We start from the raw sequence: 72,089 nt of genomic DNA on the forward strand, positions 1-72,089 counted from the left end.
GAAGAAATCGAAACCATGGACGAGAAGAGGAGGAAAAAGGAATGAGTTGGTTTTTCGCAAACAATGTAGATTGGTCCGTACCTTCGGGTCTTCGCCTGTTTTATTCGACAATGTAATTGTAATATTTATTACAAGGCTCATATATTCTGATAAAGAAAGTAGAAAATATGGCGCAATCGTAGCCAAATGTGTTGCAGTTGTTGCTTTTTCGTAAATGTACACGCTTTATCTCGCGTTCGTTCATTCGCTCGCTCGCCTTTCTTTAAATCCGAACGAAAATTATAACTTTAATTAGTGTTTTCTTTGTACGCGCAGACATTTTTTTCCTGCTCTGCTCTCACTCCTGCGACTCCGCGGCAACACTTGTTTATTTAGGCGCTGATGTCCTGTTTTCTGTTGCACAGAGAAGAGCCACACATTCACCATAGATTGGTATCGTGTTCATTGAGCGCGCAGTAAAATTGGGTTTTTGTTTGCCACACCGTGAGCGAGAGTGGGAAAGAGACTGAATCGTCTGTTGGTGTGTCTCGTTAAAATACACACAGGAAGCCATTGTTACCCTCTCGTATCCTCTCTGTCCCACTTTTAGACGCCCGTTTATTTCTGCATTTCGCTCGTAAAAAACATTCATCCAAATTATTTTTACGCTTATCTCTTTGTTGGTTTCCATTTGCCACGGCAAAAATGCCAACATAACAAATGGTTATTGCGCTATGTAATTGTATTGTTTCGCTGCTATTCCGCCAGCACTTGCATATTGATAATAACTTCATCCATAGATTCCATTTAAATGGGATTTACTTCGCAGCATCCCGGCAACGTAACACAGAATGAATGAATGAATGAAAAAAAAACTAATTTAAAGTTAATGACTATAGTATATATACAAATTCAAGCCATTAGATATTACGTTGTCATGTAATTTGCCCTGTATCTTTCGTTTTCTCTCTCTCTCTCTCTTTCACTTACAAATTAAAGTGAGTAAAATCACAAAAATTACCAAACGATATTCGGCTTTCTCTCAAGCGCGCGATCTCGCGAAAAGGGAGCCACTGATAAAAACTTTGGAATAAATTTTCCAAAATTCTTGACGGTGAAATGAAACGAGATTTGCGCAATGGTTCACAACGAATGACATTGAATATTTAATATGCTGTTTTCAGTGACGGAATAGGGTCTCTCGTTGTGTTCAGGTAAAACATGACACCGAACTTTGTTCGGCCTATGGCAAATATACATCAATTTGAATATTTTAGGTAATTTTCCAACCGAAAATCACCGTCAATTTCATAGGCAACCGAACGAACGAATGCTCATTTTAAGCCTTTTATTTTCCAATTACCTGACTGAGTTTAGATGCATTTTCAACTAAAGAAGATTCACACTGAGCTTTGGATTAGTTTGAAATTTTGTTTAACCCATTAACGCCCAAGCCAAATATTTTTTCGAATTTTTCGCTGACGGGATACTTCTGAGAGTCCAAATATGATTTTCCCAGAGTTTGATCCGTTTTCGGCACGTTTTAAATTTTCATAATTTTCCGGCATTTTCCGGAAAACTGCTAATTGGAAAACCTTGAAAATCGGGGAAAACATTTCTCAAACCTTTCCTAACACACATGCAAAATGGCATGTGAAAATTCCAAGCCGTTTGATCAGGATAGAAGAAAATCTAAAATAAGTCATCGAAGATTAGGCAATTTTTGCGTCCTAAAAATAGGACGGTGGGCGTTAACGGGTTAAGGTATCATTCATCACTTACAACTGTAGTGCGCAGAGCCTTCGCACCTCATCTGTTCAAAATCTTCTGTTGATGTTTGATTGGAAGCAACGCCATTTGATCCAATAAATAAATAAAAATATTCAAGAAAAGGAGTTCAGTTTTTCATCCAAAAGAGAAGAACGCAATTCAAGAGAAAAACCGAGAAAATCAATCGTCTCGACCGTTCGTCGACTCCAATACGATGATTTTCTCAATAAAATTTTACTTCGTTACTGCAAGTCGTCGAAAAGTGTCAGTATGCTTTCATTTTCACCAAATTGAAGCACGTAAATTCGGGCAATCGTTTATCGGCCAATGGAGAAAAATTCGGGCAGGACAACAAGGGAAATAAAACCAAATACATATTTTTTTTTGTTTTTGTCTTTGTCTAAATTTATTTCATTAATATAGAAACACTACGGCAATGCAATTTTGTTTGAGTATTCGCGCGTTTACACTATTTACGCTAGATTATTGTTTTATGTTTACGTGTACACTTGAAAAATATTATATGGCATTTTGATGTTTTACAATAACCCTTAATTAATGTTTTTTTCTCTCTTTTTCTTCGTTTAAATTAGTTGTAATGTTGTTTGTGTGTTTCTAGCTTTAAATATTCAATTTTCTGTGTTCACTAAAATTGTTCATTACATACAAGTACATAATATGATAAGATGTAGAGAAAATAAATTATATTTTTTTTCAATTAATTACAATTCATCTGCTTGTTTTTCTCTCAAATATTCGATTTTTTTTTACAATTCCACTTACGAATTCTTTTTCATAAAAAGAGACAGTGCAAGAGATTCTTTGCTTGAGGATTGAGTTTCAAAATGCAAGCATTTAGGTTTAATGACTAACCGTCGATTGCCAATCAGATATATATGCACACTTGAGTGTGTCAGTCAGTTTGTGTAAGACGGACAAAATTGTGTGCAACAAATTGAGTTGAGTACACTGCTCAATGAAATCGCTCTGGAATCGATGAAATGGGGAAAGTTTTCGCTTCGAAAGGAAACACATTTTTCTCATGAGGTTCAGATGTTTGTGCGCGTTTCGAAATTTCCGTCACGCTCGTTTCATTTTGACATCAACATTTCTGTTTCCAACTGTATTTTGTTTTCATTTGTAAATTTGATGCGGTTCTCAAAAAGTTGGTAGAATAGAGGAACAAATACAAACGGTTTTCTTTTGATATTTTTAAGCAAGAAAAATTATTACGTATCTTGAGGATTTCGCAATTTGAACGACAGTCTTTTTTCTTTCACTTTTTTCACATCTGCAAAACTCCGTAGCCAACCTGAGAGTATCAATGACATCAATAATAACAATAATAATGTTCAAAATTATTTCAAAAAAATCGCCAAAAATCACAATTTGCCAAAAAAAAGAAGAAGAATTCTTTACTTATCGTGCATATCCTAAAGACGAAGCAAAATGAAACAAAATTTCAAACTTATAAAAATGGCGGTCATAATTTATTTTCATTGGGATCTCGCGCAAAACTAAAGAATAACAAAATGCATGTTTATATATAAAAAAAAACAAATTACAAGAAACAATGGATGTTAATCGATTAAAATTTGTTTAAGTGGAACTTATTTCAAAGGAAAACATTATGGACAGAAATGGAAATAAACAAAAAAAATTGCTAAATTTCACTAGAAATCGTAATGGTTTTATTCGGGCGCTATTTTCGAGCGGTCGCTTCTCATGTAGTATATAAGATTATATCTTGCAAAATGAACGAGAACGATTAGAAGAAAAGAAAACTGAAGTTTCGATGTTAATCCCATACATCGATCGGTTTTTATTGTTTTAAACAAAACTACATTATAGAAAATAAAAACATTCACGAAATTGAGTCATTTTTATTGAGGGTTCACAATTTTGTCAAGTTGTTAAAATTACAACTCGAATGTTCATAAAATTTCCGATTGGTTTTTATGATCTTCCTTTTTTGCTGTTTGAAATGTATTCTTTTATTGCGTTACTAGATGCACCCTTATTGATCTCTCTCTCTCTCTCTCTCTCTCTCTCTTTCTGTTTCTCGGTTTCTCGGGAGGTTTCTCTCTTTTTCACACTCATCTGTCTTTCTGTCAAAAATCGGCTTGCCCTAGACAATCTAAAAAACAATGAAATGTTCTTGTGTTGCGTTGCAATATTAAGAGTTTCTTCAATTTCTTAAACATTATGTATGAAGGTAATTTATCATGTAAATAGTAATAATGTAAGTAGATATTTTGTTTTAATATTCTTAATAGCTTGTTTATAATATTTTGTGTTTTGTGTATGTTATGTTAAATATTGGTTTGTTCTAAACTAAGGTTTATTCACGGATTTTGCTGTTTAAAATTGTTGTTTTCATTTCATCTTACACATCTAGTACGTATTTATGAGTTTTAAGGGGGGGGGGGGAGGAGGAAGAGAAAAACATTCAATCGATACAAGTCCTGCAAACCGGCAATACAACTCGCCACAACATGGCCATGACTCAATGATGCTTCCTTTGACACACGGTGTTTGACTTAAAACATTTGTATCGATTCAGTGTTTCAGATTGTTTTCTTTTTTATGTGTGCAATATACGGTTCACATGGTCACTATACGGAGGTTGCATGTAAATAGATTTTTGCTGTGTGCTCATTCCTTCTCAATATCATCGCGAACGATTTTTTGCATGTTTATTTCGTCAACTTGTGTCAGGAGGGAGCCCAAATCATGTAATTTTTTTCAATCTTGTTTGTATAATGTGTGTGTGTATATATATAAATTTTTATTTTATTTTTCCATATCGTTAAAACTTTATGTAAATATAATTATGTATATGGCAAATATGAACGCTTTTTTTGTTTCCTTTAAATTGTTTTGCTTAACTTTTAGCATTTATTGTTATTTATTACGTATGTGAATGAAATGGATGCTGTGATCTGTGAAACACACTGAGTATGTGTTTTCACCGTTGTTGTGAGTACACGTAAATGGTTTCTCTTCTCATTTGTTTTGTCATGATTCTTCTCTCAATGCAATTTTCTCGGTTAATACTTTGTTTTTGTCTACATAAATCGGTTATTTTGTTTTTGCGTTTGTTTGAATCGCGTTGTTTTGGAGGGATGCAGTGAAATCGATATATTGTTTGACTATGGCTAAGATTTGTTTTGTCACGAAAATTTGAAAAAAAAAAATTGAGCGTTAAAAATTACGATTACACATTGAAAATTCGATTGACAACAGAAATTGCATTTTTGTGATACTTACTCTCAACGAAATTAAACTAATGATCGACTCACGTGTTGAGAATCCAAGCCCATGGCACAAATTCACATGCTAACGACTATCAAATGAATTTTTGGATGTAATCGCAAAACGAGATCAAAATTTTCCTTTATTAGCTCAAAAAAATGTATGCCAAAAAAAAGTTTTGGAAACTAAAAAACCGAAAATCTAAATATAAATTTTGTTTAATCAACAGAAAGCGATGAAAGTGTCGAAACAATAATAACCGCTCAATAATTTTGTCCGTGTGGTTTCTATTTTTGCACAAATGGATACTTTTCGAAATGTTTTCTTTTTATCACTGATTTTTTTTTAATTTAATTTGGTGATTACGTATGCACTTTCAAAAGAGAAAAAAAGCAAAGTTGGAAGCCTGAAAAGCTATGAAGACGCGCTGTATCAGTCGTCGATCCTTTTGAACGTTTTGGCATCGTATACTTCCCAACTAAGTTTTCCATTTTTGTTTCTACTAATGTATGCTCCCTTATCTCAAACTAAAAGAAAATCATGTTTTCACCCTCTAACGCATCATTTTAAATACAATCACAACAGAAAAAAAATACGTTTTACAAGAAATGAATTACTTGAAAAATTATTAATGCCAACTTAAATTCGAAATCAAAATTAACGAAGCCCTAAGCACTATTTCGTTTTCTTGTCACTGGGAGCATTCTTCCCATGTTTCCTTTCGCTGTCAAACAATACCGATTCAATTTCGCAAACTACGTTTCATTTAAATCGGAAAATCGATGCAAAACTCCAAATTTTCCTAGAACTTTTCGTCGCTTCTTCCATACTTTTTTTTTCTTGATTGATGAAGATGTTTGTGGGCTTGACTCTTAGTACTAACTGAATTTTTACTTCTTGCAATTACATATACTTTAGTTTGTTTAGTTTAGGTTTGTTTTGAACTTATACATTATACACTAAGGTTACATTTATTTGTTTGTTACGTATAAAGAATTATGAGATTCTTCTGTTTTTTCATTCTTTTCTCCTGTTTGTTTTTCGCCGTTTTTCTACATTCACCTTTTCTTTTTCTCTTTATGTGTGTTATTCTGTGTTCTTTCTCTTTCTGTGCAATTATTCCGTTTATGTTATAATTTTTTTTTCTCTTGTAAGTGTGTATTCAAATGACATATTTGTTCACGGGAAAATAAATGTATTTTACGACTAATAACCATTCATGTAATGGTATATTGGCATTAAGAGCAATTAGAGTGCGTGTTTTATGTTGTTGGTCGCATCAAGAGAGACGCACAGCACAATTTGCGTTTCCATTGACTTGACCGAATTACTATCAGAATATATCGATGCGATAAATAAAAGTGGAATTTATGACAAATATGCTGACGACGCTCCTAAATTTTCCAAAAAAAAAAGAGAAAAAGAAAAAAGAAAGCAAACATAAGACGCAACGAAAAACTTAAATGAAAAAGAAAATTCTTAAAGAACTGTTCGAACGTGAGAAACAAAAATGGAAAAAACAATTGAAAAACAGAAAAAACACACAAACAATGCTTTCTTTTAATTATTATATATATATAGAAGATATTTTTTCTCGCTTTTTTGTTGTGTTGCTTGGTTTTTTCTTCTTCTTGCATTCGAAAAATGCACTTAAACATTATTTCATTCGGCTTGTTCGCATAAACTGTCCATTTCACATCAAAGTTGCGTTGTAGCGTGAGTGCGATGGTTTATCATGAATTCAGTGTTATTTACTCAATAGAAGTTAACTGGCTGTTTATGTGTTTGATGTTTGCGTGTTCGTGTGTTTGTGTTTGATTGATGGGGGTTCGTGTGTGCAAATTATAAATGCGGAAATTTACGAATTAATTTTACTGACAGACTTTAATAAATCTTGATTCGGTTTTTCGAAACCGGTCATCATACCTAAATTGCTGCCAATGCCGCCGACACCACTCATGCTTAAGCCCAGTTTCAGATCATTCTGTACAACCGAATGATGGAGATGACCGCTCGAATTCTGATTCACGATGTGTGAATGTTGATCATGGTGATGCGATTGCTTGTTGCTGTGCTGCTGTTGGGCGGACTTGATTTCTTGATTTTTCATCTTTTCCTGTTCCTCGCGATCGCGACGTGCCTACAATTTTCCAAGAACCGACCAATAAAAGAGCAAAATTTAACATTTCCGAATGCACTCATAAAAATAATACCAAAATTCCATGGCATTCATTCTATATGGATAAAACTCAATCCAAGTTCATTACTACTTTCTTTAAAAAAAAACACAGAATAGTTTCTGTTGTTAATTATGGCTCGTAAATCTCCATCTCACCTGTTCGTTGATTTCTTTGACGGCGCGTAGCTCTTTCTTTAATTTCATACGGCGGTTCTGGAACCAGATTTTAATTTGACGTTCGGTTAAGCACAATGCATGAGCAATTTCAATTCGTCGCCTTCGTGTCAAGTAGTGATTGAAGTGAAACTCTTTCTCCAGTTCGAGTGTCTGGAAGCGTGTATATGTTTGTCGACCTCGTCTTCTTGGACATCCATTTGGTGCTGCATTGTTTTGAAGAGAGAAAAAGAAAATGGAAATAATCAAAGAAAATATATTGAATGCTCAAATTGTTGAACCTTTCAACAAAAATCGTTTAGCAAATTATCTTCACGCAACTTCAACACATCTTGTTTATTACCCTCGACGACGACAGTTTACGTTAACTCTTTTCATTGCACAAGCAAGTCCTTCAATTTCGTTCTTGGAGACAATAAATATACGAGGAAAAAGCCATTAGTTTTGTGCACATTGTAAGTTTTTTCCCTTTTTTTGTGGCGTAAAATACAAGGTCGCCTCATCACATGGCGACTAAATTTGCAAAAAAAGGATCAAACAATTGGAAAAGCAGAAGGCATCTATGCAAAGGGTTTATGACCACCAAATGTTCGTTCCGCTTATTATGTAACTCGAAAATTCGAAAATTCTCGGTAACTTTGAAAAATTGTCCAATTTTCATTTGGCCATTTTCTTGCTCTGTCTTTCTCTCTTATCGGCCGGGTGCAAGAAGAAAGGCATTCTCAGTGTTGTCTCGGTCGAGAACGAGAAAGTTGATAAGCTCAGTTATCGTTTCATTTGTCACTGTTTATGACTGCGTTACGATCATGTCTCATTTTGACGACAGTTTATGTGCGCAATAATAATAAACGCATTTATAAAACCGAAAAGAACAGAAATACAACACTGAAAGAGAAAGGGAAGTAGGAACAAATGAGCTGAGTGTCCATAAAGATGAAAATAAAAATGCAATATTCGATATGTGTATATTTTGTGCTGTTGTTGTTGCTTTTTTTTCTCCGTTGCTTTTAAATGACTTTATGATCTGTGTTACGTGTTTTTATTTTGTGTGTGTATGTTTTTTTTCTGCCTTCTTCTTCTGGCCTTTCCTCACTTGCAATTATATTGTTTATATAACTGTTCTGTGTTAGCCGTGATCACTATGGTGGTTGTAAACGCTCTTTTTACGTTTGCTGCGTTCATTTCACCATTGACAGATTTCCGTGTGCGAAACATGCTAAAACTAGAAAGCTACGAACAATTGAGTACGAACCACAGAAGAAAAAAAATCTCGGCAAAAAGTGACTAAGAAAAATTAACCGACAAAAACTAAGTAAGAGATAAAAACGAGTATGAGCTGAGCATTGAGCACGGTTTGTCCAGGTTTTGACTGTTTTCGAATAACAGTATAGACAGGGCAACGACAACGCATCATGCTCAAGCCATATGTTAATCGGCTGCGATGTAATTAAGTTATACTTATATCTTACGGATTATCCATAAATGTATACCGTTGATGATCTTGATGATGGCGACAAACCATCCAAAGGAGATTTCATTCGGCCGTGGAGAGAAGCAAAAAAAATGGCAAATTAAATGTGATTTTGAAAATGGAAGATCAAAATAAATCGACGGATAATTTCTGTTTTATTTTGTTTCGCAGCAACGAACGCACAAGAGGCGTTGAGCAAACGACGATTTGAAGTTCAATGCAAAAAAGGCTTGGTTCAGAGAAAAACATTTTTTTTTTTGCTTAAAGTAAATTCTCGTGTAAATGATTTCATTCTGAAGCAAAGCGACAACTATGCTCAAGATTTTCAGCAGCGAATGTTGTAAAAAGCTACGCTTGAGTGATGATTACAGATATGGGCATTGGCCAATTAAAAAAAATTCCCTTTTAATTCATTCTTAATGAATATATTGTGTTACAATCGTATTTACCGTTTAAGTTAAGCGTGTGTGCGCGTGTCATTGATCGGTTGTGAGCATTTTCTGTCGTTCCAAAACCGATTGAATTCATTTTGTGTGCGTTCGATTAATTTTAAACCGTTTTCAATAAATGTTATGGTTAGATGAATTTTTGAATAAAGAAATAAATTAATTCAGATTCGATTTAATGGGATGCGACAATTTTAATCAAAATGGAAGAATGCTGTTCGATGCTGCTCTTGCTGTGTAGTACATGCCGAGCGTCGTTGAATATATTTCAATAAATTAGGCGTAAATCAATATTTGTTGTTAGCTTTCTTATATCATTAATGCGTCTTATGGCGACGAAATTGGAAGAGTGATCGGTTTTCAAGTTGATTAAAGTAAACGAGCCAACTAATTCTTAGTACCATTTTCAAAAAAAAGCATCTCCACACTCCGCGTCTCTCCGTGTTATTGACACAACATTTGTTTTGGCTACATTGAATTGGAATTGTGAGTTTGGTTTTCGCTTGAACTATGCTGCATTTTCCGCATTAGTTAAGTATGACATAAAAATGCATTGGGCACAAATTAAAATAGAAACGAGATTGAGGTTAATAAAATCGCGACGCTAGTGAATGAGCGCGCGTGAATGAACTGAGGATAATGACGCCTTTTATGCGCAATGCCATTTTACGCACATTAAATCGCTCGCTAAATATGCGATAACATCTCGTTATGACCGCTTTTATTGATATGTTTATATATCGTTTATATTAGATTTCAGTGTTAGTGAAAATGCAAATGTGTGACCATAAGAAAAACGAAAATGCCAATCTTTGACCAATAAACAATTTTAAACAACACGTATTGTGATTCATTCCCACATTTCGGACTTGATTTCTAAAGATTTAATAGTCAGTTTTTTTTACATTTTAAAACACTTTCAACGACATAAAATGTTGTTTGTGCTACTTGAATGGGTAAAAAATTATAATTCACATTTGATAAGAATCAATGATTCTAAAATTAAAAAAAGAAAAAGTAGAGCCGAGATTTGTTTATGGTTGAAAATGCAATTTTATCGAAATGAAATTTATGGGCGTTTAGCATGGTACAAAGTTTTAAAAAAGGCTCGTTAAAAAACTATAACAGAATAACAACAAGGAAAAGAGAGCGAAAGAAAGGTGTAAATTAGAGGAGGGGCCATTTTTCTTTCTCTCCTTTCTTTCTCCCGTTCAGTTCATTTAACCGTGTTGATGGTTTGTTTGCATTCCGTGAACGACATTATTTTCAATCAAATTTGAATTTAAAGTGTGTATGCTGATAAAGACCCTCATTTAGACGAGCAAAACATTTTCGAAATCCGAACAAATATGATAGATTTGCATTGGAAATGGTTGGCCATAATGGATGTGCGCACAACAGAGACGGATGTATTGATCGGTCGCCTAGCAACAGAGTACACACAGCCATGCATACCTACTACACGCACACAATCGCATCGAATGTACCATCAAACCGAAGAAGCCATGATGGTCGACATGTGTGTTGGTGTTGAACCATATGTCTGTTCGCATTCAAGCACCGAACAGTAGAACAAAGGGAAAAAATGTGTACGGCAAACGCCCAGCCATAATCATGTCTGAATTATGGCAACTGAGAAAGATTATGCGGACAATTAAATGTATCCGTAACTCTTCTGTTGGACGACAATCTGTTTTAATGAATTTACCATTTACGGCGATTTTTGTATTGTTCTTGTTTTGTTTCTTCAATTTTACTTTTAAATTTTATGCCGTGTTTACAGTGTATTTATATTGACAGCACTTGTTTTTGTCATGGGAGAGGCTAACTTTTTTTTGGTTGAAAAAATTTGTTTGAAATAAAACAGGCGAATGATTTATTTGTGTTTCCATGTGGGATGGATCCGCGGAAGCCTCGATGTGCATCTGTTCAATGTTAAATTGTTTGTTTTTTCCACTCTGACAACGAAGCAGATTTATTTTCCACAAGGGACACGAGTAAGCAAAGTTCGGCACGTATCTATCATCAATTAAACATTTTGGAAGTGTGCGACTGGTGAAACCGACGAGTTAAGAAAATACACAAGTTTGGTTGGGAAAAGTCATGAAAATATACAAGTTTGATTTATTTATATAAATCGAATTCTTGTGTTTAGTTGATTCGAATTTCCATCGAATTCTATGTGTAAACAATTGCACAACTCTTAAATATATGAGGCGATAAGCGTTGGCTTGCATTTGGCAGTCGATGATTTCTTCGCCGTTTTTTCAACAATCCATAACGAATCCTAGCACTCAAAGCGTTTGATGCGTACGTTCTTGAGATTATCACCATTGTACAGATTAATAACAATCACCCTCACATGCATTTCAATTGGCAAGAGACAGACAATCGTCACAAGAACGATGGCAAAGGCATTGAGAATAAATAGAGAGTGCGACATAATTGCGTTTTTGCATATCTGTTTTATGTATCGTGTACACAATTTGTATGGAGTATCAATTGATATGCCACGCATAGTAATAGTAATCATCATAGCCGTCTCTGTCGTCGTCTCCGTCGAGTACACACAAACAAAATGCGAGTGCGACTCACTTGGGCGTGAGCTAATCGCTTAATGTCAGGGCGATTTTCGATTAAACCAAACTCTATAGTTTCCCACTATAGGTTATGTCTTTACGGTCATCACTTTTATGGCATTTCATTAATTATATTTTATGGAAGTACTTGCTCAGCGCTTATGCGTATCTCTTTGATTGCTGTGGAAATTCGGCTACATTGAAAAGTAGTGGTGGTGATGGTCGTGGTTGGAGTGTTTGGAATTGAAGTGGCTACATTAAATACAAACGAGCACAATTCTTTAATGCAATCTTATCGAATGCAGCATTTGTAACTAATTGCGGTTCACTCATACTCTCTATCATTTTTCGATGATTTATTCGAGCGCAAATGTTCGTATTTAAATACTCTCCGCCTCCAGCACGAAATGTCTGCAGCACTTCTTCTGTGTACATGTATTTGAGGTTCGCATAGTAACGCCAAATGATATTGAAGCCATATAATTGTTGTTTTGTCGATTAAACTTTTTTTTGTCGTTCACTCAAATTAAAATTGGCTGGAGAACGTAGAAGCGGCGGGCGACCACCGAATAGATTGTTGAAAAACGACAAGAAATTCGTTTGTCAGCGATCGAATCGTAGCCTGGAAAATGTAAATAAGAAATCAGCTCAGTTGACGTGGATCTTGGCAATATGAGCGCATAACAGCGTGGCGCCTAGAATCTAAATAAACTGCTGAAATTATTGAATGCAATATCAGCATGCACGAGCAGCCATAGTACAGAGCGTACGCTATGTATGAATTTTCTTGTTTCTTCAACTTTCGCTTCGGTCGCCACTTCTTATTCGTGTTTTCTTTTTTTTTCCAACCGCCAATGCTCTCTCCTTTCATATCTACTATTTTTTTTCTCTGACATTGCATTTCGTTTTGACAAATAGTCTAAACTTTGCCCGCATTTCATTTTCAGTTGTAAACAAAAAAATAACCTCACTTAACAACAGACAAACGGAGCATCGAATCAAATGCTTGCATTTTTGTTTTCGCGACGAACGACATAATAACAGCGTGCTGTGAACTTTCAAGCCCCCCGACCAACAACAAACATGCAATGAATCGCAGAAGAAAAAAAAACAATGAAAATTAGCGTATGAACCTGTTTTGTGTTGAATTGCATCGCTTACAATAGTATGAAAAACGATTCACATTTAAGTTTGTGTCTCGAGAATTTGATTTATTTTTAAAGATGGCAAAATGTACAACACAGAGTACATATCATTTACACACATACCCAATTGCCGCAAAAAAAAAACCTCACAATGCACAACGAAGAGAAGTAATTTCAATTAAAAATGGTTGCTACAATGATACATTTTAATTATTTTTATGGGTTTCTTCTTCGAACACTGTCCCCGTTCTGCGGTTATTTATTGTTCCTCATATTCTTATCTCATATTTCACGCGCTCATTTTAATATTGTTCGCCTCGCATACACTCACAAAAAAGGGAAGATAAAACACAGCAATGTCGCAATTTATGCATCCTTTGTCTTTTAATAAATAAATTCCATGTAATCGTAAATGTTGGTATGGTTTTTTTCCTCATGCAAAGTGCTAGCTTGAGTTTAGATGTTGCAGTCGTCCGTGCGGTTTCTCATGCTCGAATATAACCGGAATGCTTTGCGACCAAAAAAAAATGACACGCAAAAAATGTGTTTCCGAATAATAATTTTGTTTGTTCGTTTGTTTGTTTTAAGCCGAATATCTATTTGTTGATATGCGATGCTGTGTTTGGATTATGTTTTTGGCGACAGTCGCAACCATTAAAAAGATACGCGCAAAGTTGGCAAAAGACATTATCATCTCCGAAAAAAAAAATCCAACAAAATCTCTATCAATTTCCAAAAAATGTAAGTCAGTCAGTCGAAACGGAACGGAATGGAACAGAACAGATCAATGGATTTTTCGATGTAGAACAATAGTACTCTAACTAAAAGCTTTTGCAATGCATTGAATTTCTGCATTATTATTGAACGATTTATCATTGTGCTGTTCGAGTAATGCGATAGCAAATGAGTTGATTCGCTCAACCCGAATTCGAATTTTTATCATTAAGACCCATTCGCTGGCAAAAAGCCAATTGAATGATTAGCTGATGGTGTGTTGTTTCCATTGTATGTGGAATGCAATTTCATTTCGAATGATAAAATGGCTGAATGCAATCGTTGTTGCATTCAATCGGTCTTCTGCCATTGTGAATTTCAGTTTGAAGCCATAAAAAATTGCCAAGAGTGAGACAACCACACTGCAGATAACAAATGAACAGAAAACAACCATTCGAAATGCACAGTGAAAAGCATTAATTTAACTGATTCGTGCCAGAGAGGATTTTAACAACAGCGAGCAAGAGATATTCAACCACAAGATAGACGGGATCTCTCTGTCTCTCGCGCCCATCATGTGTGTATGTGTGCTTAAATCGGAGTCGACAGCCAGATTGTGTACAGACCATATCAAAGTTGTGTAGAAATAAATTATACTTTTTTATGGTTTTCGCTCGCCATGGCTTTTGTTCTGTTCTTGTTCTGCTCGGTGTGTTCTTCTTCGGCGCTCTTGCACACCAACTATGCTATGGCTTTCATTTTCTTGTTCTCTTTCTCTCAAAGTTTTTCGGCTGCATTTTAACAAATGCGCGCGAGCGGCATATACTTTATTCTATATCTTTTTTCCATTTCGAAAAACCTTTCTGACCTTCTTAATTTTCTTTTTTCCCATTCTTTTTTCTCTACACTTTCAATCGTTCGTTCGTTCGTTATTCGGTTACCGCAAAATCAAATGCGTGTATTTGCGGCAATTTTTTATATTTGTTTCATCAGTGCACACGAAGACAACAGATTGTTGGCCCGACTGTCGAATGAATCATTTTTCTATTCATGACGTGATGTTACCGAACTGAATAAAACAATCCCAAAAAATACAGACACAGAAAGAATTGCCGTGAGTTGGCTCTCTCTCTCTGGCTATGTCTACCTGTGTGAATGATTATTATTCATTTTAATCTCTCTGCAGCGAGTTGTCTTTCGAATCGAAATGCCATTGTTGGAAAGAATAACGAATTCGAAACATCCAAATGCGACATTCAAAATGGTATCAGCGGTTGGACAAGATTTAAAATCGTGCTCTACGCAGTGACACACCGAAATAAATAGGTTTACGTATTTTTTGGTGGTACTTCCTTGCATGTGTGGCACACGGGCTCGCCTTGAACAGCGACGCCATGTTTTATTTTAATTTATTGATATAAAAACACGACTTCGATCTAAATTCAATCGCAATCAATGTCTGGCCAACCAAATCCAATTCGAAATTAATATTAATTAGTTTCGGAAATCAGCAAACAATTCTCAGTTCTCGGCATTTTTTCCGACTTCATACTAATCAGCAACGATTGCGTTTTGGTTGTTTTTTTTTTTTTGTTTTTTTTGGAAAGATGTTGTGCAGACTGTGGGAAAAGAATGCTGCAAAAATCGAAAGTCACGTGGGAAAGTTAGGCGACTAAAATTGGGATGTGTTTGCATTTAATTTGCACTTTCAGCAAAAGAATTAAATTTCTCGTTTCAACACAAAAAAAAAGTTTACGAAACAGATTTTTATGAACTCGTTCTCTTTGATTTTTTTTTCTAATAAACTGGCCACTTCAAAAGTTTCGCCACAAAATTCGAATAAAAACCATTTGAAGCTCGATTTATTAGCACCAAACACGAGGTTAAACCTCACATTAGTGAGCTATAAAAAAAGCGCATAAAATTGGTTCTAAACAAAAAATCAATCATCTGATTGTAAAAAAAAAATGGAAGAGGAGAAGAGAAAGAGATGAAGAGCTGTTTGAGCATTCCAAATGCAGTATTGATGTGTGTTTGAATGTTTTATTGATGATGACGATTATTATTATTATTGAACTATAAAATGACACAATAATGGAGTAAATAATGGTCGGTTGTTAATTTTATTGCACGTACTCAGCTGTTGGTGCTTTATGCTTTTTTAATATGCTTATTTTCTCGTGTTTATACACACTCACTCTGTGGCTCTGTTTTTGGCTTCTTTGTGTATATTATACCTTTTTGTTCACTTTTGCCTCGATGTTTGCATGAACGAAAATGCTCATTTTATAGTTTATAAACACACTTTCGTTCATAACAAATGTTTTGATGTAAAAATTGAAGTGAATAAATAAATGGGCATGTAATCTGAAAAATTGCCAAGCTGAATTGATTGATGCTGGATTGTGTTGACTTCGTATTTTGCGGTGGAATCGGAAAACATAAATGTAAATAGCTTAATAAAACCAATCAAAGCTATTGGCGCCAGTTAATTTATTTGAAAGGAAAAAATGTGACGCTACAATCGCACAATGACTAACAACAAATGATTAAGCAAGGACAAAGAATGATTCCAAACAATTTGTCATGTTTTTTTGCCGTATGTATCATTTAGCCGCAATGCAGTTTCATTCATCGGTGTGTAATTTTAATAGCTGACGGTATTCTAAATTTATGGCACCCCCCAAAAGCCAAAACTATCCACATCTGATCGTATTACACATTAATAGCTATGGTTTGTCGATGCAATTTTAAATGCATTGCATCAATCGAATCAGAGGCGTGAAACAAAAATGTATTAACTTTAATACGGTTTAAGCCAAGAATTACCGGCTATTTTATCAGATATGCTTTGTCCAATCGAATGATATGGCAAAAATCCATGTTTTGCTTCGCATTTTCCATCACCGTCAGTGATGCTATTATGTTGGGGAAGCGAATATTGCACGCAAAAACACATAACGAAATAACAAATGAGTTTTGGCTGCATTACATGGCCAGAATGTCAAGTACTTGTGGCAAGCATTTTGTAGCGTCAAAATGGCTGTAAAACGCATTTGTTATATCGGGGCTTTCTGTTTGGACAGCTCAAAATAGTCCCGAAAAGAAAACGTGCATTGTATTGTATCCGACTCCTTTAAATGACAATCGAGTCAGCCATGCACGAAATGCAACCCATTAAAAGCATGGAAACATTATTACAACCATTACAGATAAAATTTATGTATGCACATGCGCAACATTAAACCCCCACAGATGGTGTCACTGATGAGATGTGCTGACTTTTTGTCTATGTGTGGGCATGGACCCGTAACTCTCCTAACGAACTGTTTACCGAGCGTTTCTACTGCAAGTGCAGTAGAATTAATCGAATGTCATCGTAAATTTAATTTGAATATCTCTAATCTACAGAGAAAAAAATAAATGCTAACCGTAATTTGATGCGCGTGACCTACAGCTAATTCGATAATTTTTCTACTTAGTTCATTTGACTCTTTCGGTGTTGTTTTTTTTGTTTGTTCACATGGGATTTATGATAAATGGGAATAATCTCCAAGAAACGATTGGAGATTCTTGGAAGAAAGAATCCAAATTTTCGATAAGATTTGACATTCCAAACACTCCTCTTCATTTTGCCGCCTTGATTCCGCATAATTCGGTCATTGCTCCAATTTATTCAGACGCACAAAAGACTCATTCATTTCGGGTACAATCGCTTTGTGTCAATATCGATTACGATGTTGAATATAGTTTTTTTTCACTTTTGAATGAATTATTAATTCATTTCGTCGAAAAATGAGTCCATAAAGAGGCTGGGTACACGAGCGGATCGTCGGTAAATTGAGACCATTTCAAATGCGGAGACAAACCACAGCCAATTTAATGAGAATATAAATATTGGCAAAACCACCAACAAACTGAAGTGCGCACATTGAACAAGCAGAGGAAAAAACGCAAATCGTTTTCGTTTTATATATTCCGGGACATTTTGAAGTGGAAAAAGGCGTTTTGTTTATATTCGTTAACGATGGGCACAGTTGCCGTGAAAACAAGAATGCTTTTCTTTTGGTTGTGTCGCGTTTGAAATTTACATCAGCCATCGCTTACTCAAACCACTCAAACGGAATGAAGGCACTGGAAATTTTTGCATGTGCTCGCCGTCTATATTGTTATGGCTACGAAATTTGTTGTAGTTTTTTTTGTTGTTGTTGCTGTTGGCGTGTTGTTGCTCTCAATATTTTTCGTCTAGGCTTTTCGGCTGTGTCAAAAGGAAAAGTGCGACGACAAATAAAGACGACAACGACAACGACAATGTCGACGAATGCGATGTGAGTTAAGCCATGCGAATGCGAGACATAAGTGAAATTCGGCGCGTTATGCAGCATTGAGTATGTGATTTTTGCCAACAATGAAGCACAAGCCATATTGAAATACAAATAGGCAATGGTGACAATGATGATGTTTTTGATGATTATGTTTATGATTATTGTTATTATGGTGAATGTTCAACGAAGTGAAGGGCAATGACAATTCCACAATAATGATTCATGTAGATTTTTACCCTTCAATGGGTTTGTGCACAAAATATCGGGCCGAAAGAACCACGGTCTTGCTTTTGTTTGGCTGTTTCGTTATGCGGTTGGAGAGTGCGAGCGTTGCATGGTGCGTGTGCCATAGCATAATTTTGGACTGCATTGAATTACGCAACGACAAACGAACGATCACTAAATGAATTTATATTTTGCTCTTCAAGCCATGAGTACATTGACATTTAATTGAGCGCGCGCTCTGAGCAGCAAATAATTTGTTTACTCGTTTTGTTCATCCGTGACTTGGAATAAACATGTGAAATTTTTGGTAAACCAAAGAGCACTGATTTTAATTAAATGTGGAACAACATCAACAAATCTGATGATCACAAAAGATTTCTACTTCGGAAAAGAATTCTACCAAAGAAAAATATTTTGCCGAGAGCACAAAAACCACAATTCGAAATAGCACGAAATTCGCATGAATAAAAAACGGCTTGAATCATTGCACTCGGTGCAAAATAAATAAATGTATATACGTTTTCCCATTCAAATAAGACCGGGACTCACGGGAGCCATTTATTGTATCTGTTCAGTTCGTCTTGTTCCTTTTTCTGCTTTTGTTGCTGCTTCACCAAATACTTGTGTCATGTGCACTGCACTACACTTGTGCGGCGCTGTGAATCAAAATAAAAATGGCGTACGAGAACAATCATTTCATTCGCATTTTCCACGTCGATTGGCACAAAACTGAGAGCATGTACCTTTCATATGGCATCTAACGTGCTTTATTTGCCCAACATTTCTTCCACACTTCCTGCACAAAACACACCGTGTACAACAAATAGAAACATCTGTACGGATTCCATATACTTGGAAATGAACGTAGCACATCCGATATAACGATACCAAAATGCCAAACATGTAATCCATTTCAAATCGAAATTATCCCAGAGGATTTCATTTTCCTTTTTTTTTTTTTTGCTTCACCTTTTTTTCTGCCAACATGCGGATGTTCTGGAGATATGAACGCAATTAGAACAGGACATGCTTGAGTCTATCTCGGTGAAAAAAGGAATTGTAATCGAAAACTGTTCAAGTGAACTCTACCTCATCATTTCAAACGATGACAATGGGAGGAATGGGGAACAAAGCTGGCAAATTTGAAATCTGCTCGTCTGCTCAGCAGTGAATAATACACAATGCTACATCAACCAAAGAAAAATCATATAAAAATTTATGTATAGAATTTCTCCTCCTACTAACAGAAAAAAAGCGAAAGGATCTTTTTCCTCGTTGAGCATGTTTTTCTACCATTTTTATTGGTGATGCTCATAATAAGACTTCATCCGAAGATCATGAGCAATCGCAACGCCAATGTCAATGTGCAATGTATTCAATTTGAAGAGCGTTTTGCCAGTGCACACCAACGAACACTTTGTGCAGCGTGTGTGTTTCTCACTTTAACCGATTCGAATGGTATGGAATGAAAACAAGTGTCCTTGAATAAATTGTACTTAGTGTTTTTATTTCTCTCTCTCTTTCCTCCTTGTGCTCGTCGCACTGTCTTCGGCGATGGTGGCGGTAGTTGCCATTCACATCACACGCTTGCATAAAAGCGAATAAATATCACAGAGTGACAACGCTGCGGTACATATTTTGTCAACTGTACATGATATGTGAAGCAACTCTCCCATGCTTCGTATCGCTATTTAGGGCCATTAGTAATTCAAAAAACGTTCATTTCCATTTTTCTTGTGTGCACGCGTGTATGTTTTTCGGAATCCAACTCAATTCAATAAATATGATAATAAATACGTAAATAAATTATTTTTCTATCCACGCAGCATCATTTCGATGCGCATCGACGAACAAATTGTATTCTTTTTTGTTGTTTGCTGTTGTTGTGTGTATGGAAAAATGAACTTGATTTTCCATTCAAACTTACCCACAATAACCGAACCCAATCGAAACCGACTACGATGTCGGGTTCTGTGTGCACATTATCAAACGGAATCGTTTATTCTTTTTCTGTTTCGTGTTCGGTATGATCAGAATGGCCGATGATATTAAGGAATATGAAAATAAATCGGTTTTGGTCGGCATGTTTTGACTTTGGCAACAATCAACAATGTGTGTGATAAGCGCAATGATTACATTCTTCTAATATCTTCATGCAGGCACATGATTGTGTGATGATAGTCTTTCTTTTAATATCCGGTATTTTGATTAGAAAACTACGTGTGTCGTCTACCATAATGGCTCTTTTTCGTCTATAAAACTGGCGCTGTAGCCTTTAGAAAGGCTCTGTCTCTTGATTCAATTTCGATGTATCAAATATCAAGTTTCCCTTCAGAAAATGTGATTTGCCATGAATCCAATCATCGTTTCGATGCATGCTGCATAACATTCGCTGAAATCGGGCCATAACCATTACGAAAAACTTCTCACTACAGCATATGTTTGCAGAAAAGTTTCGAGCGTTCGATTAAAATCATTTTGTCAGTGGCTGACAATAGATAGAGCGAACAGAGTGCGAGTGAGTAGGAGAATCAAGTGATGTGCTCGGGTTTGATTGAAATATTTTACAAATTTCGTCCTTAAATTCATGCCAAAATATTGGATCACGTTTCACGTATGCGCCGTGCAGTGAAAGAGGCAGTGCCGTTTTTCGTATTTGTATTTGCATTTGAAAGCGTAGCATTTCAGCCACATGTCACTCCTTGCTAATGCCAATGACGACAACAACAGCGGCGACGGGAGTGCGAGAGAAGACAAAATTTCACCGATTATGCAAATTTTATGAGAAAAGAACATGAACGAACGAGCACAAAGTCAAACAAATTAGCCGACATTGTGGCGATATTTTTAGTCAAACAGAGAAATTAAGCAAACAATAGCGTTTGTATGCGCAGCCCTAATAGATTCAATAAATAAATTGCAATTTAAACGATCATCAAAAAAGCAAGCGCACTAAAGTCACATAAACTTAAATTAAATTCTATTTGTTTTGCTGAAAGGCCAGGGAAAATTATGTGGAATATGCGCAATTCCGTAGTGCACACGACCAACGAGAAAACCAAACAAAACGAAACATGCATTTTTCGAAAAATGACTGGCAATTAACACGAAATTATTTCGGAAACAGATGTCTGAGTCGCACATTGATGGCTGCCATTTGTATTCAAATGCCTGTTTTCTGTAGCATAATTGCCAGTGCGAAATGGGAATTATAAATTCCGGTTTTTTTCTTTCTCTCTTCAATTTTCGGTATATGGAGATGGTTGACCAGTCTGGGCTCTCTTTCTCATTCGATGGCTTCTATTGTGTTAAGTCTCTGAATCAAGTTTTGATGTAGGTTGTACGCTTCTTTTGGGATTCTCATTCATTGAATTTCATACTGAAGCCATTCATTGTTTTGAACAAAATGATTTCCATACAATTAGAATGGAAATATTCACTCTATCGAGAGTGTGACAAATAAAATGTGACAACGAGCCGAGAGAAAGATAGCATGATGTATATAAAATGAGCGAAGCACATAGAGTTATTAAAATAATCGAGATGAAAAAATGAGCCAATAATTTTTCATTTATAGCCAAATGAAGAGAGAAGGCAACGGCAACGAAAAGGCTGAAGAAAAAACGCATCGGGGGCACAATGTGGCATTGTTCTGATATGAAGCCACCGTCTTAAACCATCGTTCATGTTTTTATATGGAATTGAATTGATGCCAATTCCGTGCGCTGTGACTGCATCTCTAGCATTCGAATTGAATGTAGGTTGCACAATAAATTTCATTGTTAAATTCAAAATTGAAATTGAACAAATAACGTCAATGCATTTTAATGAATTGATGACCGAACAGCCAAGGCGAACACAAAATTGGTCGACGAGTTTTTGTTGTTGTGCACAATGCACTCCACCAGCCGAATGAGTTCGTATCGATTGTGGGAGTTGAACGAAAATTGTTTACAGAAATCGTTGTGATGCGAAAAAAAATAAATAAATAAATAAATTTACATTTCAAATAAATAAAACATTAGCATAATAAAAGGAGATTGTGTCGAATTGTCTCAGCCACTTACAGAAACTGTCGTTCACAACTGTACAAAAAACAATCGTTACGAAGAGAAAAAAACGACTTTTCTTGTTTCTTTTTTTCATTCGTCAGAACGAATGCGTTGCAATAAAAATTGATTTAGTTTTCGAAACATTCGTGAATCTTCTTGAAATGAGCCAACTAAAACGCCTGCAGTTGGGAAGACACATGAATTGGAAACGCACATCGCACTCTATTGTTCAAATTGTACGAGACAAGTAAATGAAATATTTTGTTCGTTTTGAAGTCGGTGTTCTTAGAAAAGGGTTCATTATAATTTCACGTCGGTGTGCTTTTCTCTTTTCATTCATTTTACAGTAACAATATTTTGCTTTTGCAAATAAAAGACAACGGGAAAATGCGCCAAACAAAAAAGGGGTCCCGCTGAAAATGTTGTTAACAAGATAACGAAAAATCCTTTTTTGCCATAGGCATTGCGAACAGTGCACATCGAATATATTTTAATATTTTACGTGTAGATCTTTGTCTTATGTGTGTGTGTGTTGTGTTGTCTCTCTTCGCCGAAAGATAAATGCGTACAAAAGGGCTAAGTAACTGTATTGACTTTTCTGCGAATGTTTTGTGTTTCACACAGTGTGTGTGTATCGTTTTCTTTCTTTTTATTGCACGTCAGAGGCTTTCATTCCACGTAGGCATACTTCCATTACACACCGCCAACATTTTCTGCTACCTTATGCAATACTCTTCCATTCTCTTGATATTTATTCTTACGCTCACACACACTTCCTTCAATCTTCCACTTCACAGATAACAATACCCAAGGAATAAAATGAAAGTAAAAGGAAAAAAAACAAACGCACTGAGTCGTTGGCATAATATAAAAGAAAAGGTTTTTTTACCGTAAATATTGCGTGTAATTTTTACGTTTTGTTGGTGGTGTAATGTACACCTACATCGATCTACGATGTGATATGACACTAAAAACACACAGAGAGAAACGTATGTGCATAAGAGAAGAAGCAAAGAAAAAAAACGCACTTCAGGTATATGCTTGAAAAGTGGAAAATTGTTCAATTGTTTGTACTTGCATGAGAAGCGCAATGTGTTGCCATAAAAACCATAAAAGACGAAAAATTGTGACACATGCGAAGATTGACGACAAAACAAAGCTTTTCGAACCAAATGAATATTCTATGGAAAAAAACAGACACAGAGCAACGAGAAATGGAATAAACGAACACCAACACATCAGAGAACGGTCATAAAATATCAAAAAGAAAACCCCTCAGCGTGCAAGGGCAAAAAAAGCGGAAAAAAGGAGACGAAAAAGAAAAGAGTTGTTTATGGTGTGCATATTACATAATATAAATTATGTAATAAAGTTACCGTCGACTTCATTCGTTACAGAACAAATTGTTCGAAGACGGTAAATGCGTTTGTACCGTTCGTCGTGCCGAAACAAAAAAAAGAGTAAACTCTTTTGCTCTGTGTGTCGCTCGGCTTTTGTCTTGTGTCTTGTGTACTTCCCATTGTTTTTGTTTTCACCTATTCGGAAGTATGGCCGTTAGAACACGCTTTTCCTTTCTATTTTGTTTATTACTATTGTACTGCCGTTTTTGGCTCGTTGATGCACATATTTATGTTTATGCGCATTTCTTTCTCTCTCTCTTCCTCCCTCTCTCTCTTTCTCTATCTCTCTATCTCTCTCCAACTAAATGGGGTTGATAAGTCTTTAATTTGAAATGCATAACAAGCATATTCACTATGCTCTGAATTAACTACTTCGGATAAAACAAATATTTATGAAATTCCAGTTCTGTTTATCAAATGTAAAAGTCTACTGTTTTTTTTTCCCTAATACTTATTTTTAAATAAACAAGATGTGTATTTGTTCATTAGGAACTTTTTGAGGGTCTTGAAGATATTTACATAAAGCGCCACGATATAAAAATATACACGCGTTTTAAATGGGGAAAAAAATAAACCATCGTTCAACATTAAATTTATTTTTTATTAAGATAAATATCAAATAAAAGGAATCTTACCGGAGAATTCACCGCAAACAACACGATCATATGGGCCGATCCAGTCTGAATACAACAAAAGAATATTAATTCAATGATCGCATAGAAGCTTGAACATTACATGCTTAAATCACAACCAGTCGCTATGCAAATAGACAAACGTAAATGAATAGCACGTACCTTTGTAGCCAGCGTTGCCCAAGAAGTTCTGATTCGGCAGTTTGTCGACCAATCCTGAAAAATGATACCATTTAGAATGTGCTCTTAAGCAAAGTGAATAACATTTATTCTCAAGATTACGGTACGATTGTTGGGCATGCATAGAAACAGACACAAAGGATGATTCTACATTAAATTGAGTGGAAAGTTTTTTTTCGTTAGACTCGAATCACAACTGAAATTGCCTATGTGACAGCTAAAAATACAAATCTAGAAATAATAACGGAAATCTGAAGAAACGCTGAATATTTGAAAATTCATTCAACATAATTATGTCGAATTGAATAGCTCTATACTTTTGCTCTGGGTACGTCGAGATACTGGCCGATCCATTCAAATCGGAAACGAATTATGCAACAAAAATGCTGATTCGAAAAAAAATCAAGAGTTTTGGCGGCAAAGAAAGCAACATGGAAAATTGCTCGGAAAGAAATTGTATCACACCTATTTGTGCGAGCAATTCATTTGAAAGTAAAATAGCCTAATAACAATAAAAATATTATTTCAGCCAAACGGCTGGATGGGCGCGCTCTCGCTTGCCTGAACCTTATCTGCTAGAATGAGGAAACCAAAGTCAAAATATTTACACGATGTGAAATAGCCGATACGGAATCAAAAGGCGAAAGGCAAACAAACCAAAAATGAAATAAGATTGACACTACAGTAAATTTACCGGCGCGATAATAATAAAATAAATCTATATTGCCTCATTTAAATGGTTTTATAAAAAAAAGTATATATTATGTCCCGCGCGCACACAACACACAAACACATCGAGCGCAGAAAAAAATGGAGCTCACGACAACCGAAATGTCAACTAAGTTTTATGGCCGCTGTACAACTGGGTGTTTAGTCACTGTTGTACATATCGCACAATAGACTGGAATGGAATTTAGACGCAAGAGACAAACTGACATGAAAAAACCTTGCTATCACCAAACACCGTGCGCTTACACGCATTAGACGTAATGACAATGACGGAAAGAAAAAAAAAGGAGACAAAAAACCTCTCCATATCGGTCTTTGTCGATTCCGTTTCTATTTTCCTCTTTGCTGTGCACCATGAAGAGAGTCACACGAAACAGCAGATAATGGCTCAGCCTTTTTCTATGTACTCTACCTGGCTCACCATTCAGCAGATTTCAAACTCCATTGTGCTGAACGATTCCATAGAATCGACAACCATTTCCAATGGCAACAAGAAAAAGAAAACGCATCAACGAAAAATCGAAATTGCTGGATTAAGTGTACGGTAAATTTGATCAGGGGCTTTTATACAGATTAAAATCTTCTCGACGCACAACCGACGTCAATACTCCAAACTGGTCTTTCGCTATCACAATTTATAAATAGAATTTGGAGTGAGTTGAATTTTCTCCATTCAATAGAATTAGAACACTTTAATTCGCTTATTTTGATCTTTGCTTGATAATTGTTCGTTATTTCCTCTCCGCTTTTAGTGGGCTACCAAAGAAGAAGAAAAAGACGACGAGAGAGATACTTTCTTGAATGGCCAATTTTGAATTTCTCAAGTTCCCGATGTGTGTGTTATTTCTTCTTCAAAGAAGAATACTGATGTTAGTCGTTGGAATGGCACTTGCGGAAAATGGCAAAATTACGTATTTTAAGCAAAAGTTTTTTGTTCAATTGAACCTTTTTTGAGGGGACTCACATTCAGTTTTGAGGAAATTTTATTTTCATCTTTCATCCAAAACGACTTATGTTTCAACAAACAACGAAAAAAAAACATTTGAATTTCAATTTGAAAACATGCATTCACAAGATGAAATAACATTATTATATTTGCCTGAGAATCTCAGGCTGAGATAAACTACGACAGTCACATAAATTCTACAAAAGGAGAACCCATTTTATTAGAAAAGTGGAAATATACATTTTACACAAATACAACGACAACATCGCGGGCAGCAACAGAATTGTAAGAATCAATCAATCAATAAAGAAAAATAATGCCTCAAAATTAAAGACACTTTGGATTTTTTCCCAAAAATCGAAGAAAAGAAGGGAAAATGAAAAAAAGAAGCAAAAAAGCAGTAAAAACCGTATAATTACCACCTGTTAACGCCATCCAAGGGTATCGTGGCAGATCGGATAAAGCTGGTGTGCTTCCAGCTGTTGAAGCAACGCCCGATGATGGCTGAGTGCAATTTCCTGCAAATATTCCACAAACAAAATATACACACAATTCAAATCAAAAACATTTTTCAATAACGAGCATTTCGGTGCGATAAATTCTAATATCGAGAAGAGTCACTTACCTAGCGAATCACCAACGCCGCCGACAACGCCAGCGGAAGCGGCTGAAACAGCTGCTTGGTGGTAGAATTGTGCAAAGCTTGATGCACTGGGAGCCATCGATTGATAATTCATGACGCTGTCTGTATATCTGTAGAACCCCCAAAAAAAGAAGTCCGAGAGAAATAAGAATACCGAAATTGTTCGTTCAAAAAATTTCATTCACAAAAAAAAAACTAAAAAGAACTAAAATGCAAAACATTAAAGCAAATAGATAAGCACATAAATTAAAATAAAATGCGAATAAAATGTTTGAGTTCATATCAATAATTCGTTTCGTAATGGCCAAATAAAAATTGTCTGGTATGTCAATTTCCAATCGAAAGCAGATATTTTCATTTCGTTTATTAAGAAATAAACAAAAATATGCGATAAACTTCCGCCAATAGGTCGTCAGAGGAACGCCTATGTGCAGTTAGTCATTTTGCCGGCGGCTATGTGTTCGAACAGTTTGACTCTCTACCATCGTTCACACGTCATTCGTCTCGATGCTCAATGAACGAGAATGTATTGATTCGTAAATGCATTTGCCGTCGGGAAATGTGTATGTCAGTGCACTGTAGACATCAATTTTACATATATGAAAAGGCTATGGCATGTGAGTGTGGTTTAAATGCAATGAAAAAGTTTTTTTTTCATCATAATTGATAAAATCGAAATAATTCAAGTCGAAAAAGCCAGCAAATGATGTAGTGGGCAATTTTTACAGGTCAAATCTGATAGAAATCTCGTTTTTATGCATTTAACGACCGAAGAACGAAAAGAAATTTTGCGTCATAAACGCGAATTATCGTTATTTAACAACAACAGTACAAACAAGTAAGATTCACACGATAAAATCGGTAACATTGTTGTTAATAAACGGTTACGATCATATCATATCACTTGCGTGCACGATGCAACGACGACATGAAAGTCGCATTAAAACCAGTCTGAATGAGGAAAAACGCACTGACGATCATCATAACTAACCAGCCTATTTTATGGAATGCAAGAGTGTGATTCATGATCGCTGCCGTTTACCATTGCATCAAATGGAAGAGGGGTTGCAACGAAGCCATATTTTTTCTCCTTTCACTCTTCTTCGTATGACTCTGCTTTAATTCGGAAGCGTTTGTCGAAACGAATTTTTCTATAGGATCAAATTGTGTATGCGGTTGAGATGCTGCCAGCCGGAATTCTAGCGCCAAATACGATAGTATCAAATGCCATGTTTTCCTTAAACAATATTAAATGCTCGACTTGAAATGCACTAAACAAACGATCGACCACCTAAATAACCATTTGAGCATGTAACTTGTTTAAACAATAGCTATTATATTTCATGTAAAACTCCACGGAATGATGCTAGTGAAGACAATGATCGAGAGTGTCATTACATGTAGGGCGATAAATTGAATAAATAAATAAACAAAGAGAGAGAGAGAGAGAAATGAATTAGGAGCAGATAAAGACTGAAAATTGAGAAAATAAACATAGACACATGAATCGGCTTTGTTCAGTTTGATGTTGCGCTGAAGGCGATAAGTACCACAAAGGAAGGGAAACAATTTTGCGTGTGGAAATTCGAATAAATCAATGCTGTTTGTCATCTAGCTTTCGATATGGAACCATTTTAAAATGAGAAAAGATAAAAATAATTATGCGGCGTCTTGTTTTTGATAAAAATTAATAGGAAAAAAATACGACTAGGCAAGCAAAGGGAGCACTTTAACATTTTCAGACGATGCGACAAAATGTATGCTGTGTATGTGTTTTATATATGTTCGGCATTTTGTTTTGTTTTATTTTTTTTCTTGTATCATGAAAGTGCAATGTAAAGTCGGGTTTTTCCGAATCGATTTCACTTACCTACAAGATTTATCCTCTAAACCAGAAAAGCCTGGCATACCTGACAAACTGGTATGAGACGACGGATGATTTGAAACATATGGATACATTTTATTGGCCGCTGTTGAATTTGTCACCGATGCTGAATTTGAAATAGAAGCGTCTTCCGAATTAGACAACGTACTTTGTGACGATGTCGATGTGGCCAATGATAAATTTATGCCGTTATGATGTGTGTGATTCGAGTTTAAATAGGAATTATTATTGTTCAAGTGGAGAAGTGATGCGACTGAACTCAATTGAGAACTAGTGAATGGTGGAAATTGCGGATAACCTGGTAGCATACTATCCAGAAAGGACTTTGACATTGCTTATCTAAGCATCCAGTATGAATGAATGCTTGTTTGCTAGCGTGTTCGTACCATTCGGTTTCAATGCCGACGGGAAAGCGCCATTTGGAATTCTTTTCGATACTTCAACAATTCTCTTGGATCAATCGCTACCAAAACTACAATTTCAACAAATATTCGATGCACTTTTCACACTTTTGTCCTAATTCAGTAATCACTTTACTTCGCTTGACTCGAATTCAAACTACAAATACTCTTAATATCGGCTTTTAAACTATTCGACCGTGTCGTCCGACGATAAAATGTTACTGAGCCTTTTTTCCTTCAAAAATAAAATTTCAACCGTTTCGGCGAAAATTATTAGTTGAATATTTTCTTTTCAACGATTTTTCTCCTTTCTCTCGACGTCCACTCAAAAACTCACTTTGGTGCGGTTCATTGACACTATTTTTTTCTGTTCCACGTTCGAATTTATTTAAGTGGCTCAATGTTTGGAATCGCCTCAATTAAGTTTCAATAACTGTTTTCGTCGCACATGCACTTACGCACTTATTGGTTTCGCTTTAAATATGCAATTTATTGTTTTTATTTTGTCGCTGGCGCTTAACAGACTGCCTGACTGATTATATTTTGCACTATATCAGAAAAAAAGAATGAATAAAAATGAATATTAAACGTCGACACAACACGAGAAAATAAATAAAAAAATCATAAAATTATGTCACGCAGTAGTTTCAGTTTTAGTGAGTTTCAATTCAACACTACAAATGCAGAAAGCGTCTGAATATTCGCAAGACGAATTATGTTTTAACAATCGAATAAGAATTTTTCTCTTCTTCTTATGTGCGGAGCGAAATTGAAAATCGTATTTATTTGATTCTTTTCCGAGCGAATACACATCAACACAGCACAAAAATAGAATAAAAGTTTATCGCATTTGTTTTGCTTTTTTTCCTTTCTTTTTCAACTTTTCGGTTTTCCTTCGGATCGCTTTTGTTTTCAAATAATGTTTTATTTTTTTACAGTTTTATTTTCCTTCTCTTTCGCTCGGTTGTTGTTTAGACACTTTTTGTTCTCAATTCTACACGAAAATCCATTTGACAGAGGAAAGAACACAATTAAATGGTTTAAATTGCTTTGAAGACATTTTTCAAAATGAAGTTGAAGTTATAGTTGATTTTTTACTGGGTGCTGTGTTAAAGTCGTTGCCTGTTAAAGGTGCCTGCTATTAATGCTGTTATTGTGATAGTGTATTTTTATGATAGGTCGTTTTGTGTTGTTAACGCTTCGGCTGATGATAGCGCTATGTGTATGTATTTCGTACGCATAATGTTTTCAAATCAAATGGTATTTTCGTAGCCATATATAGACGATGGGATTCCGTGTAGCTGTCGCGCTCTCTCGCTCGCTAACAGCAACTTTGCCGCTGTTGCTGCTGCTGCCTCGTCTCTTTTCTCTCGGTGTGTTGTATTTTTCTGGTATGGTTGACTGACGGGCTATGGAAATGTGCGCGCCGCGCATTTGTAGCCGTATATTCGATTCGAATGGATTGTAGCTCGTATTCGCATGCTTATACGTGCTTCTGTTTTATTGGTATTGGTATTGGTTTTTGCTATGGTGGCTCTGAATGTGTGGCTGTGGATGTGAGCGTGTGTTTGTATGTGTGTGTAAGCGTTGCTCGTGCATATACATGCATGAGCAGTGAGCACGCGATAAGCAAGAGATGTGTAACTACGCTCATTGGAACGAAATAAAAATAAGACTATCGATACGGGCCGTTTTCTGCCTCTTTCAATACAGTATTAGGAGCTGAAACAGTCGCGTTGCATTGCGATACAACATATGTGTTCATGCATTTAGATTCAGTTGTGACGATATCACTCGAAATCATCCAAACACTCGCATTCGATTCTTATTAGAATTTGCAGGAGTTATTTTGTTTCTTCATTTCAATTCACCGAAAATTCATCAATTTTCAGTTATTTTTGTTCGGTTTGCAAAAAGCTCATTACGATGGCATTTTTTTTTTCATTTGGTTAATTTCGTGTGACAAATCAATGAATCGAATCTGAAACTTAGGATTATTACTGAGAAATACGTGCCATTTCATTGTTTGGATATTTTTTTTCGGCTTTGGTTAATAAATTGGTTCAAATTGCACACATTTCAATGAAATAACGATTTCCCGGTCATTGACAGATTTCTCTCTGTCTGGTGTGCGTTTAAAGTTCAGAGAGCTCGGTGAGAAGCTTTATGATATGAACTGAAATCATGCACTGGTCACCAATTTTGAGACTAAATGTGTGTGAGAACGTGATACTTGTGCGTTAGGTTCTGCCGCATATAATATTTTAACAATTTACTGTTTGTTTATTCGTTTTTATTTAACAGGCTGATGTGACCGAGGGATTAACCGACCGATATATTATTTCGTCGTTTGTGATCGTTAAAAAAATGTGTGCTGATTTGCCATGGCAAATGCAATTAACAATAAAATACAATTTGTTTATTTAATGGTTTGCGCGTTAAGTTTTGTTTTAAATTTGCATTATGCTTAAGCACGTGGTCCCATATTTAGCATCGGTAATTTTTGAAATTGAGCTTGTCTGCTCGGCGAGGGCTTATGCTGCGACACGGACTATTTCGACAATTCTGACTGAATTTTACAAAATCGAATGCGATTTGCAAATGCAAATTCGAACACTTTATGCTCAAAATAGAAACCGATTGGAATGAATTTGTTGTAACTGTCACATTTCGTTGACAACTCTGACGATTTGATGGGACAGAATCTAGTAAGAACCCGCAGAAAAAAACACAATCACGCAAATACAAATCACACAACACTCAAATGCCAAACGTTTTTTTTCTGTACGAAGGAAATGCATACACGGATTAGCAACTATTTCACAAGCCAACGCGCTATTCACATTACGATCTGATCTCTATTTGAGTATTTAAACATTTCGCCGCGTTTTTTCCTCTCCCTGTCTGTCTTTCGAGAATTTTCAATTTCGATTGGTTTTACTTAATGTTTGGTGGCTGTACATTGCTCTTTGAGTTCATTTTTATCGCATCGGCGTAAAATACTAAAGCATATTTATTGGAAAAATCTACGTCTAATAGGAAAAACTAATGAACAGAAAGAAAAAATTTGGTTACAACAACGATTCATAAAATAAAAGCACACAATTTAGCGAATTTGCTTGAGAAAAAACAACCGATAAATCTAAACACTGGCACAATAAATCAACAAAACATCAACTGAAAGGACAGAGATTTTGCTATAGGAAAAATGAGTAGATAAAAAATATTAGTGATTATATTTACTTTGTTGTCCTTTACTCTCTGTTCACTCTCTCTCTCACACCCTCAGAGTACAAATTTTTCTTCTCTCGAAAGAAAAAACGCGAAAAAAACTGTCAAATATTCAAATTGTACCGAAAATGCACACAATTTTTTATTGTTTTGCTGCTACTGGTGCTGAACTCGAGACACACGACGGTGATACGGTGTGGTATTGTATATAGTTCAAATGGAGAGAAGATAATAAAAAATTATATTATTATTTTATTTTCTTTTGCCGTTTTCGCTCGGTGCGCCCGTTTTTCTCTCGTACTGTCGTTTCGTTTCTTCTCTCTCTGCGTCAACGTAATAATATTCCGATTGTTTCGATCGTTTTAGACTGAAGCTGTTTGCGTTATGAGAAGTAGTTCGTTTATGACCCAATACAAAAGCTTTGCCATCATTTCGAATCGAATACATGCGTGCGCGTTTATTGTATGGGCGCGCATATTCTTGTTGTTTGCTACTCACTCATCCAATCCAACCAATATTATTACACATCTACCGCCGTGGCCTGATACACAGGGAACACACACGCATGCGGTGTGTGTGTGTGTGTGGCATCGTAGCTGAAGCGATGAATGCGAGAAAGAGTCGGAGAGCGATGACACAATACGGAAAAGAAACGACGATATTATCGAGACGGGTGAATAAGAAGGACGTATTTCTTGGAGTTGTTTTGCTGTGGCGCGCATCGACGTTCAATGCGTCAGAAGGAGACGGAACGACTTTGATTGTGATGAGTGCAGAAAACTTTATGTTCTGTTTATATGTCGTCACAAAAACAGACAAAAGCCTTGGCACAGTGTGTATCATGCTGTTTTTCACCGAATGATTTGGTGTTATCTCATTCCAACCACAAGTATCCAAAACAAAATCGAAGAAAATTTCGGTTTTGCTACTTTTCTTTCCTGATTCGTGACTGTGTGTAACGCAAACACAGACTCAGAATCAAGTAAGAGGAGAAAAAACCAACACATTTTCTTGGTTCGTTCGTTTGTTTCACTCGGTTTTCGGTCACTGTTCCAAGCAGAACGAAGTAAGATATATACTCGGTCGTGTTTGACGCATTGGAATGTTCGGTACTCGGTGGAAAAGCGCAATTTTGCCTTCCGTCAAGAAGGAGCGGATTGATGAGAATACACACAAACGGAACAATGGAACGTTCAGCATCGCAATAAAGAACGGCGCGCAGACAACATTTTCCTTGCACCGAGTTATTTTTAATGCCAATCAAAATTGATATTCACTGCATGGTTCATTGTATTGTGAGTGTGGAAAATTCGACTACACATGCAGTGTGTGTATCAGTCGGATACACACGGTGCTCTCGAGATGCTCAACCTTTTGTTGAAATTTTGCAATAACAACAAAGACAACGACAATGAGCTCGCTGTTTCGCTCGCACTATTTTCTCTTTCTCTCTCGCTCGCTAGCTCGCATCAACGAACACATGTAAATCGCAAGCACATAAAACACACAAAATCGTCGAATAGTAGCAATAGAGCTGGCGATATATTTATTTCACAGGCGAAGAGCCATATAGCATCAACGAGAGCGACGAAAGGTGATGAGAAAAAAAAATCTACACACACATACACACACACACTCAGTCAGTCAGCACCAGAGCAGCAGCAGCGATGTGTTCTTCTCTTTCTTTAGACGAACATTATATAGTATATTTGTACAACTTAAGTACACAGACGGAATATAAGATTTAATTTGTATGGGGGATTGGTACCCCAAACCGTGAATAAATAGAAACACAGAATGGATGTGGTAAAATTTCATTTTATTTGCATTTTCCTTTTTCCACTGGCTGCCACAATATACACAGAAAACGCGCTTAAAATTCTAGAAATTGAATTCCATTTAGACGATCGTCGTTCGTTTAGATTTTGTTAGGTGCAAACGGATATTGCTTACATTCTAAGTCAGTAATTTCATCCCATACCTGGCCCCGAGTTCACTGCATCATTTTTCAATTAAATGAAATGGTTATTGCGCACATATATGTGCATTGTGCACATTTTGTAATCGATTTCTATTCGTTCCGTATTTCGACGAATTTCCTATGTTATGAACTTAACTCTATGCTTACAACGAGATTTTTCTTCTTGATGCGCGATATAATGAACAATGGCAGATAAAATGCTGTGTCGCGAATAAAAAAAACCCCTTTAAACGGGCCATTTTCCCGCTAAGATGATTTGAATTTCATCTTTTTTTAAATCCTTTTTTAAAACGCGACAGATGTTACGCGTATACAATAATCTTGTTAGTGATCGCGCTCGCATCCGCATCTACTTTCAACAGATTTGTTTTTTTCTCGATTTTTTTTTTTGGCTTTTGATTTTAAAATTGCCGTACAATTGGTTGGATCCTGTTGTTTAACGTTATCTCACTCCCTACTTTTTATGCGTTCTTCTCAACAATGAAGCAACAATAATAAAAATGAACAACACTGACAGCAATAGATACACTCTTTGGAGGTTTTCTAGCCCTTCCTTCCAATTATTGCTCACAGAAAAATAAAATCTGTTTTATTGTTGTTCGGGGAAAAGGCCATTTTCGCATTTGGCTAACTTTCTTCATTTCATTCACATAGATATATACTTTTGACACAGAGAGATAGTAACTCAAATCACAGCTCTCAAATCAAACCAAAAAACTTTAAAATAGGATCAAAGTTTTGTTGCAAACTTCTCAGTTCGCACGACAAGAAGTGTGAACTTTTTATTTGCATCTTAATTTTGTGTGTATCATGTGATGACTGATTTGTTTATGGCGGATTCTCGACAATATTTGACCTACATGACGTATAAAACTTTTCCATTTCGTCTACTTAACTTATAACTTATGCATTTGCCAAGTTTGTGTTATTATCAAGATTTTCTTTGATTGATGCTTGTGCTATTGCATAACAGTGACTGGATTACATCTTACCAAAATTTCCCTATCACTTCAACCCGAATTACTCCATAAAAAGCATGTCTTTAACCCGATTTGCTTTTATCACGCCCAGAAAAAACCATACTGACATTTTTGCAACTCTTACGCTGTTCACACATCAAACAGTTGATTGCAATTTGATGCACCACATTTCATTTGTGTGTAATTTGTACGAATTTGTACGATGGCGGCTGCAGAAACTCTTTTCGCAACATTGTTTCAGTGAGAAACAGGCTTACAATGGGGACATAGAGAACAACGAAAAAGAAAGATACCAAACATAAAAACTCGAATCAATCACCAAGACTGTGATAAAATCAATTGTCTATCCTTTAGATCACCTTGTGAAAGAGACAAACCGCTTTGACATCAAATTACCACTAATGGTTGTAATTTTATCGGAAATAATATTTATGTACACACACAATGTTTTCTGATCGGCTGTCATCATTTTCAATGCTTCGATCCACATCAAGCCATTTTATGGCTTGTTTTGATGTTGTCACGAGAAAAATATATATAAAAAAAATAAATGGTACACACTAGAAGACTTACCTGCAGTTTGAATGGCGTCATCGGCATTCTTAAGAAGTTTTCATTATCCCATCGGTGGAAAGCTCCTCCATCGCACACGTATATCCATATGAACACCAAGAACACCATTTAAACATATTGTAAAATTCACTTTTGAACATTCCTCAATATTTTTCTTCTTCTTTCTATTTTCTTTTCATTCCATTTCATTTTGTATCTTTTTCTACTCGAATCGATTTTCACCATGCACTTCACACGAATTACACCACTGGTAAACACTTTTTCGAACGGCATTTTTGCAATTACGCGTTTGACACAGTATTTATTATTTATTGAGAGCACTTTCAACAGCAACAACATCTTGGTACTTGATTCAAATATATATCATTGGATGAAAAAAAAATTACCTGAAAAAAGACGAACAAAAACGTTAATCGCTTGTAGTTTACAAAATGATTTTATTACGATGGCATTTGTTATTGACATCGACACATAACATTTATAGGGGATTACAAAGCAATAGTTTAAAAATCAATAATATCATTGAGAGAGCAGTGAGTAAATGGAAAGGTTTTGAAAACTTTCAATGGCACAATCTGAATATTGATCGACCTGTGTTGAACCTTTGAATACCTTGGAAATTGTACGAAAAATGAAAATAATGAAGCGATGAAATGAAACGACATCAAATCAAAGGATCACATGAACGCAAACAATTTTCGGTGGTTGTTTTCTTTGGTTGAATGGAAGCGAGTAATTTTTGCTTAGCGAATTTCTCACCTTTCTTCTAGTCAAAATGACATTAAATTTATATTTTATTATTTTCAATGTGGGATTCATATGTTTGCAAACAGTGAAGGTCAACAGAAAAAGGAGAAGAATATAAATAAACACACCAATGAGAGTGAGAGACAGAGATGTAAATGTTTTTTATAATATTATCGTTGTATATATTTCGGTCGTTGAATTTTGGGATGTGAATGGTTGGCTGGATGCTGATAGAAAATCGTATCACATTCTAGATGTAATAAAATAAATGCAGCGTAAGCGTGTCATACCGCACAAAAACCATATAAAATGCAAAAAAAATGTGAAATATTTTCTGACGACAATAGAGGCGAATGAAAGCGATTGAAAAGAGAGCAGCTTAGTGCTGAACCACTTGGTAATGGTGAAAATATTCCGGACTTTTTCGTTTGGAAAATCGAAAAATATTTGGAGACACATTAAATATGCCACGAAGAGATCATAAATGGAAAACGGAACCATATTATATTGAGTTTCGCTCAGGCTGGGAGCTCAGCTGAATGTTGACAAAGCGCGTTTCTGAATCAGGGCGTTGTTTTGGCATACTAGCTGTCATCTTCGATCTCCTTTTGTCACATTTGTTTGTGCCGCTCCGAACAAACAATAGAAAGAAAGCATCGTGAATATTTTTCTCATTTTCACTGAGTGAATTCGGTGCGCGCCTTGAGTTTTGGGTGATTTTTATTTACACGCACCTCATACACCATCGCAGCATATACACATCTACTTTATCAGCATGCGAATAGACACGAAGCGTTTACAATAGAACAGAAGAAAAAAAAAGAAAACCTCACCAAAAACCGAAAAGAAAATTCTTAAGTATGCTCGACTGGAATAAAATGAAAGAGGCGAACGCGCGCGCTAACAAAACGAGATGGCATAGATAGAAAACGAACGAATTTTTCGTATACCCAAAACAGACAAAACACGAATAAAAGAACTCCATTAAAATGCTATAAAATTTTTTATGATCCTACGAATCTGTTTTAATAGGATCGCGTGTATGGCATGGCTCTTATGGCCGCGTATTGGAATTCTCTTCTTCTTTCGGTTATTTCTCTCCCTCCAAAAAATGCTAGTGTGTGTATATGTGTATTTTCTTCCTTTTGCACACTTTCGGATGTAGATGATGTAAATGTGCACGTCGTAAAACCAGAAAATACGTCCAAAAACCAGCGAAGCCAAAATCAGTGGAAATGAATTAACAACGACAGAAGAAATGCGCCATCATGAATTCAATGCCCACAAAATATTTGCTAATTACACACGATATCCATGTAACCATTCAAATGGAATGCATACAAAAATGCCCCGGAACTTCCAACGAGCGCGCATTCAGCCTACTTAAAATGCTATCCCAAATGAAATAAACCCAAAAACATCACATTCCATTTCGTTTATTTAATTTGATTAGAAATGTGCGCCTCTAATGGCTCGAAATTAAAATTATTAACAACACAACATTTACAATGTACGGCGATGAAACAATGTTTACGCTAGTTTGGCCACTGACACTTGAACCTTTTTCTCTCTCTCTCTCTCTATCTCGTCCATTCATGTTTCATTCATATTTTTCCACATGTGATACAGACATCAAATAACTTAAAAATGAGTAAATTTTATGGATGGATCATTAGGAAGATTTATTGTTAATCAAGCGGGCAATAAAAAGCGTTCATAAGCATACAATGAAATCGATTTCAATGTGTTTTTTTGCTTTGTATCTGCGATACGGAAATCAACTAACATTTTTCCACTTGCATTTCACGATAAAAATAAAAGAAACAACAAATAAATCTCCTTTTGAGAAAAAAATAAATAAACTCTTTCCATTCAAATGCCAAATTCATAGTTGTATTACACTTTAAAATGTATAAGATATACCAATTCTGGTGACTAGCTAGGCAAAGGGTGTCAGCGCCATCTATTATCTACCTGCTGAACTTTGGCTAACAATACCTTCCACAGCTATTGTTTTCCGAACTGCAGTCGGTAAGGGTTGCAAACAAAGTATATGCACACGCACACACAAACACAAAAAGTACATCTCCATCGAGGGTTGTACGAGAAAAAGTGAACGCAAGCACTCGCATATCGCTAACACAGTGGTCGATGCTTTGAAGCGCGCTTTTCGAACCGATGAAATGTGAACAGCGAGAGATAGAGTAAAAAAAATGAGTATATGACATCAACGTCATCAAGCAAAAAATATACATGTGATATAGATTCAAAACCGTAACCGTGATTCACATCGCTCTCACTACGGCCGAATAATCGCCCGATAGAGATACACAAAAAACATACCTAACGACAGACACTTTAATTTTATAGTCAATAAATGAACATTTATTACCATAACAAATAATAAATGTATGCCCGAACGACACGGAGATACACACACACACCGAGAGAGAGCGAAAAAAATTCATTGCAATTAAAGTGTTTGATTACTATGCCTCGTAGTAACCAGACATTTAAACGGGTAAAGGAAGAGTTTAGATTTTTCGGCGATAGTCAGTCATTGCTTTTGTTGCCTTCGCTTTTTCTTTGCTTTTATTATTTATTGTAGTTTTTTTTTCTTTTCTGTTTTTGTGGTTCATCATAGTTAAAAAGACGTTTTTCGAGTTTATAAATGTTATTAATGCGTTTAATCTTGTGAAATTGCTGCTATAACACAACTTACTGTGTATTTTATGCCCGACGATCATCGACCGTAGATTATTATTTCAGTTTTTTTTATGTGTGTGTGGCATATTTATTATAAATATATATGCCAAAATGACAGCCACATAATAAACGGTGAGAGAAGAAATAAAACCATGTAATTGTAGTGTTCTGAAATTGATGTATAAGAAATTTTTTTTACGTTCTGTTGATGTCTATTGACCATAACAATTTTCTATTGCTTATAAAATCCGCTGTTTTCACATCAATTAGCATCTAATTATATGGAGTCAGCCGGAAAATAACCTATTGCAAAATTGCGGCGTAATTCCAATCACATTATTGTTTAATTGTTACACTTCATCCGTCCATTAAAAACGGTTCCGAAAAAGGAATTTGGCATTTTAACATGCATTTATTTTTTTTCATCGAATTTACTTTTGTTCATTCAAACAAAACGAAAGAAAAAGAAATGCCAGTTCAATTTCAAATAATGTTTGTTGAATTCGTTAAGCCAATAATTTTGTTTTGTTTCACAACGCATTTTATTTCTCATTTAGATTCTCAATTACAGCGACACAAGAGCCGCGGTGTGCATTTAAATTGCTCACTTTCGGCATTATTGTGCATATTTATTAAAAATAAAGAGCCAAGCGATAAGAAGAAAAAATATGAAATGAATTTGGTCGCTGTTTTTTGTGTGCGATGACGAGAGAGAAGTTGAATGAATTTTCGAAGCAACTCACGTACAAGCAATCAACATAACAAAAGCAACAACAAAGTCCTCTCGAATCGATAATACCTAAGAATGAATATGATGACGAACAGAAAAAAATAGCAGAACTTCGCGCCAAACTAAACTCATAGAAAATGAACGCCCAACGATATGCGTCAAGAGCTGCATGTTACGAGCGCTGATCGTATTATTGTTGTTGTTGTTATTTTCAAATAATGTAACGCGTTTATTTTTTGTTTGTTCATTGTTTGCTTTAGTTGCGCGTAATCAGTAAGAAAATGGTGTTTTGCCCAACATTTTTTGGTGTGAAAAGCACATACAAAATAAGTTGTTGAAGGAGAGATGACGGGCGGCGACAGCGAATAAAAACAAGTTTCACGATTCAATATAAAGAGAGTATCATGTGTCGCTGAGCAACAGTCTCTGCGGACGAAGTGAGCGTAAGAAAGGTGAATGTATTTCAGAGATACAATTTTGTATTGGAAATCCGTGACGCTGCTGCGCTTCACACCGCATGAAATGTTGAGTGTCTAATGTCTATACGAGCGCATTAAGTATTTTAGGTAAGGAAATTTCTGTCACGCAATGAGGTTCCCGGTGCCTATGCGCGATCGGATACTATTCCGTCAGCCATTAAATTACCATTACTTGTTACTTAAAAATCGGGCGTAAATGCAACATTATTGCACATTCTGACGTTTTGCCAACCCTTTTTACATTTCGCTCAATTCCATACATGTGGCAGGCTATTAAATCGTAAAAATCTTAAATGGTTTACATTAAGATTACTTCAATTAAAAAGTTTCATTTGAATGGGAACATTTGCAGATATAAAAGATAATTTACAGGTGACATGAGAGGATATACCGTGAATTCATCAATAAACGAGAACGCACAAGAGCGATATTATGCGGGACTTTTCGTTGGGATTTACGGCAAAGATCGCAATTATTATTAAAACCAACAAAGAGACGAAATGGTGCGCGAACCGAAGCAACATCAAGATTTCGATTCTGTGAAGAGAATTTCATAAATTATTTCGAGGATTTAATTCTGTTAAATGCGTTTCTTTATGTAAATTTAACCGAACATTGCTTTAATATATTCCATAACAAGAATATTCTCGTTTGGGCCGCTCACTCATCGTTTTCTTTTTTGTTCCCATCGGTAGTGTACGATTTGTGCATTCCCATTCGCCTCTTTCTTTCTATGTGTACGTATACATACATACAGCGGCATTAGCATCGGCGTATGCGGTGTGCGTGTGATATGCGTAGTAAATATACGAGTGCCGCCATAATGGAAATTCATTTAAATATAAATATGGCAGATAAACGAAAACAAGTTTCCATTGAACACGTTGCAACAGAATCGAAGTATCGCGCGCTGCAAACACGTACTCTCCTAAGCTGCAAACGTTTTACCATGTTTGTTCCGCACAAAAGACCGAATTTCTTTTCAATAGAAAGACACGCAATTTTATGATTTGACAAGGATAATATTTTATGCGAAGTTCTTTTTTTATTTTATTCTCTATCAAAAGCGTTTTTAGTGTTTCGCTGAAAATGTTTGAAGATTTGCCGTGGAAATACTGCAATTCTTAATCAAATGCATTGTTTTGATGCAATAATTCACAGCCTCAACGGCTGTGAACTTTTCAGAACATTCGATTTCCAATGGCACAAATCTGCAGTAAAACTGAACGTTAACGGTCAAAACAGACAAAAAAGAAAGTAAAATGAGAAACGCCCATAAAAGGTGAAATTCTTTCACAACAATGGAGTTTCGTTAGAAAAAAGAAACAACCCTTCTCAATAGACAATGACCAAAAACTAATTTCACCTTTGGATTTCTGTCTTCTCACCATTCGAAACATTTCGCTTTCAAATACCATCACACATTATGTTCAAGGTCATAATGGTTATAAAATTTATATTGCTGGCTGCAGTTGCGCTGTTCCTTTTTTTCCTATCCCTCTCTTTACGTAAATGCATTCCAAGTGAAAATCAATTGAATGACATATTTTTGCGTTCAACTCTCGTTCTTTGCCTTTTTGTGCATGTTTTCACTTTCTCTTGTCTTGTCTGCTGACAGAAAAACGGTTACAGTACTTCTCGGAAAATTGCATGCAATTGCGAAAGGGTGAAAACAGTGAAACACTGTCCAAGGCAATTTAAACAGAAGACATAAATAAATTTGTATAGATTTTTTCGTTGTTGTCGACAACACATGAGACTGTCACTTGGCAGTCGAACGACAACATGCTGGAGACCGATGACCAAAGTGGATCAATGTATGTACATCAGTGTGAGCTACACAAACCAGTCGTACAACAGCCAACATATGGCTTAACGATGGCAAACGATTTGTTTGGTTGAACGAAAGAAAGGCTTTGCCAATTGATTTTAACATATTTTTTCAATAAAACTTACAAAATCAGCAAACACATGCGATTTTCTGAATGAGTGAGCCAACTGAGATTTAGCAAACATTGTCGAGTGTTTTACACATACATTGACAATTTTTCGCAAATGCTGGAACTTGTCGAGCAACGAGAAACACAAATGGTCAACAGAACGAATATTTACCATGAAATGGGGGCAGAAAAAGTGTTACATTCGGAAGCCAAATGTCTGCAAATGAAGGAACTTTAATGTATATTCGCCATCCATCTCAAACCAAACGGAATGAAACTTAAATTGGCCTTTGTTGCCGAAATACGCAAAGAAGTATTTTAATTTTATCCAACGGAATTCATTATAAAGAACCGGCTCATTTACCGGCATTACATTTGGTGTGTTTTTTTTTCAGCAGTAGCAGCAACAGTAGAGCAACATCTGCACACAACCAATTTTGTGTGTGCATTTTCACACAACAATTATTCGGCGTTTCCTCAAAAATACGAAGAAATAAATGCGACTTAATCAACGCCTCACGTCGTAAAGAACACGTTTTGATAAACACTATTTGTGCGATGGCACAATGAGAGAGAGTACGCAAACGGGGCAGGAGCGAAGCGAAGAAGAAGGGAAAAAAACCAACGAGCCCCAATGTATTTTTTGCTTAGCCACTCGCACACACTCTCACCATAATCCACGTGTACTTAAATGAGAAACAACAAAAAGATCCGTTGTCATTTGTATTTTGGATCGGATGAAGAATATAATCTAAGCTTGGGATAAAGTTAAATAAGATGAAATGAAAGCAACCTGATTGGCGTAGACCAAGCATCGTTTTTGCCCGAAAATTGAGTTAATTTTATTAATTTCGAAAAAGTTTTCTCATTTCGACCACCAATACGATCTCCACCAAGAACAACGAAAACGATGACAACGGCAACGATAACGCACACCGCAACAACAATAAACAATGGAAACTAACAAATGTCGTACGATTCTCATCTTCAGATTAGATGCCATACTGCAGATGAGCGAAACTAGAGAGTGAGAGAGAGAGAGAGAGAGAGAGAGAGAGAGAGAGAGAGAGAGAAAGGGAGACAGAGACAAAAACAGAGTGAACCGAATGGCCAGAACGTTGAATTCATTATTTCTGTATTAATATATGTATATAACAGTAAAATGGATGGGGCTGATGTGCATAACGCAATACTGAATACACCCAATTCACACATACGCTATGGATATTTGAGCTGTGTAAAACCAACTGAAATTTCCTCCTTGTCAAACATGAATTCTACGTATTCGTTTTTTTGTTTTGTTTTTATAATTCTGATGGAACTCAATTTCGACTCAGAACTGATGAACACAAACCAAAATGTTGAGCCAAAAAACCAAGATAGTTTGCAGAGATAGCGACCAGTTTTTTAAATCTGTTTCTCAAGAGCAACTAAAACGGATTGTGACCGTCACGTCACAATCACCTGTCCGAAATGCGAAATTTTAATTCTTACGGCTCCAAAAATGATACACAACCAACCGAATCGTAAACCAATCGTTAGAGCATTCTTATTGCTTGTAGAATAGCGATAAAGTTATAAAATGGTAATTTTAGTTCATCAAAGTTGAATGAAGTAAACTTGCCATTCAACTATAATTTCCATCTATCCATACAGCGCACAATAAAAACGGTGTCGATTCCGCCCGAAAGGCATTTTTCTTTTTTAGAATGGAAGAGTGTCATTCAAATGCAAATTCTGCCGCGTTGTGCTGTTTTTAATTGCAAAATATTTGTGATGAATCGTCATGTCCCGTTTTGAATGTCGCCTTCGTAAGAAATTCCATTAAAGACTCAATTTTCAATTTTTGGTCAATGAAATAACAGCGTGACAATGTAATTAATATTTTTACGAGCTGTGTTTTTTTCATATCATGTTTTTTTCTTTCGACTTAACTTAGCTTGCTGTAGTTTTTATGACGTTTAGTTAATAAATATCGGTCGTTTTTATGACCGATTGCTTACACCAAAATGAAATGGAAAAAAGGGAGCTTTAGTTTGAATTTAAAATGAATACATAAAAACAACAACGAAAACAGCAACACAGCTAAACGTTAGCCGGGCCAAGTGCCTTGAAGTGAATGATATAATAAATGGCTTGTAGAAATGTGATGAAGTTTTAGTTTCTTTTAAAATCGTTAACACTTATTTTCGATTTATATTCCATTCTGTGTTCTGATGCTTTTGTGAACTGCACCAGTGTATAAAAATAGAGATAAATTTTTTTTGTTCGAAAATAGTAGTGTATTTGGAGCACGTTTTCCTTTTCATGCGCTATTTAAGAATGGTTTTTCTGGCGAATTTCAATTTCAGTCGTCGTTTGAGTTTACGCAAAAATTCGTTTCGAGCGAAAATTGACAAGGTTCGGGCATCATTCTAGTTTTACTCCCGAGTTCCTGTTGAATATTCCTCAAAGGAATCGGGGATGAGGTAACACATTTTTGGGATATAGGCAAATGAATTGATTGTTGGATCGAGAGGTTGGGAATACCCAATGGTAACGCCAATACCCGAGAGATTGCATCAATTTACGAAAAGACAAACTCGTTAGCAACCCGTTAAACTGTGCCTTTTGCGTCCATCGATGGCTCCACCAACTACAGCAGCACATAAGATTTCCATTTTCGACAGCCAAATCATGCGAGAGAATGGCGTCGAAAAAATGTTGAACTTTTTCACTTGTTTAATAATGGATCCATTCATCTGGCACATATAAATACATTAATGCAAATCGGTCGTTGTGCTGGCATATAATTTCGCGCATTGTGGCGCTCATCTCATTTTCCGATTTTCCCTTTGTTTTCTCAACTTCGTTTCTAACACGATTTTGGATGCAGAAAATTTCTCGATTCGAAATTTTTATCGCTCTCTCCCCGAATAACAAAAACAAGAGAAAACAACGTGGAATGTTTCTATATTATCTGAAATTTGGTAACGATGCTTTCATTTTTTTTTCTCGTTGAATGAATGTGTGTGTGTATGTTTGTTGCTTGTGCAGGAACCATTGGAAGATAGAGAAACAGGAAAGCAAAACGGGGCAACAGTCGTGCAAAAAGGCGAAGCATTTACGAGGAAAACCATTTCATGCTCTTTTTATGCTGTTTATTAATGCACTTTGTGTTGTTTGCGCTACAATAAATTCAAGTAAATATGGCTGTTTCTCCGATTATACGAAGAATGAAACATTTTTCCTTCTTCACAATTTTTTGTGTACTCGCTCTCTCTATCTTGCCCGTGTTTTTTTTTGAGCTTTTAGAATGGAACCGAATGGTACAGAGTAATATCCTATACACATCCCAGTCAAATCCATACACGTAGGATGTGAAGAAGAGAAAATTATGCACACCAGACACACAGTGCCAGTACAACGCAAAGTTTTATTTTTATCCGTGCTAATTTACACAACTGCGCATTGTTGGGTCTCTCTACATTGGAATAAGAGAATTTTAGCGGTAAAACCATGCATATGTCGAGCGAGCAAGCGAATGAAAAAACGGCAACCGAGATTTGCTCTTTTTTTCACAAAGCATTCCGCTGCTGGTGGAGTTTTGGGAATTTGTTACGAATTCCGATTTGCGCTGCGCATTCTTACTTTCACAATGAAAGCTAATAGCTTTAATACGAAACAAACAGCAACAATTATCTCACATGATTTTGAGGAAATGCAAGCGATTCTTTTCTCATCAAAAAATGTATTTCGCTTGTTAATTAAAATACATTGTTCAAAATCTCGACGCATATCAAATTTTCAGTTACATTTTACGACCACACATTTCTTTCGCTCGATTACTTCAATTTTCAACACATCAACTTGAGAAAAAAAAACCACTTTTCAACAAGATGGCATCTCGAAATTATACTAATATATGTACAATGTACATATATGTATATTCTCGATATCAATAAGCCGTCGAATATGAGTGACACACATATGGAACAAAAACTTGAATTAATAATTAAAATTTACTTTATTGCCACTAATTGCGAATTGGAGTTATTATTTTCAAGTCAGGCACGTTAGTGCCATTTCGCTTGATTTTATGATTATTGAAATAAAGTTCCAAGTTCAATCTTTGATACGTCGCGTACGCTCACGACATGTGTGGCTAATGACCTTTGCTCGCTTACGCCTTGCACTATACCTCCCATATACTCTCATATACTACACAATCCAAATAAATGGGCTCGCTTCACTACCGCTCATAAGCATTGGCTCCTAAGCGTTTTTGAATGATTCTATCAATAAATATGAAATAATTAATCTAAATTTGTTGAATTAGTTCACACACTTCCTCATGCCAACACATGCGTCGTTGTTTGTTGATTCGTTCTATATTGAATACTTGCCCTGGATTTCGTGCCTATACAATTTTTGTTGTATTCCTTTTTTTAAATATTGATTCGGGCTACGAATTTTTTTATTAGCGTTTTATGTACATGATAAGAGTTCACTGGGTATGAACATTAAAATGAAGAATGCTCGTTTGACTGAATTTATTAGGAGGTATATTTTTTTTCTTTTATGATTTATAAATGGATTTTATTTATTAGCTCGAACGACAAACCGAATGTGTTCGATGAGTGTTGCAAGAGAAATGTGGTAATCTCAAGCGAAAATGCTCGTTAGCCTAAAATATTGACATGATACAATGTTGACCTTCGTAAGCAGGTTGAAATCTCAACACTTCCTTCGTATTCTTATCTTCATTTTTCAGAGAAAAATGCAGAGCCATAAAATTGCATGAACATGGTATTAAAACATGTTCACATCTATGTTTCAATGAAAAGACCTCCGTTTTTTTTCTCCGTAGAAAACCATTAAATGCTTAAGAAAGTGAAATTCTTCGCACGGAATTTTCATTGAGTAAAAGAACGTGAACATTTATTGTATGAATACCATTGAAAAGGGTTAATTGGAAAAAATCCTTTTACTTAATGTATGTTTGGGCCTCACGTGAAAAGTGCAATAAATGGCTTTTCTCCGACGAAAAAAAAGCAAATAACAACGGTAACGAATTTTCAAAAGACACAAACCGAGAGGTGGAAATGGCACACACGGAGAACCAGCCAAACGAAATGAAATGAACGAAAGAAAAAAAAATGCAACATTAACCATAAAATGGTTGGAAAGTCATAAAGTAATTTACCTTGCCCATAAACTATGGTAACTACAACAGCCGAAAAAGTCAATAAACCGATACGCTGTGTGTCGTGTAAAGGTGAACAGAACAGAGAGAAAGAGTGTGAGCGAGGGAGCTCACAGCTAGCTTCTTCTCACTTGCACACCGAAGTGATGGTCAAATGCAAAGGAATGGCAGAGGCACCCAGAGAGTATTACCAAACGAAAATCTTCAAGTTTCGATAATCACACGTATATATTTTGGAACGTAAATGCTCATAAAATTGTAGAATTTGTGTGCTTTGTCAATGTAATGGTAGTTTTACATACCGAAAAAAAGCGTTATCTCATAGACAGTCGGTATATAATATTGAACGACCGAGCGCACAAGACACACCGGAGTGAGTGTGCTCCGACGATCGAATATCGTAAACAATTAGTTTTAAGCGTGTACGTTTCGATACAATTGAGCCGGGGGGATATTAAACAAAGTAGTTTCAGTTATCTTTATGACGGTAAAATTACGTATATTGCGCAAAGCATTGCATTACCCCAAATGCAAAATGCGAAAAATGTTGACGTTAATCTTGTCAATTACCTTTCTCGAACGAGTGAAAACCCATTGGTGACATTTTGAAGTTTTTCTCTTCTTTTTGTGTATTTCTCCATTTTTGCCCACATTTTCATTTGTCAATCGGATTCTACGGCGGCCAAGTAGATTACTCGCCTAAAACGTGATAAAATTGGTGCATGCAGACACGGAAAATCTTTTATTTGCAAATTTAATTGCGATAAAAATGTAAGATTTATTGACAATTTCAATTTAAGTAAATTAATAAATTCATTTGCTGCAATTCATGGCTTATTTTTAGCTGGGAACTATTGAGTAAATGATAAAATCATCATTGTCAATTGTTCTTCAATTCAGCTCAATTTAAATGATGAAATCAATATTTACAATTGTTTGATGTTTATTTTCCATTTATTTTCGCTTTGTTTCGATGACTCAGTCATAATTTAAAGGAAAGAAGAAGAAAAAAAAGACAGTTGTGCAAAATGTCGATTGGGCGTGTATGTATTTTGGTTGTAACAAAAGTTGTCCGTTTTTTTCTCTTATTTTAAATCAACAATGCAAATCGCAATGAAGCAAAAATGTCTGCGCTGAAGCTCTATTGTAAGATAAAATACGATTTAATCTGGTTAAACCTGATCCGTTTACCATTTTCATAGAGTTTCATTAAATTTATGAAAAGAAACCGAAGGTAAAGTCAAGCTTCGAATACAGTAAATTACTATAAGTTATAGATACACACGCCACTCCTTTTGTATTGACACACAAGAGAGTCGGAAAGAAATGCGATTTGATATTCTTGGCTTATGTGTCGTACGGAATTCAGTTATTTCTCGTTTTCGTGAATAATCCTAACCATTTTGGTTGCGTTACTATTGTTGTACGACAACGGCAACGCAGGGAAAATATATATCAATTTGTCAACCAAAATAATTGCCAGCCGAAGCGCAGTTCTTCTTATATACACGCTTCTGTTCTCGGTGTCTTGTGTTCATAATAATAACAATAATAATAATCAGGCGGTGAAAATACACAATGGAAATCGCTCCAGTAACAAAGGGTATTGAACGAGTGAGAAAAAAATGAGCTGTATTCAGAGTTCGCGGCTTAAGCATAAACAATACAGTAATCCCAAAATATGTTGACTGTATGTTGCTTTCGTGCTTTGGCTTATGCCTAAAAATTTGAATAACATTTTTGTGGTCTTGTCTAAGCGTTCCATTTTGGCATGGCTGCGTTTCAAATTAAAACAGGTTTTCCAATTATCTCCATGCTCAGCACCGTGTAGCAGCCATTTTCAAATCCATTTAAACTTCTACCGAATTCGACAGAATGCAAATAAATACCACAATAATTCCATTTGTCTTGAAATACGGTTGTTTTAAAGTCATCGAGAAACTTGACACAAAATATCGATCAACGATTTTTAGCATTTTCGTGTGCGCACATAAATTCTCCCAATTCAATGATAAATATTCAACTAGGGACAACAAAGTCATAAATTTTCACATAACTTTTCGAATGAGCGCATACGCAATACATTTCCGTGCAGTGGAAAATCTGATGTCAAATGTAGATTTCCTCATGACGAGCAATACAGAGCTTCTATCTTGATGTAACACAGAATTACTTAACACGCGCTCAATGTTCGAGATATTGCATGTGCATTTGCTTGCATAAATCTAATTTTCGCATGGCTCGCAAGTGATTTACTGTTGATCTAGGTTAATCATGATGTGACAGCTCATTTTACCAATTATTCTAGTCAATTGAGTTTGAACGCAAATATGAAACTCAAAACACTAGTTGTTCAGTTCAGCCTCAACTAACGATGAAGGCGACAGCGGCAACGACAGTCATAAATTGTATGTGTGCTTGTGGAATTGGAGGCAAAAGCTATTTTTTCAAATTCTAAATTTCCAATCTTACATTTGAATCTCTTTGAAATCATTTTTGTTGAGTTCACGTCTGTGTGGCAAAGCTAAATTCGATTTATGTGAGTTCACTGAAAAATTTAATGACCGAAATATTTTTTTGTTCCTTCTGTGTCTGTTCTGTTATCCGCTGTCGAGAGAAGTCACAACACAAACCTTCCGTCGGTTAGTCGAATCTGGTTGTAATGAGCACGCTACTGTGAAACAATGTATGTACATTGTTTGCTCTCCTCTCATTTCGAAGCATTAAAGTAAATGTTCGTTTGAAGTACATTTTGTGTTTTCGTGCTTAGCAGTAGTTATGATTATAAAAAATGAAATTTTGACACGAACATTTATTTAACAACCGCGTTTATTAGCAGAAACAGTATCATTTTGAAGCTAAAATAGTAGTTTGAAGTATGCGTGGGATAGCACCGTCAACTGTCTGCAAAACACAAACAGCCACGTCAATCATGTTTTAAGCAAACACACAACTACAAATTTGTCTGTGATCTATCTATCCATCTATATACAGCGACAATATGAAATTTTACCGTCAATCAAATTGTCATCGCTCTAATTCATTTATCATTTTTATTATCAATTTTAACCCGGGGCAAATCAAATCTATGTAAATAATCAATGAAAATAAAACATACGCAGCACGAACACAGTTTATGAAAGTGGTGCCAAAAACCTATCCATTGATGAAAATTGCAATATGTTGCTGTTTGAGTGTGTCGCTGGAGCAATTGAAATGAAATTGCATTTTGTTTACATTTTTCCATTCATTGCACCGTACTGTTTGTTTCATTAAATCGACGGCGCATGTAAAATGAACGATTATTATGTAAAAAATGTAGCTGAAATTGGCTAATTTAAATTAACTGTAATGGCAGTAATTTACATAAAGTGCAGGCAGAAGAGACGGAAGCAGACAGAAATTTAATAAAATAAAAATGAATTGTGCTTACGCACAAGCGAACCAATGATTCCAGCGCCCGAATCGTCTATACAAGCGAGTGGAATAGAAAATTGTCCGCATGACAGAAAAAACACACAGCCAACAAACACACATTGAACAGAATACGCATATACTATTTCATACGCAATCGAGTGATGCTCGCAAAGACCTACGGCCCATTTCACGTCATTTCGTTGATAAAATACAACGCCAACGATGGCCCATTCGGCAATTGATCGATATTTTTTACGATTATTTTATTTGTTTTGTTATAGTAAAAAACCAATTCCGCATGTAATAAATATCTTTCTCTGAAGCTTTTTATTTTGGTGTGCTACTCCGTAATTTTTTCCTTCATTTCGCAATGCGTGTGATACACATTTTTCCATGAGGCCTTTTTTCGTATTCATTATGGCATTTAAATATTGCCAATATTTTCAGACTATTAATTTTTTCTTTCCTGTAACGATCCGACAGTTTTCTGAATGAATGACGATGACGACGACGACGACGGAAGAAAAAGAAGAAACACACGGGAAAAAGATTATTCGAACACCTCTTAGCCTAATGTGGACAGTACAAGCAAAGAACGACGTCTATTGTATTATCAATTTTGACATAGAAAACGAGTTTTCAGTGCACGGCATCCATATTGACGTCTCATTCTCGTGCTCTTTCCCACTTGCTGCGCCGTAATGGCAGCTGCGAAACGAGCGCGCTCAAGGTATACGCATACTTTTATCTGCCATTATGCCCATGTATTGTCTACAGGCGAAAAAGAATAAAACGGAGAGGAACGCGCACTGCTCTATATGTGTGAGCAGAGCACCAACAACTCAATTAACCACGCCCGAAATGTGCCATCAACTGCATATTCGGCAATAACACGCCCCACACATTCATTCCAATCCCATTTTGGAATGTCATTCGCATACCATACATATACTGGATACACGCAGTGAATGTATTCACTTGGCTCGCGCTCTCTCTTTCTTAGAGAGCAGAACTGTAAGCGTAGACCGTCAGATGTATATGAATGGTATAGCGCAATGCGGCACAAGCCGTGCTCACGTTTTGTTTTGGCTGTGGATTTATTTTTATGTTGAATTTCGCACAATACCGAATTTGAAATTAGTTAAATTAGGTATCGAGCATTTTGAAAATGTTTTTCCTTGTGCATTGAGACACCGATTCAAGCGCAAATATCCACCCCGAAATAAGCTCCAAACAAGTCTAATTACCAAGCAATGCTTAATGATGCACATGCTGCAAACAATTGCTTTAGTCTGGCAAATATTGTTATCCATTTTGAACCTTTGAATTGCAGTCTGTCTTTCGCTCATTTTCGTGGATAATTTTGTCCAAAAATTCTCTATTTAAATCGAGCTTGTTATATTTTAAACACATAACATTTGTAGAGCGAAAGAGAATGAGTCAACGAATAGTTGAAACGTGCTCGCATTATTATCAGGTTGTGATGCTTTGAGCTTACATATTGAAAGATCAACTTTCCGATTATCATATGAGAGAAAGCGCTCCAAAAATTCCCGACGCGTGTGAGCGTGCATGTGTTTGTTTTTGTTGAGTGCTGTATACGAATTCAGCGCTTTGCTCGACACTGTGTGATTTAATAAAAAAGTTGATATAGTAGCATTTGCTGACTAGAATAGAATAGAATCGTGTCTATATTACAGATACTTTTATTGTCAATGTAATCGTGGCTCTGTACAAACATTCGATTTGGATGTATATGTGTGCATGAGTCTCTCTCTCCTTCGAAACACCACCGCTGTTTTTGGCTAGAGCAATATATTTGATATTTCACCGAATATATTGTATACGTACACGCGCTCTTTCATGTACACACATCCATGATGGCTGGCGGATATTTGTTAGTGTGCGTTCTATATTCAACAAAACGAAATCGAGCCATCTGCCACTTTCTGGCGACTTATACCGAATTCAGCTATGGCAATATGTATGGTTATATGCGCATAATCCACACACAACTCGTATTCGTTGTACATGTTTTTCATATACAACAGGCACCGAATGTTATTTGTCAGTGTATTGGTCTAATAACGAAATAAATGTAGAAGAATAGAGACGAAAATCATTGCCCCGAAAAATGATACGCAAATCTCAACCAAGCAAACGGGAAAAGTCGGTAAATTTGAAGTAAAAACGCAGCCAGCGTCACGGCGCTCCTAATAAAATGGTATCAAAGCGTCGCAAAACGTTGATTCGGAAACATCTATCGTTTCGCCGCGGTGGTGATTTTTCCCTTAACCTTTATTTTCGTTTAGTCTTGTTTTACTCTCTGAAACAACCCGATTTGAAAACGAATAGACGAGAAAAATACATTTTTTTACTTTAGTTGAATTGAAATTGTTTGAGGCTTTTTTCGGAAATGAATCATCAAATAACAAACGTTACATTTATTCCTCGCATTTATTTCGATAAATTGAAAGAAAAAAAAACAAGTTTGTGCGGTGTTTTTTGTTTAAGTGGTTCGGTTTTTAGTGACTTTGGAAATGAACGCATTTGGCTCATAAAGTTCAGGTTTTTGACGATGCTACTCTAAGAGTTTCTTTATAAAGCAATTTTTTTTCAAATAAGTTATTTCTATCAGAATTTTTGTTCAATCTTGGTGACGGCAAAGAAGATAGAGCAAACTGCGAACATCTTTTCAAAATGTATCATTAAATGCAAAACCTTAAATGGAATTATCAATCGTTCGCTCAGTTTGCTTTGTTTCTTCGGCCAGACTCCAAATTTGTCATTCAGTTTGCACATTCTTTTGTTATTAAGCATTTCATTTTTCATTGTGTTTGACCTCGTATTCATCTGTTTTTTTTTCGTACCAATTTACACAATCAAATTTGCATTTTGTTAATTCTTTTCGAATATTCTTCACTAGCTCTTTTATATTGTTATAGCAATGTATCAATTTTAAATTACATCAATTTCGATGTAAAACTACGGTTAAGATTTTGCGACAATGTAAATAAAGCAACACAGTACTTACAAATTGACACCAAACGAAACGCTGTCAACTCGACTGACATTGAGCTGTCACTTCTTCGTCAAACAAATACATGTTTTGATGGAAAGCATTCACCGAAATATGGCCGCATAGCGAAAAAACTCGAAATGCTCAAGAGATATAGCATACGCGCCGTATACACTCGACACGGGCACAATTCATGCAGCTGACGAATGTATGGCTTTGAATCGGTCTCGCATACACATATTGAAAAGAGATAGATGCTCTCCGATTCTCTCTGTCTTGACTAACTAACTAGTTAATACGTTGAAGACGCTTCACACTTTTGCGTTAAGCCAACGTAACGCTGTTCGAGAACAACGAAAGCCGAAATCAAAAGAGACGACACAAAAACATCGTTCAGTTTGTCATTGGGATGAGAGAGCGAAATAAACGAGTTGAGATTTCAGTTTAAATGTAAGTACGGCAGTCTTTTTTCTCGTTCTTTTTACGGATTTTTATTTTTCCTTTTAATTAAGTTTGATGTTTTTTATTTGACTATATCGATTTTATGTGTTTCTTGAAAATCAAATGGCCGTTTCTTCCTCAATCAAACGGCTTTAATTCCCATTTGTCCTTTTAATTTCGCCTATTCATTTCCAAGCTTGTCTGTCTCAATCGAATAAACATTAACATTATCCACATCAAATTTTGCGAAGCGTTAATTTCGCTGTAACTATTGGTTCGTTTGTATCATAATAATTCACATCAAATTATCGTTTTGTGCACCCTAAATTTTTCGAGGTTTTGCTAACCAAATACATACAGTCAGCCACTCGTTCGCTCTGTATTGTGTTTGTGTATGTCTGTATGGTTGTGCGCGGTGCTCAATGTACTATCGATGCGAGATATGAGAAAAACCACCGCAAAATACCGTACATTTATTACAGACAAACAACGCATCGGCACAAGCCCAAAAATTGCGCTCAGCCGCTTAATATCGTCAGTATTATGTACAGGATATATTATACTGGGGGGTCATAAATGTCTGTGAAATATAATAACATCAGTACACACAATGACAAAAATTGAAAATCGATATGCAGACAGAATACATTGAACCAACCGAAATATCGCAATATAAAGGCATAAAATTTCGAATTTTGAACGCTTACCATGGCCAACGCACCGAAATCATGTATATAAACATTAAACGATAATAGAAATCGTGTTTCGGTTGGAAGGCGGAGAGGCCATTTTCCTTCGGCATAACGAACGAGAGAGAAGAAGAGAGAGAGAGAACAACGTTCTGTGGCACAATCCACCAAAGGATATTACTTTTCTTTTCTTTTGTGCAAACACATTTTCGCTTCTTTTATTTTGCAGTGTCTTTCTCTCGGTTCAGTCGCATAGTTTTTGGATTCAGCGAACTTTCAAATCAGATTTTAACTTGTTCAATGCTCGTGCTCAACACTTTCTTTTGCATAAAATTGATATGAAACACTTGAATCGATGTGTCGACCGGAATGAAACGGAATATTAGTTAAAACAAAGGGCTCGGCCATTTATGTATTTAAATGGAAATGACGCTGTCTGAAAACTTCGTATATAAATACATCTTATTTAATGCCAATGAACATACATTAGATTAGAAAACTAATCGACACTCATTACTACCCTTTTCTGTTTGGTCAAACTCAATATTTACTTAACCGATGCAAATAACACTGCACTCTTTATGATTCCAAAGAGACTCGTATATCCCATGTTTCACTGTGGAAACATTCAATATTTCACTTTCGGGACGCTGCAAAATTTCCTCATATAAATTCATTTGTTCATACGTGTGCAGTTGCAAATTTCAAACATATACGACACCCGTTCAGAATAAGATTTAAATTTTATTCTCTTGAGCGCTGTGGCAAAGGTATCCCCGGCCATTGTCAGAGGTAATAGACTCAAAATGATACGAGACAGCCATCCAATTCACATTCTATTTATTATACATATAAATGCGCCTCATGTACGAAGTTCAGTGAGATTTTCTTTGCATACATGCATCGCCACCAATTCGTTTCAATGCGATGGTTGTGTGGTTGGTTTTCCCTCTGCTGTATTGTAATTGTATGTACCATTTGCACGTATCAAATATGCACTTGATTTCATTTTCTTTAAAATCATACGCCACCAGAGGAAAATAAATGAAATTTTGATAAATATCTCAAATGAATTTCATGTGTACACATACGGCACTGACGGTTATTTCTTCTTTCGGATTGTCTTTTCCCTTTTGATTTACAGATAAGCAGATGATTCCTTGTTATTTGGTCGCTATAAGTTCCTACTTTTTTTTATCGTTGCAGGCATTTCTAAAGAGGAAAAAAACATGCATTCAAATGAGAAAAATCACAAAATACAGGCGAAAGAACCAGACTAGTCGATCTACTCGTCCGATTTCCATATTCACGCATTTATTTTTACAGATTCCATTTGGGAGTTTCCATTCGATGATATTGTGGCACTTCGTAAACGTATACTGAATGTATCCTGAGTGCTATCTATCCGGTATACCTTCAGTATACGTAACACGAGTTGACACCAGCTTCAGATGATCATCACTCGCAGCAGACTCATTAATCACCAGCAGACCAAAGGCTTATATTATCTTAATAATATCATTCTCAAGGCTCATAACTCTTTTTTCGAAATGCAAACAAAAACAAAAACAAATAAAATAAAGAAGTTTAGCAAAATCAATAAATAAATTCATACAAAAGTTTTATGCAAACTTTTAGAACAAAGTATTTTTTATTTCAAGATCTAATAGTAATAAATTAAACTTAAAAATAAATATTCAATAAATAAGATGAGAAGAATGTGGGGTTTTTGAAGGTTCTTTTCGCGAAAAGTTGAAGAAATGGGAAAATCTCGTTATAAAAAGGTCTTTTCATGCTCTTATAAGAATAACAATGGTAAATTTGGATGAAACTAGAAAAAAAGCTTTGGCTTCTCCATTTGTTGAAGACCTATTGTGGAACCATACATGGCTATAACCAAATGCACATGCATCGCAGTTCAACGTACTGCCGAAAAGCTGCACTGTACTTTGTACTCGGTTCGTATGAAAAGACTGAACAACAACGTATATTCGTATCACGGATGACGGGTGATGCGGACGCCTGGTTATTGTTTACAGGACCAAAGGGAAAAAAGTTCATATTGCATAAAATTTCACTTGAAAACAACATGAATAGAAATAATTAAGCGTAAAATGAGATTTGATTTGCATAAAATGAAAACAAAAATCCATAATGAGAGAGATAATAAAAACAAAATCACGTCTGCTGAGGTGCTTGGAGCATTTTTAAGATGTTTAATTCATTCGATGGAGAGAGAGGAAAAAGAATCACCAATCTGAATTTAAACTATTGCCTTAATGTTCGGTTATATCGCATTTTAATATATCGCACAGAAAAATCTCTATATGCAGTCTATCAAAGAGTCGTGTTAACAACGTAACTTGCATACCAAATAGCAAGCGAAAAATGCTGAATAACCCAATAAACATTTTCTTAATGGTGTCTGCACTACTCTGTCTGATTTTATGATTCGTGTGACTTTAGTGCACATTGAGTCATTTTGACGTGCAATTTATTTGCGTTTTGACAGCATTTATGGCGGCTCTCTTTGTGTTGTTTTTTGTCTTTCTTCCGAAGATTCGTGTATTTCCTTCGAAAATCGTTCGGGAAATGTTTCTAGGTTACAGGTACAGTCCATTCATAACAACGAATCATATGCATCAAATATTGTAAATATGCAACCAAATATTTATATCAAATAAACCACCTCTGGCGAAGAAACGCTGTATGATAATAAAAAACGCAGAATAATAATTAAAAAAAAACAAATGTAGGTATTTCTAAAGTGAGTAATTTCTAGGAATTTTAACTGACAAATCACTTTTATTTTTTATTGCCACATGGAATCCGTAGTAAGATCAAATAAAACGCAAAGTACACAAATTAAATGTCATATGATAATTGAAAAATAAAAACGGAAAAAAATGCCGAGAGAGATATAGGTTAATCTTCGGTTCAATTTCTTTGCACTCGATTTGTTCGGTACTGCAAACAAAAAATCGCATATAGACGACGTGCGATTAAATTTATCATATCGCAAGTGAGTTATGTACATACATATTTTGTTTTGTTATCATTAGTCTCATGTGGTTTCATTGCGTTTACGAAAATTGTGCTCGTCTTTCGGCAGAACAACATTATTTCCATGTGAATGAACGCTCATCAAATTCGGCTGTCGCAAAGAAACAGCTGAGAAGGATGGGTAATTATTCATGTACCGACAATGGTAAACAACAGCATGCGTTGAAGTGACATAAATGTGATGCACCTTGTCAATCAACGCTTCGTACGGCTGGTAGAAGCAGTTTGCTTTTGAATTGTATTTACAATATTATGACTTTGTTTTAAAATGATGGTCAAGGTGGTTTTTATTCTGAAATTCAATGAATTACCAATTAAAAACTACTTAAACCCATGAATTAAATGAGTTTGCTACCTTAAAATGTAGTTTTTTATCGATAGTTTCTAATTGCTTCATTCTTGTCGAACGGATTTTTAGCTAAAAAGAATTCTGAAAAAAACAGTTAGTTTTATTCCTCTGTCGTAATCTAGAAATTTATCGGTTCGAAATTCTCGGAGTACATGTATTTGTGGATAATGGATTTTAACGATGCAAAAAATGAACTGCGTCAACAACAGGGCCATATTAAGTATCGATTGCTGTAAATCATTGAATTGAGTGCGATTTCCAACTGATATCAGTTGGTGCAGTGCCGAAAATATTGCCTAATCGAAGTCGTAAACTGAATTGAAAATTTTTCTGTTGGCTTTCGGCACTTAAAAATCGAAATGGAAATGCCGCTTATGGAATGTAAAGCGTGTATATGTGTCGTAAGATGAGAAAACACAGAAATGTGGCTTCGTGACAGCAAAATATAACGTAATCCCAAGGAAATTTATTGGTTAAGAGCTTATCGCGCGCTTTCGAAATGAGACAAGAGAAAATAAGAGAATAAAATATGTAGGTTTGAAATCGTTCGATGGCTTTTGTGTTTTAGTTTAAATTACGCGAAACAAACCAGTATAACAAACAAGCTGATTTGGGCGTGGCAATAGCATCAGTGCCAACGGAGAGCACGAAAGAAAAACACAGAGTAGGGAAAATCGCAATTTGCGAAAAAGCAAGTGGGAAAGAAATTAGCAAAAATAGCAGCATTTTTATGTTAAAGAACAAACAGTGGTCTTGCTGGCAACCAACGAACGAACATCGAAAACAGAAAAATCCAAAAGGGAAAACAACAATTTATTTAAAAAGTTTTTTTTATTGCACATTTTAGCAAGTGAAACAAGTGAGCATCTGCATGACTCTGTCTGAGGCGATGAAATGCGAATGGCGTGAGAGAGTGACGAACACAGAAAAAAATCAATAAATTCGAAAAATTCCATCGGTTTGCGTTCGCAACGAGAATATGGTATTCATGATCCCTTTTGTATTTCCTACACATTTCCATTTTTTTATATACATCCATCGATACTAAGCCCAGATTCGGTTCGAGACACACAATTTTTCGGCTCTAGAATGGTTTGTAATTTTATCTCTTAAAGAGAAAAAAAAGATAGACCGAACAAGTAATGCGCTTATAAACAACTATAGCAGCAACAGCAACAAAAAGAGCGCTACACAGACCTTTAAAAAAATGAATAAAACGAAGAGATTACTTTCTTCTCTTTGTTTTGAGCCTAACACACATTGAAGTAATGCGTCGAATGTTGAAAATATTTGTACAATGATTTTTGAGATGAATAGAACAAGCACCGAGAATAGAGAAATTGGATGAGAGAAGGCCCGAGACGAACGAATACGTTTCAATGGTTGCTATGGTGACTGGCATTTGGCAACCATACTTTTACAACCATGCCTCCGTTCGACGGAGTATTTTATCTGCGCTCGCTTCCATAGCAGAGCGGCAGCCATTTGTTAAACGGGCAACAAGCACCAATACATACGTCCACTCCCGCTTTACTCTACACTCCGTACACTCTCTCGCGTCGATTTGCTTTGCTCTGTTTTGTTCTGTTCTGTTCGTTTCGTTCGATTAAATTGTAATAAGAAACAAACAAAAAAACGAGAGTTTGAATAGACGAGAGTCGAAACTATTTTTGCATTTACACGTGTTAGGGCATTTTCTCTTTTTCAATTTTATGGCACTCGGAGTCTTCTCACGTGTCGAAATATTAGAAAATGTATAAATAATTCGCAATAAGATTCTTTAGAGCCATTTGTCTGGGATGTTTTTCCGGTGAAACGAACAATAACCGCAACAACAAAAACAACACGGAAAGCACAATTCCAACGATGCTAAGTATCTGTCTGACACACAGCCCATTCATTTCATGGTGTTTCGCGTACACTTTACATAACATGATATTACGTTTGGGAAAATGTTTCTATCATTCATTCCTCTCCGGTACATGATTACGGTTCATTTGAAAGCGAACAAACAAGTACAACTTTTTCCAGTGAATTTTTTTTTGAAGCGGCGGCGAGGCATTCCAAAACATTGAGACATCGATTACACTGCTCTCTCTTTTTGTTCAAAATAATATCATCTTACCTTCGTTTTTCTGGTGCTATTTCTTTCTCCTCTGCACAGGTTCCATTTCGCTGAATGACCGATTTCAACCTTTACCTTGCTTATCAAACGTGGCAACCATCTGAAATTGTGTAGAAAGAAAGCATAAAAGAAAAATAATGTTAATTATTCTGTAATAAGAATGTTCCTCTCAAAACTTGAAGAAAGACAAGCGATATATTTCTCTCGCTCTGTCGTATTTTACCCGCATCTTGCGGGCTGGTTTGTTTATATTGGTTTGCCGAAGGCTTTATATCGTCCTAATGTAAATCGTAAACTTAAAATTTATGTGCACTTATGTTAAAAATATCAACAGCACGTACAGAATTCTCTCTCACGCGCGCTTCTGAGTATATACAGAGAAGAAAGAATTTACTGTACGCTCAGAAAAGAAAACGGAATATTTGAAACGAGAGAAAGAATCGATTAAACCAGAAAAGAAAATACAAAATTATTCGAAAAGTTTATGCACGAAATTTTTGATTCGCTGGCAGCATTTCCATTATGTTTTTTTTGTAACAATGTTTAACTTGCCACTCAATTCCATTTTTTACGACTTTGCATTTGGTTGTTGACCAATCGAGTCAAGCTGATACTTGAAACGGATTTTGGTGTTGTTGCTGGTGTCTTTTTCTTTCATGTAAAACTATTACTCGAACGATGAGAATTGAGTCGGGTCGTTGCCAATCGATGATACCAAGAATTTCATATCGAACTACGCCTCACTGTAATCTTCTCCTTCCAAACATGAGCCGCAGAAATATGATCATAAAATTTTAAATCAATTAAATGTGTCAAAAATGAAGGCAATATTTCAAGCACTTGAGAGACTTCTTTATCAAATTTCATTTGAAAATTGAACAAGAGTGGTATTTAGCTGGTTTGTGGCAAAATTTAAAAAAGCATGGCTTTCATCACTGTCAGACGGCTACGGATAGGGTATTTGGATGGAAATCATGAAACCCATATCTATCTACGGAATTGTTTTTAACAAAACGCCATGCGTCTTCTTGACAATGAAATTCATCTGTTTTGAATCTAATTTCAGCAGTTAGACTGAGTTAAATTATATAATGTTTGTTAGATGTCCAATGTGTGGTTTTCTGGCTATTTCAGCGAAATGAAACTACATAGGCCGCAAACATGTAGGCCGCACAGTGTCTGTCGTATTTACTTCGTCGTAAAGCCACATTAATTCAAAAACTTTTAGCCTGTTGTTGAAATGGATAATTTTATTACTCTTGAACCTGAAGTTGATTTATGTTTATTTTCCAAAATGGAGCATGTCTGCTTTGTTTTATTCGCATTGCGTATCGCTAGAAGCTATTCAATAATAATAAATGTTGACAAAAGCGAGCGTGAACAGCCATTTATGAAATTAAAATTATAGCTGGCTTGCATATTGATTTGATTATAGCTGCTCCCTACAACCAAAATTGTTTGTTATGTCGAGTACTTTTTTGGTTGGTTCTATCGTCGTTGGTAGTTTAAATGACACTATCGAAGCAATTCAAACCATTTGTCGTTTCATGCATAAACTGAAATGTATACGTGTTTTTTAGTTTTGGAACTAGCTTCCGTGCTGTTCGATCAAGTTTTGTTGTTGGATCAATACCAAACGCATGGAAAAGGTGTGAAAAAAAATACAAAAATACGTAACATTACAACAATCAATCGCAGCAGGAAGCTCAACAAACAAAAGAGTCAAGAAATTGGCTAAACCCTTTTGAAGTTGTTTACTTTGGGAACTAGAAATGCAGAAGAGTTCGCTTCTTACCTGAAATATTCATAGAAATGCGAGGAAAAAGGAACCAAAAGTAGACCATAGTTTTCGCTTGAAGCGAAAGGAAAAAGATTTTTACAATTGAAACAAGTGAACATTTTTGTTTGAAAGCACAGCGTCACAGTGAATGGTGACAAAAATCTCAATACTCCTTTCGCCCGTCGTTCTTAGCATTCTGTGTGTCTCCATTTGTCTAGTTGACTTTGTCTATTCTTTCTTTCATCTTTTTATTTGTTTATTTACGTCGAGTAAGTGCGCTATTTAACTCTTCCTTGATTGCACAACGACGCAAAATTCTTCTCGGTACAATTGCGTTTGCAAGGCAATATTTTTTACGATCTTCTACATCACTCTCTAGCAGTCATAAAATGGCAATTGTATTTGCTCGGTGCCTTTTGCTTTCTTTTCGCTTTTGCTCTTTTTGGCACCGTCATAAATTTTACGCTCGGTTCGTTTAGACGTTATCTCTATCCTTTAATTTACATTTTCTTTTACTTTCTCTCTCTCTAACTCTCGGTCTCGCATCCTCTCTGTGACAGTGATACAGGCCTAAAGACAGCGTTGCTTTAAAAAGTGACTTTCTGTTGCCTCGCTGTACTTAGTGCGACGTCATTCGAAAGCCAAGCACAAAATTCCAAACAGCAAAATTACTGGTCGCATATTAATTAAAGTTATATTCTGTTTATTTTTTGTTTCTTCTCCGCTCGACAGAATGTGCTTTTGCTCCCCAAATGCGTATTTTGTATCGACGATTCAGCGTTCAATTGCTTGTCGATCAATCAATCCCACGACTTTCTTTTTTTTTCTTCTGATCGCTGATTCTTAGTTTGTTTATTACATACGTGATAACACTTTCGATTTGGTTACCATTCAGTGAATAATAACAATGTTTTGGAATTGTTTTATTCAAGAATTTCAGAGTTGTAAAAAAAAGAATTTAAGTATTCATAAAACGCACGGGAGGCGTCAATTTCAATTACCGGATTTGTTCAACATTCAGGAAGGAACAAGACCAAATTCATTGAAATATTCAATATAATTTGTGTGTGTTTTTTCTCTCGTTTGCTTTGGGAAATTATTTTTATTTTCACGAGAAGAGTGAAATGGTACACGCAAAGCGTGCCATTGAGAAATTGAATTCGTGCACCATATATATTTTTTGGCGAACAATCCATTCGATTTGCCATTGGTTAGGTGTCATCGTCGTCATCACCGTCATGGTGCTCACTTCGCATGGCCAACCAAATGGAGTAAAGCCAATACACACATAAATTTTCGTGCAAAAATTGGACTTTTGGGAACACTATTTCTCATCAGAGAAACTTTTCAGTCACACATTTTTTGCCGTATCTTCCATACTACAAGCCATTGGCAGATGGTTTGACGCAAAAGCATACACACGTCAAATAGAAATACAAGTTGATTCCATTTTATTTAAGTAGTTCTTTTGCTTCCAACAACTCATTTCACCCACATGAAAATGTGCACACGATTCATCTATAATCGCAATACCGTAAATTGCTCTCTGCTTGCTCTTCTTTTTTTTGTGTCCAAAAATAAATTGCATTTTCCCTTCCATCCATTCCTATTTGCAATGTCGATTTCATGTAATTTTGATGATGGCCTTTATTCGTAATGCCATCGGAAGTGTTCGCATGTTTGATCCTGTCGATTATGGGCGGTGAAATGCAATTTGTTTGTTCAAGTTACTTAATTAAATTGTGATTACATAAACTTCGATCACCATTAGACAGAAATGTATCCGATGTAATAATAAATGAATGTGAAAATGCAACATTTTTTACACATTCAATTTTATTTTTGTTCCAACAAAGTCAATTTCAGTTGTATTCTAGCAAAAAGTAGTGAAACGACATATGTTTAAATGACAAAAGAGTCTACAGAAAAATTTACGCGATTTATCGATATAAAAGCTACGTTGACGTTATTTAAAATTACTTTCTGCACAATAAACCTATTGTGTTCAATCGTGTTTCTCATAGTTTTATAGCACACAGAACCAAATTTTGTTTGAAAAAATTGTGTCTAGTTTGATTTTGAGATGTGCAAATATTCCGTCTTCTTTTTCTGTTGAATGTGCGTGGAATCTTTGATAAAAATGATAATCGAATCGCATTTTTTTCTACGGCAAAAAAAACTTGTGACTTGTTCCACATCCATTTGGAAATGATCCGCTCAGATATTTGATTTCAATGCATAAATTATTGGTTTGTTTTCTCATTTCGTTTCTAAAAAAAATATGTGTATCGTATTCATTTTCTATTCGATTGTGCGGGTAAATAATCCTGCCTTCGGCATAAATTCAAATCTCATGTGTGCCGGGCTCGTACATACGCCATGGATTTGCTGTTCGAATCAAATGGTAAAATTTGTATAAATAGAGAGAAAAACATGTGACGACTGATGACGATGGTTACGTGTGTCACGTTTGAATGCGAAAGGTAAAACCATATACTTGTCTAAAATGGCATTTTCGACGGCAATTCATGTATCGTTCAACGTTCGAGCGTATTTTTGCAATCGAAAATGGGGGGATAAGCCATGCGTAAATTTTCAACCCATGGCACTTATGCATGTGATGTGTTTGACGAGAAAACCAATTTAATGCGAAGAGAGAAAAAAAGGACTAAATGCATTTACGTGACAGCCAAACATATTTTTATTTAAATGTAATGTAATGATGTGTGCGTCTCGGCTTGAATTTCAAAGCGGATCAATTGGAACTTTGAATCATCACACATTTTTTTTCCGTTCGATGAGATTAGTTGGTATGCGAACAAGTTTGATGCGCTTTTTTTTCCTTTCTAGGTGTAAACTTAATCTTTGCTCTTTGGTTTCGGTAAACTATATTGCAACTTTTAGTGTAATTAAGCGGCCTATGGAAAAACTGAACGAGAAACTTGCCTCGAATAAGTGAAAACAGGCAATTTTTGCAATCAGCAGAGACCTTCGTACCTCTCGGCGAGCTTAATCAGAAAAATTGAACAAAATCTCAGTTGATAAAGTGGAATGTTGTGTAACCGAACGAATAACAAAACGTCGATGCCGATACGGTAGAATTTCTCTTACCAACCAAAGCTAATTCCAATAAAAGCAATTTTCTCTCCGACAAAACGCAAATGGACGATGCTGGATAAATACAAAAAATTGACCATCGATTAGGTTCATGTCAATGCATCCGAAGCACATGAACCGGCTCATTCAATTATACTATTCGCTCTGATTTTTTTTCTCATCCGAAATCGTCATTAAATGATCTCATCTTCGTACATAAATTACTTAATAAGAATGAAAGCAATACGATCATCGAACCAAATAACAAGGTTTTTTTTTGCTGTTGAATCGTACAAATTTTGCTCGTTTTTATAGATGTGGAATTTTCGGATATCTCTGATCAGCGTTTTTCATTTGTTTTAAGTATATTTTTCTTCGCCAATAATAAGTTCTTTTTATCTCAAACTATCTTTTTTTAGAGAAGAAGATGCCATCTTTACCATTTTCCCCACGGAGATTTCATTTTTTTTTTTTTTTTAAATGCCATCACAATTTTATTACATCCATTTTTTCGAAAACAACACAATTTTGTGGAATAGCAACAATATTTCGTGTGAAAGAAAAATGAAATTAGAAACTGATTGCTTATTTTGTTATTTTTAAGCAATTGCTATTAATACGCATAGATTTATGATGAGAGGTTGTGAGTTCATGAACGGTTTGCATTCATGCAAAATTATTTATATAAACGAAATGAAATGAAATGAAATGGGCGAATTTTGACTATATGATGAAAGAAATGAAAAGGCCGTCGCCTTGAAAAAAGTGTGCGTAGTGATGAAAAACAAGAATCAAGTCGTCTGAATCGTGTTAAACATGCAGCGCCATCTCTTTTAAAACGAGCGAAGTTCAAAGCTTTCATCAACTTCGACCGAATGGCACCAGTCAGAGCTTTCCTATTCTATATCACAACGGGAGGAATCTGTGTGTTGTAACGAAAGAGGCGATAAAACATCGTGCGAAGCAAATATGGAAAGAGAGAGGAGAATATGTGGCCAGGAACAGGCTCACTAACACATCGGACGCTTATTGAAGGATTGGCGAAGTTTAAGCATCGTTGCTAGAAAATTACCAACACCAACGCGGATTGCATGTTTCAATGTGTTGATGCAAATGATTTCGTTAAATTCAGCAATCTAAATCCTTATAAGTCTCAGTTTTCCAATTCACACTCACAATCACAGACGAGCGCTTCGAACTGCAATTCCAAGAGAAGCCATAATTGTTTATAGCTCATCGACCAATCTGCGCTTAGCAAAAACAAATCGATAGAATCAGCCATTAAGAAAAAGGCGTTCCCATCACCAATACGCATGTCTGTCATCTCAGCCAAACTCGTTATGATGCTACAAGCGTACCGCACCACTACATTCACATTTACATATACCAATACACAAAATCCTGTCCGATAGCTTCATTCGGTGGCTCGAAGACGTTGATTTTATTTAAATAAATTCTTTGAACGTAGCGGAGAATCTTATTGATTCACTTAAATATAGTGATTTTTCATGGGATTTGATGACGATGTTTCGAAGATTAAAATCGAAGACAAAGTATTCAGTCGGAAATGTGGATAATTTATCAAAGAGAAAATTGCTTCGGCTGCATCAAACATCTTTTTTTCTCTTAAATTCATAATTAGAGAAGATAACATCTGAAAAGAGATAATGCAATTATCGTCTAAATAACAATTCAACGGATTTCATACAGCCATTTTCAATCCCAGAGACATCAAAACATAAATGTACGTTCAAACGTAGATTTGCATTGATTCTCGACATGATACAGCGTCGATTACAAAGTATATCGTGCATAATACAAATACGATGGTTTGCTAATCGGTCTCGACCGTCGGCATTTGCTGCATACAACACAGCACGCCCGTGTGCAGATTGAGTTCATTTGCCGTTTGAGCAAACGGTAACAGTCGAAAAATAAATAAACGTATAGATTAAATTACGCACATAAATCGTGGAATTGCTCATAAAAACCATAAATGTTTTCCGCGTTCATTCACCGTCATCAGTCTCGGTTTCGTCTAGCGCACCGATTTTATGCACACTCTCAATTTGGCTGGGCTGAAAGAAAAAGCGACAGACCAAGAACGATAGTGGTGGTTTTAGCTGCAAAGCCAAATAAATGTGTAAACACATGCATCAACCGACAGCCAGCCAGCCATCCAGCCATCCAGCCAGCCACATACACACATTTTGCTCGACAATAAAAATTCAAAATCCATAAAAAAGAATGTAGTAAAATGATAATAAAAAAACAGAGTCTCAAGCACACAATCAAAAAGAGATACGTCACTTTATTTAAGAATCGACATGAACTTGACCTACTCTTCGTGTGGACCTTCAAAAACATCCGAATTAGAAATGCATATAAAAACACTTTACTCTTGGATAGTAAAATCGATACTCAAACAGGCGACCGACCGCAAGAAAGTTTGTTTGGAACAAAAAAAAACTTGATGCGAAAAAAACGCAGCAGTATACACTCAAATTAATTGCCACAATAAAAGATAGCGCACGTGCATCATAAAAAAATTGTGTATTTCTCTGTTGTTGGTGTCTTTGTCGCTCTTTCAACCACTTTGGAAGCATAAAATCGTTCGACGCACGTGAGAAATGGATTTTAAAAAATCATGACGCTTTGAACAAACACACACACACACACACTTATCATCGTCATCGTTATCATCATCATCATCATCATAAACAGTACAAATAAAAGGTGAAAAATGCCTCAACCAAATTAGTATTTGGAACAGCAGTTTACTCCTTACGGCTCGTAACACAAAATATTCAATCTCTTACTCTTAACACAACACACTCACACTCACACACACGATCAACCGAGTAGATATGGCACCGAAATGTGCGAACGTAAATAATAACTTTATTTTTAATGTATTCAAGACAGTTTTATTGTTGCTTTTTTATATACGCCAATTCATTAAACAGCCATTTAAACAAGTGTCATAAAACTTTGTCCATGCTCATAATAATGGGAGCAACACATTTCGGATTCTAAGTGACAATAGCAAAACATTGCGCACAAATCAGCTGTTTTATATAAAATGTTTTATGAATGAACTAAAACGGCGCTTTTTTTATTTGAATTTTGTGCTATTATCATATGAAATTACGCTACGTCATGATTTCGACTGTAAACAGCTGATGAATTCAATTTAAAATTGCATTCATTTACATATTTGGAAGCAGCGAGTTGATTTATTGCTGCGAAGAAAGGTGATCTTTTGGATAAAATTACATTGTTTCAAATCTGATAAGCTTTTTTTTACCTCTGACTTATTTAATGCTAATTGGCAGATTTTAGTAGGATAAAAATGCAACTAGAAGCATTTTGAAAATAATTTTACGGTTCCATCACGTTAATTGGATTCAGAAGCGTTTCATGTGAATTTTTTTGTTTTAGCCACGTTTGAAAGCAGCCAAATTATTCTATAGCATCGGAATAAAAATCAGTGAAACGAAATGAGATTCGTTGTCAGTCTATTTGCTTTCCCTCCATTGGATAATGTAAATAGAAAGCGGCTGTTGGGCCCGCAGTTAGTCATTTCAAAATAATTGAGAAGAATGTCGGTATGAATGTGTCCTGTGGGCTTAGCACGATGACTCCGTATAAATTATGCATGTACTCCAATGAAAATATCGCACACTAAGCCAAACTATGCGAACGGTGTTTGAATGGGTAAATAAACAAATATGCGCGCCCCATATGCATTCGTCATCATCATCATCGCAAGACAAACAAATGGATTATATAATTGAATAAAAGGAGCGTCTGTACCAGCCTACCATCCAAATTTGGAAACCATGTTGCTGTGCAAACTTCTTTTATTCCATCCATTTCTTCCATTTAACTTATTCATTCTGATTATCATCACGCGGGAAAATATGATTTGAGTTCAAGGTAAGGCCCATGAAGGGGGAAATGATTTAGGCAAAACTGTCTTCTAAACAAAGACCTTATTTACATTGTGCGCGGCAGTTGTATACGCTTCATCGACCCTTAATTTCACCAGAATATACTGAAGGAAACTAATGTGCCTTATTAATGATTATTTATGGAAAAATTTGCGTGGCATACGTCTCACACGGAAAATTCATTAAAGAGAAGAAAAAATGGAGGATTGACTGTTTGTTTCTAAACGGTTGAAGGAAGCTAAAGTGCCAAAAAAATATTCATAGTATAATCGTAAAATGATGTTTCGTTTGATAACCCGAACAAGCCTTCTTTTTCTAGCTCTCACACCCAAAGAAAGCCAGCGGCAGTCGTTGTTGTCGTTATTGGTGAAAGAATCGTAGCAAAAACAAAGTCATTTTATGACTTCCATTTCTACTGGATTTTTTAACCGAATCCAGAGTCTATTTTCATATATTCACACCCGGCGATTCCATTTGCTGATAAAATATTCGATAACAAGACGGTTTCAATGGATTTTGTCGTCATTTATTATTCAGTTCGACAGACGAAATTCTTCTATTTATCGAATAAATTATATTGACGAAATCTCTGAAACTGTTTGTCAGATTTCGTGTGTGTTTTTTTCTCTCACAATTCTGATCTTACACAGTAGATTTCTAGAATCGACATTCGAACATTCAGACATTTTCTATTCATAATACATTCACCTATGTTTGATATTCGGTCGACGAAAAATTGAGAAAAATGCGAAACAAGAGACGCAACAAAATACCGATTTCACATTGAATGGGTTTGCAATCAATGCACTTCGTCGGTTGAATGTCAATGGAGCCAAACGTGAAACTGAAATGCTCGGATCTCTCGGTGTGAACTCATGACTCTGGAGAATACTATGTATCGAAAAATTGCTGAAATACACAATTTCCAACATTTGGAATAAAATAAATTCAAAACATATCTGAGATATGCGAATGCAGCCAATAACAAAACAAAATTGCATATTTTACATTTATATTTCGCTTGCTTCAACGAAAGCTTGGTCGGTATTATTCGGTAATATACTCTTTGAGTCATAAAATGGAATGAAATCAGTTTCTTTAAAATTCGAATTTTGCGTACAGAAACCAGTTCTCAAGCATCATCATCACACAAACATTCACATGCACTCACATTCACACGAGCACAATCACCAAGAGAAACTTGGCAGATGAAACAAAGCAATAAAAATATGTGAAAAAAATATCCGAAACCAGTTGTTCATTTTGCACGTTTGACACTATAAATACATAAGATTTGTGCACACAGCCATCTCATTTCAATTCTGAATACAATTATTTATTTAATTAATTTTTGCCGAGATAATCTGCTTGTTGCTGCAATGAAGTTGAAACGAAATGCAACGAAAAAAAGAACTGTGTATATCGATAATGTCAACTTCTCGTTTGTTGTAGATTTTTTCTCGGACATGTGCACTATGCAGTTGCTTAAAATACGCTAAATTGTGAATACTGAGAAGGATTGATGTTATGTCACGATGCTCTTCTCAGGAACTAGCAATGCATTTCAATTTTCTTGCGAAAAAGGGTTACAAAACATTAAATAACATTGAACAAAATTCGGAAAATCCAAGCGAAAAAAAGCAGATCGTAAAATATTCCAACTTGAAGGTCAAACTGAAATTTGAATGATTTGGCAGCAAGAGGAGCTTCATCAAATGCTTGCTTCAACCCTTTGGACAAGAAGCCAAGTGACCTCAATGCTTCCAGCAGCTAAATAGAATACATTTTTAATTTTCTTACTTCGTTTCGGATTTTTCTGTTGCCTGAAATCGTAATGGCCTAAAGACAATAATCTTTACAAGGTTACGATTGTAAAACCATAATGTTGAAAAAATGTGAGGTCTTCATTCAGCAGCCCAGTACGACTTCTGGCCTGCTTATGCAAAAGCAGATAACAAAAAAACCAGCATTCGACAAAGGCCCAATTCGTCATGAACGAAGTAAAAACAAGCGAGAGAAACGAAAATAGGTGAAAGGTTTGAATAGCGAGAAAGAGAGAAACGTGCATACATAGAAAGATATAAGAGAGACGAAACTAAACAAACCATTTGGCACATTAAGCGATCATAAAATGACGAAATGTCTACATGATGATGATGTCATAAAATTAAGTACTTAGCTCATATGTAAAAATGTTGAGCCATGTCGTATGTGTAAAATCATTTCAAATGCCTTTTCTGGACACTTTTTGTTACATCAACATTACAATGATTGTAGACTACGTGGAACATAGAAAAAATGTGCATTTTGCTGCTGTTGCTGCTGTGACATTAAATTTCTTTCGAGTCACATGCTCAAACGAGATTACATCGAGAACAATCAGTGAAAACGAAGTTAATATACATTTTGTTGTGCATGAAAATTCGGTTTTCAATTCCAAAATCATTTCACAAGTATCTTCACAAACTTCAAATG

The 72,089-nt window shown here is 35.7% G+C and overlaps 1 protein-coding gene and 1 long non-coding RNA gene across 9 annotated transcripts in view; both read right to left on the minus strand.

The window, feature by feature from the left end:
* Positions 1 to 2,126: 2,126 nt before the first annotated feature.
* On the minus strand, positions 2,127 to 32,757 carry LOC129568583 (homeobox protein abdominal-A homolog). 8 transcript variants are annotated; one of them, XM_055446645.1, is made up of 9 exons: positions 32,374 to 32,756; positions 28,715 to 29,678; positions 26,827 to 26,954; positions 26,624 to 26,719; positions 24,509 to 24,562; positions 24,350 to 24,394; positions 7,340 to 7,563; positions 6,931 to 7,144; positions 2,127 to 6,777 (listed from the first exon to the last, which is right to left on the minus strand). In XM_055446645.1, the coding sequence occupies exons 2-9, from the start codon at positions 29,059 to 29,061 to the stop codon at positions 6,770 to 6,772; spliced, it is 1,116 nt and encodes a 371-aa protein (XP_055302620.1). In that variant the 5' UTR covers positions 29,062 to 29,678; positions 32,374 to 32,756; the 3' UTR covers positions 2,127 to 6,769. The 8 variants fall into 8 exon arrangements, with proteins under 8 accessions (XP_055302620.1, XP_055302618.1, XP_055302613.1 ...); XM_055446643.1 differs by having other exon boundaries at positions 26,621 to 26,719; XM_055446638.1 differs by having other exon boundaries at positions 2,127 to 7,144; positions 26,621 to 26,719; positions 32,374 to 32,757.
* Positions 32,758 to 60,781: 28,024 nt separating this feature from the next.
* The window catches only part of LOC129568600 (uncharacterized), a 55,916-nt gene continuing 44,608 nt past the window's right edge, over positions 60,782 to 72,089 (minus strand). The window contains exon 3 of the long non-coding RNA XR_008687969.1: positions 60,782 to 60,885. This is a non-coding gene — a long non-coding RNA (uncharacterized LOC129568600). The remainder of the gene's footprint in view (positions 60,886 to 72,089) is intronic.

This window comes from Sitodiplosis mosellana, unplaced genomic scaffold, assembly GCF_009176505.1.
Source record: "Sitodiplosis mosellana isolate CC-2019 unplaced genomic scaffold, AAFC_SMos_1.0 Smas_scaffold_21, whole genome shotgun sequence".
NCBI lineage: Eukaryota > Metazoa > Arthropoda > Insecta > Diptera > Cecidomyiidae > Sitodiplosis > Sitodiplosis mosellana.

Coding starts and splice junctions, on each gene's coding strand:
- LOC129568583 (XM_055446638.1), bottom strand. CDS start 29,061: ATGTCAAAGTCCTTTCTGGATAGTATGCTACCAGGTTATCCGCAATTT. Junction 26,955..28,714: donor TTAGAGGATAAATCTTGTAG/GTAAGTGAAATC, acceptor GGGGTTCTACAG/ATATACAGACAGCGTCATGA. Junction 26,720..26,826: donor CGGCGTTGGTGATTCGCTAG/GTAAGTGACTCT, acceptor GAATATTTGCAG/GAAATTGCACTCAGCCATCA.